Source organism: Ammodytes marinus (genome assembly GCF_949987685.1).
Source record: "Ammodytes marinus genome assembly, chromosome: 18".
NCBI lineage: Eukaryota > Metazoa > Chordata > Actinopteri > Uranoscopiformes > Ammodytidae > Ammodytes > Ammodytes marinus.
The window spans coordinates 23,200,129-23,272,217 of record NC_137222.1 but is presented as its reverse complement, the minus strand read 5'-3'; positions in this window follow the sequence as shown (position 1 = coordinate 23,272,217).

The window sequence follows — 72,089 nt, the reverse complement described above, 5'->3', positions numbered from 1 at the left end:
GGCAAAACATTATTTGGAGGCCACAGTATGGGAGTTACGAATGCAAAAAAAACTTTGGAGTGGAAAACTATTGCTGAGGCAGTGAATGCCACTCAAGACAGCAGGCATACATGGAAACATTTTATAAAATACTACAGTAGAAAAGTGAGAAGTCGATTCTAAAATGACACTGATGCCAATACAAAGACGTACTGCTCTACGTAAAGCACTCAGTTTAAATGAATAAGGTCTCTAAATGTTGAACCGACCCATTGGTAACAGTGCATCCAGTTTGAGATAGATCACTCTGAACTATTCCAGAGAAATGGGGCTAAATATCTAAAGGCTGTAGTATTTCGAAGATGACTTTTTAACTGCAGGGACAAAAGGCCAATCCTGCAAACGGGGTGCTTTGAGTATATGGCTCAGGAGCGAAGATGAAAGGGGGTGCAATTTTTCTGTAACACTCCTTTTTAGATACATAGGTTAAAGTGCTGCTCTCATCTGATGGAGAGGGAGGGCCATCCTACCTTCTGATATAAAACGCAGTGAGTGCCATAAGGGTCCCCAGTTATAAATGAGTGGTAGAAAGAATCTAAAAATTTGAGGTTTGTGGTTGGGATCATAACCAATGACCATAATCTAAAACAGAAATCCAGAAAAACCTAGTTGAAGGTTCTTTATTTCTGACTATCATTTCAAATGTGATTTTTTTTAAAGTCAATTTCTTTCTTCCCTCTCTCTCCTTTTTTAACATCTCCTCCCTCTCACTCCCCTCAGCAGGAGGTGAACCAGAGTTAACTACCTCCATCATAAATGCTATTCTTGACAATTATAAAGATGATTAAAAGTAGCTTAGGAGCTACAGGGGGAGGGGGGGTTGCAGCGCCATTCCCATGGGCATCCATTCTCTGTGTGTATGTGTGTGTGTCGGTCTGTTAATCCGGCAGAAGTTCGAAATGCAATTACAAAGTGCGTGAGTGAGACTGGAGCTAGCTAAGGTCAGAGCAGCTGCTGCGGGGGCATTAAAGCAACACTTAAAGCTATGGAAGACAGACACACAACTGCACAACAGTTGTGATTTTATGTGTTTGTCTGTCTGTCTGAGACGACTTCTTCTGTGTGAGGTATAGCTACATATTGAAAACTGTTAAACTTGCAGGCAGGTCCCTGACTGCACACCGCCAGATGTCAGTGCAATTTAATGTGTGTAATTAATCACTATTACTGCTTGGAAACTGAGCTTGAGGGCACTCTGGCTATATTTTAAATATTTCTCTTTATCCCTCTCTCGCTCTCTCTCTCTCTCACAAACACATTCACAGTCTGCTCCCACCTATGCGTTCTGTCTTCACAAAAGACTAATGTGTGCTCATGAATGTTTTAGGTCTTTCTTCTTTAGATTTGGAATCTCCCCCGAAACACACACAACTCTGTTCTATACTTGTGGGGACACGATGTATATTCCCTGGACCCTGTAACTTAAACCCAACCTTTAAGACAAGTGTGGGTATACTTACTGACCTCATTTTTAAACTGTACCCATGTCTCGTCAAGGTCCACATTTTAAAATATATTGTTGCTTTGTAACAGGTACTGGAGAAAGTGCTGGTATGTGCTGAGCTTGCTCACTAATGCGCCAGGGAAATCATACTAAGTATGGGTGTTTGGCAGAAGTCTGCGTTTATTTAACTTGATTTGGCACATAAATGCTCAGCCATGGCACAAAGGTGCATGCTATTGTTTTAACTGTCAACTCCTTAAATGCTACTATTATTATAAATACAACAAAATGATGCTTTCCAGTTGGGAAATACATTATTAATGCTTTTAATCGTGTATTATTAGCCATCATTTGACTTTGATTATTTACATTTTAATCTTCAGGAAGAACAATGATAAAAATGAAATGAGTTTTTAGAAGAAATCTCCCTTTATATGCATTCACAGATTTCTTAAATTTTTTAATTCTTCTTTGTTTCCTTCCATCTTCCGTGTTCCCTCCTTCATCCGTCTTCTCTCCCTCCCCCTACACATTCCTCCCCTTAATCTATCTTTTTTGACCACTCATCCGTTCTCTCGCTCCATCCCTCCCCCACTCCCTCTTTACAGAGAAGAGTCACCACAGATCTCCCATTTGATTTTTTTAGATTTTGAAACATGTCTAGAATATTATTCTCATTTTTGGTATTATAAAAAAGACAGCCTGTCAATTTGAATTTTCACGTTTGTGGCGCCCCCTATTGGTTCGGCTCCAACATCTCACCAACACAGCCCGCTGGACTGTTTTCACAGAGGGCTGTTTGCAGTCAGAGTCTGTCTAGGCAGTCTTCATTTGAAATATGAATCATACATTTTACTGCTTGTTAGATGGAGCCCATGAAGTGCTCTAAACTGTAGTGGCAAGTACATGATTCATATTAATGAAGAGTTGACCAGAATAATTCCTGTCTGCCTTGACATTTCCAATATTTGATAGCCCTTAATCCCCCTCTCCTGCTAAATGGGCTAGTGCACCACAGTCTCCAGAAAGGTCACACCTTTTCAAAGAGAGGCAGATTCTGAGTATGGCCATACAGGTTTCAAAAAGAGCTTTTGTATGTAAGTTGGAAGAGCAAAGATAGTGGAAGCTAAATGAAGCTTAGCTAAAGCTCAATCAAGGAGACTGTCAGTTGCATTCTCAAACTCTTTATTACCAGTTTTTTTCCTGCTCCCTGCCTCTGTCCTCTTTCTTTTGTTCTACCGTTTCTTATCAGCTGACTATGGCTTTTCACTCCTTCAGCCTTAACCCTCATCCTACCAACGTATTTTTCATACATGGACCCCTGACAGGGTCACTTGAGACCCCAAGCTACAAATAGTGGAAGAAACCATCATCAAACCAAAATAATACTTTATTTGTCTTCCATAAACATTATTAGTAATGTATAGAATGCCATCTGAGAGAAAAACAGATTAGCCTTATTTACAAAGAATTATAGTTAATTTGCTCAATGAGAATAATGGAATGGATGTGTGTAAGGGGAATTTCAGTGTTTTAGAGTAACTCTGCTGTTTGTCTACTTCCAAATGACAGAGACCTCCCCGACTCTCCCCGAGAGTGTGTGATACTTAAAATGAGAAAACTGAGGCAAAGATAAACTAAATAAAGAGAGACACATTGATTGAAGTCATTTGAATGATAGAACACAATACCAGTGAGATATGGTCAAATGTTGAGGGTTAACCTACAGCCGCGGAAAAAATTGAGACCAGTCTGGATTTATCTTCAATCTTCATCTTAACATTACTTCATGGAAATGCTCTTAATATAAATATTAAGAGCATTTAGACAATATTTTATTGTGAATTTGGTAGAAATGTTGTCAGTAGTTTATAAAATAAAACCAAAATGTTCATTCTACTCAAACAAATGCCTATAAATAGTAAAACAAGAGACACTGAACACTTGGAATGGTCTACATTTTTTCCACGGCTGTATATTATCATCCTCGTGAACCAATCATCTCGTGGCTGTCAAATTTGAAAACTGTCCTCTCTCTCTCTGCACTGTCAGATGTCATTTCATTCTGATCAAATCAACCCTCGTCCACACCATTCACCTCCAGTCTTCATCACATGCTGTGCCCAGGGCTCCGACTGTCCTTCTACAATGCTCATCACAAGTCCTGCTCCACAACCGCCATCCATCCAACTGCCCTTCTCCCCCGTTAAAGGTGGAGTCAGCAATACTGGAACACGTGTTGTCAAAATCAGTGATAATCTCCTCACGGTCCGCTGCCTGTGTGTGCGGGCTGACAGCCTAGGCTCTGTAAACTGGTATTTAAACTAAGGGGGGACCACGGTATAACTAGCAACATCTCAGTTTACAGAGCCTAGGCTGTATTAACACTGGAGTTTTTTCCCCAACACACACACACACACACACACACACACACACACACACACACACACACACACACACACACACACACACACACACACACACACACACACACACACACACACACACACACACACACACACACACACAGGTAGATAATCATGAGGATATATTAACTGATTTTACTCTGAAACTTGTTTATTTTTTTGTACAAAGACAAAATGTCAAATTTTTTACAAGTTATCCGGAACTTTGCAATCAAAGTGCACCTGAAGACACATCACAGCCACATCACAGCTCTACGTATATGAGAAAAACCCACACGTACCTCCTGAAACTAAAATACCAACCACTTAATTCAGCAGATAAAACAGCTGATTTTTGGTAAAAATAACACAATGTATTATTCTTCAGAAAAGCAGCCTTCACTTATTTCAACACAGCACCCTGTAATCATGGCAGAAGTGGCCTCAAAATGAGTTTTGCTGGTCATTTTCAAAATCTTTTCTTCTGTAAACTGGGATGTTGCTAGTTATACCGTGGTCCCCCCTTAGTTTAAATACCAGTTTACAGAGCCTAGGCTGTCTACAGTAGTAACACCAGATGTATTTTTCAGCGCACACACAGGCAAGCGGATCGTGAGGAGATTATCACTGATTTTGACAACACATTCCTTCAGAGTTTGTCATCATTGTGATAGGATTATTTATAGAAATAAGAGAGGAAAGCAATTTCATTTATCTGCTTTTCAACACAACAGGAGTAATCTGATTAATACATGCTGCAAATAAAAAAAAATCTAACTCTTATGTGTCTGTGTTTCCTCTTCAAGCCATCTTAAATGTTCTAAAGTGCGTCAAATAAAAGCCTTTGGTCATCATGGTATCACTAAAACTGCAGCATTTTGTGTCATTAATTCCTACCACACTCTAGAGGACTCTTAGAAGACTGAAGACTGACACCCTCTCACGTCTTAAGACAATGTCTCACACCTGAAGACAATTAGTCATTAGTTCTTAGTAGCAGAATGAGATTTTGCAAAGACAGTGGGTCTCATATTGCAAGACTACAGCTATATTCATTTTGAAATTATGATTACTTCCAATCCTACCAGGAAAAAAGGGATTACAGTCAAAATAAATTATTTTTTAAAATAATTTACGTAATTGTGCAATTTTTATTTTCGCAGCTCTGTCACCTAGAACTTTGTTCTATATAACATTTCCACTGATATAGGACCAGTTTGCAATTTCCAACTACTACAGTAAAGCCTGTTACATACTCTCAGCTCTTGTTTAGGCTAGCTGTTCTTGCAGCTTGTTCTCGACACATCGTCCGGGCCGAACTTTCTTCTCGCAGCTTGTCCGAGAACTATTGTGTGATTGGTCAGTCTGAAGTCAATGAGGAAAGCGAAGTGCACGTTTGAAAGAAATAAGGAAAATCAGCTGGCGCTTCTGGGTCAATTACCATGGTAACAATGCGCCGCGGGGAGGAGTTCGGCACTTGAGTTCTCGTGAAGTATGTAATGTCAGACCAGAAAGAACTTCTCGCAGCTCTGTCACCGAGAACTTTGTTCTTTCTTCTCGCGGAGTATGTAACAGGCTTTATGGTAGGACTGTGGCCACTAGAACTGGTCTCTGGTCAGCAAAGGTCTTGAAAACGGCATAAGTGCAAACCTGTTTGAAATGGTCTGGAACGTAGTAATGAGGTGAAAGAAATGTTGTTTTTTACCCAGACATTTCAGAATAACACATTTGAGAGCTGTAATCATAATACCGTTGTATGTTTGGTTAAGGTTATCATAACGCCAGAATATCATACTGGCCCATGACTCTTACTGACTGCCTTTTACTGACTGCTAGAGGCTGCTGCTGTGTGTGTGTGTGTGTGTGTGTGTGTGTGTGTGTGTGTGTGTGTGTGTGTGTGTGTGTGTGTGTGTGTGTGTGTGTGTGTGTGTGTGTGTGTGTGTGTGTGTGTGTGTGTGTGTGTGTGTGTGCAGACTGCAGATTGATCGGCCCTGTCATAGCAGGATTGCTGCAGAGTGCTGAACACAGGCTGCTAATTGATAGATCTCCTCTGGGTCTCGTTCACTCTGGCAGAACAGACAGGAGACAGAACAACTCTCCAGGTTCCAAAAGAATGAAAAACAAACAAGGAGAGTCCAGTAAAAACTTAATCAGTCCCTGTGTCCCTGATCTCATACGCTTTATTTTTATTCTACATACTACAGCTGATCATACAATTAGGACACACTTTTACTTATTTAATCAAAACATTGAGACTTGATCTTGCCTCTTGCTTATATATCTGTCTCATCCCTGGTTGTTTTTTAACAGTTTGGCTTAATTCTATTGTGCGTAACTTCTGTCGACCCTGTGAGGAATTCTGAGTAAGTACAACCACACTGTCTGTGCACGTACATGGGGTAAGCAGGGGCGTGCACAGGTAGAACCAAAGTGGTGCTTGAGCACTTGCCCTTTGCCCCCTGAATCAAGTGCCCTTTTGAAAAAATGTTTTTTTTTTTTTTTTTTTAGAGCTAATGTCGACATGACCATATATAAATACTTGACTATTAAAAGTGTGTGATAATGTCACGATATATTAAAAAAAATATATATATTTTTTTATTTTATTTTATATAAAATAGAACTAAATAGCTCACGTAGGACACAATTGATTTAGCCTCAGTTTTCTTCTCAAAGTGCACCAGATAGATGAATTTTACTTTAAAAGGTTAACATTTTTCTAGAAGGTCCAGTCCCCACCCCAGTTCCCAGTTATGTGTGTCTGGTTATTACACCAGGGGGTTGTGTCTATGCACGAATAGCCTTAAAATCCTTTGGTCAGAAGAAATAGTGTTATTTGGCTCAGAGATTCCCAATTGCCTGCAGAAATTGTAGCCGTATGCCTTGTTGTTATGCTGCAAAAAGTGCCCTTCTTTTGCACTGAGCACCTGCCCCCCAAAATGTCTCTGCACGCCACTCTAGGTAATCCTTATGCTGGGTTTACACTACACAACTTTTCACACAATTTGACAGTTGCTGACAAATTTCCAATGTCGGACTGAAATCACAGGAGTCGTGCTGGAGTTGTGGCGTAATCTCAGTCGCTTGGTGTAAGGTGGTCATCCGACCCGATTTCAGCCAGTCTTCTTCCCGTCTTGACGTTCTGACATTATCAAACTGGTTTGATATTATCGTTAGTCTTGAGGGGTTGGCTCAAGCGAAATGACGTGAACACTGTCACACTATCTCCAGCACCAAACACGACGCAGGAGGAGCGGCATTAGTCGCGACCTGTGTCCGCATGTGAGACACTTTTTTCAGGACACTTTCACCGAGCAGCCTCGACTGGAGAACCAGGCCGCGCAACCTTAACACTTTACCGTCACATTTAGGATTTAGAAGTTAGAGTTATTGGGGGACGAGGTCAGCAAATAAAGCAGGTCAAATAACTGCAGGATGTCCCCCGCTCGGAATATTGAATTTACTTTTAAATTAAATAATCACAATTGTGTTTGCTGTTTTTAACGTGATCAGGCATGACATTTAGCCTACATAATAAGGACATATAGCTGTTCATATCTACTTAACACCAAGTCCATTTTACCTGCTAAAAATATACTTTTTATTTGACTGAAATCACTTTTAATAGAAGTATTAAAAGTAGCAGGATTGGAAATAATATTAATCTTAAAAGAAATCTGAGACCCCCTGTTTTTGCGAAATCTAGTCTGAGTCTCAGATAACTAATGACTAATTGTCCTCAGGTGTGAGTTGATTGTCTTAAGATGTGAGAGGGTGTCTGTCTTTTCAAAGTCCTCTAGTGTAAGCCCAGCATTAATTGAACGTGCATGGATTTTATACCTTCTGCTGTACGACCTGGGTCCATGTTCATACCTTCTATGCCCACAGTGATTGGCTGAGAGGGAATGAGTCTCTTAAGAATTCATTTGTGATAGAAACACTTTGGGATATAGCCTGTGCTATGTGCAAAAAAAGATTATGAATGATACAATTCTAGGTTACGTGTCTCTGATTTCTTTTGAAACTCAAGAATATACCTCATCAAGTATGTTTGGCTTATTGTCCGCAAGTTAGGCCTACTGAGAAGCCTGGCAGCTCATTAGATAGTGAAAATGTAGGCCTATATAAGAATAAGAAGGGGCTAGAAGAACCATGGCAACAGAAAAGAAAACCAAACTGGACCATTGACCAACTCCTATTCCTCACTCAACTTGTGGATAAAAGAAAATACGTAATCAGAAAAGTCTGGAGTTGGGATATCTTCAACATCAACAAAAGAAGCATGGCAAACTATTTGCTACTTTCCCTCTCCTGACGAGAACCGCAGAACAATGCGAAAAGCGCATATTGTGTGCAGTCTCAGGCGAGGGCAGAGATAGCAGACTTCAAGAGACAAACCACTGCCACACAGGTCACACACTTTTTATTCACTCTGTTTAAATCCATACACAGAACAAAATGCTGTATGCAAAAATGATCATTGCTGTACATTTCATCACAGGTCATCTGTTATTCAAAATGTTTATTGCATTTATTAGGAGGAGGTTCAGCACCCCAAAGACTTATCTCCTATTGCCTCAATGGTGTACAGTGTCCTTGGCTACTCTGACAGCAGCATAACGGGGATGGAGGGGAGCATTGATCCTGCAATGCAACTAGTTGTTGAACTTGATGGGTACGTTTTTCTAATTTAAAGATTTGCCTCATAATGATTCACAACTGCGACACAATCATAATTATGATTGTCATGTTTAATAAAAGTCAAAAATAATGATCCTAAGATAATACATCATATAGGGGAAGGTGGGGTGATTTGTGCATTTTGGAAGTTGCAAAACCCATTGTTTCTAGAAAACCGTGGAAGAAATTGGAAATGTGACCACATATTTAAGAAGAGCCATCCATTTGACTCATCCTGTAAAGAAGGGAGACACAAGGAATAAGATATAAGCACGTTTAAGCTCAAAAAACTGTGTTTTGCCTTTCAAAGTAAAATTTCCATGATCAAGGTTTTTTGATTATTGTGTCTGAACAATTATAGACACGTTTGAAAACATTTGACACATGTTTTAGTGCTTTGGTATGCTACACTTTGAGTCTATATAATTAGCACAATGTCAACCCTAAATTGCTGCATCATGCCTATTATCCAAAATTCTGGGGATGGGGTGATTTGTGCGCAAGGGCCTGGGTGAGTTATAAGTAAGTAAGTAAGTAAAATGTATTTATAAAAGCACATTTATGACAGTTTGCACTGTCCAAAGTGCTGTACATAGTGCATTTAGTAGGTAAACAATGAAGGTAAAATAACAATAACCAAAATAAAAGACGTAAAGCCCATACATCCACATAAACACAGATAGTAGTGCAGAGGTAAGTAAGTAGTGCAGAGGTTAATGGGGAGGAAACACCAGGGTGTACATATGGGTTTTGAGCCTTGATTTAAAGGCAGAAATGTAGGGGGAATCACATTTGTCAGGTGGCAGTTGGTTCCACAAGCACGGAGCAACTAGTGCAAAGTACATTTCTGAGAGTTGTGCCAGTGGCATGGCTGTATACGCTGGTCACCAAAAGAAAGTGATTGTCTACAGTAGCTCAGAAGAGAGTGACATCTCAATTCCACTTAACGACACCACTGATGAGAGTTCAGATGGCCAGAAAGATGATGATGGTGACTTTGTCATTGTGACACAATGACGCACAAATCACCCCACGTAGTGGGGTGATTTGTGCGACAAGACAACTTTTTTTCCGAAAGCTATATTTCTTAAACAGTTTATTCCAGATCCAAAGTTTTTATTGCCAGGGATGCACAACATCCTGAAATATATGTACATATTTGAGTTGGAGACATAACTGTCAAGGCCTCACTTTAAAATCACTTTGAGTAAAAAGTTGCACAAATCACCCCACCTTCCCCTAATACTTGTTTAATCATTTTGCATATGCCTCATAATCCACATAACTATAATGAAAAGAAAAAACTCTCTGAGCCAGTGCAACTGCATATAATGACAATATACTAAATAAAATAACCAGATTTAATAATTTAAAAAAACTCTTTCACAGAGCCTGTGCAGTTGCGGATCACAGCAATGCTACTGCCCACCTCCCTCCCTCTCACCCTCCCCCCTCTCACACCCCTCCTCTTCCCCCTCTCACACCCCTCCCTCTTCCGGACCCCAGACCCTGCTTCTGCCAGTTCTACAGCTGCTGGTGGTCCTGCAGCATCTCTGTATGAAGAGAAGTTAAGGCTGGAAATGAGTCTTCTCAAAAAACCAGCAAAGCCTCATTGTAGTACAGGAGAGGCTTGTACACTTGCTGGAGGAACATTGTACTAATGAATAAATAATGCATTTGATTAAAACAACTTGTGTATTGACTGAGTTGTGTATTGACTGATTTGTGCAAATGCAAGTCAAGCTTCGCCGATTGTAATTAAAATGTGTACCCAAATTGCGTATTGATGAAATGGTCCCTGTATGCCAATCCACTCTGATCACCACCCTCTTCTTACCCGTCTGGTTCTGGAATATATCGTCTTTAGCACAGGTTGTGCAGAATGACGCATACGGTGAGGACCCCGTTTGCTTGTTCAGGGGTGAGGTGGATTTCACCATGCAGCATATGAAACCACTGCTTCATCTGCCTGATGCCTCTCTCCACAACACTGCAGCTTTTCTTATGGTCTCTAAAATATATTATACTACTTTATACTTTACTTTCTTACCACATTCACACACTCATACGCCGATGGCAGTAGCTGCCAAGCAAGGCGCTCTCTGAACCATCAGGATAGTGCATTTATCGTCTGGTGCAAAATCCTACTGACCGATGGCTGAGAGATGCCAAGATCGTCTGCGTTGCACAGCTGCATTATTCCCGTGGCTATGTCGCGGAGAGTTGTCACGACTCTAATCTCTGTTGATATAGGGTGATTTCTATTTGTTGGTGATGTGATGGAATCCCTGACCAACTCTACCACATTTATAATGCAAATTGCGAGTAAGGCAATACTATATATTTTTTAAAGATTGTTTGGCATTTCCAAGCTTCATTTGATAGTACAGAGTTTAAATGGGGAGACAGAGAGAGAGGGGGGATGACCTGCAGTAAAGGCACACAGGTCGGATTTGAACCCACGACCACTGCAACGAAGGCCGGAGCCAATATGGTACACGCTCTATCCACTACGCCACCAGAGCACCCCGGTAATACTATTTAAAAGCTCACTATCATTTAATCTCTCCAAAATGTTGCCGGCGGCAGCCATGTTAGGTCAATCCTGATTTACTCTTAGTGACTTAGGAGTCCTTGATCTTTAAGAGTTACTCCTAAATCAGCAAGTTAGGACCTACTCTTAGCCTTAAGATGTTTTGTGAATAAGGCCCAGGTTTTTTTCCTGGCAGTAGAATCAACAACTGAAAAATGTCTTGAGGCCTGTTTCAGGTAGCTGGTTTTACATACTCTGAGTTGAACAAGCAACTCTGGGTTTTCGGTTTCAGAACAGTGGATCAGCGTTGGGTCAATCAACTCCGAGCGTGTGCGTAAAAGCCATCGTCAATGGATCTTTGATAACATGATTCACCATGGAAACAGGAGAAACAAATGATTGATCCTCCCACTTCTCAAAAAAGAAAAAAAAACACCGCTCCTCCCATTAGAGTTAGATATATTAACGAATGAGCATATGGTATGGAAGAATTAATGGGGATATTGTCGCATAACATGATCTAATCTCCTCGGCAATTCAGAAAAAAACAGAGCAAACATTTTTTGTCAAGAGAATAATTTATCTTCCGTATAAGAAGCCATAGTCTATTTTAAAAAGTTACGCATATCAGCAGTAAAGTATTAAGCTGGCGCGGCACAGCATTGCTGACAGTGTTTTATCGCTATATAATATGTTGGTAAGCTATAGCCTAATACTGTGCAGTAAACAGACACATAGGTGACAGTTTCCATTTAAGAGCCTGAATTATTACCAGATCCATTTTCCTCAAGTGATAACAGTTTAAATTATTATATCATTTTTATATTCATATTAGGCTATTTAACGAGGCTCGTCTGTGACTTTAGGATTGCACAAGTGAACAGTAACGATCGCGTGCAGCCGCAGCGTTATATGAATCCACCTGACATAAATCTGTTCAGTGGCACAGACGTTAAAAACCATACAATACAAATTGGTTTATTAATCTGAATGTAGAGCATGTCACGATGTGTAAGGTGGCCGCCTATATGAACGGACCGAGGGCTGAGAACAAGGCTACTGATCAGATAAATGATCGGTCAAACGTAAAATCATCAATACATGATAAAAACATCCCGATGGAGATTTCTATGGAGTGATTTTGCTTCAAACTGTACAGGGTCGCGTGTGACAGTGACTCTTTCTTCAGTCGGAGCTGCAGCGTAAAGTGAAAACAAACTCAGGGTAGGTCTAACCACCTCCCGAGCAGGATAGACCCACGGCGTATGTTGCCGCAGTAACTGACTCTCGGTTGCGCTGAACCTGCTACCTGAAACGGAAAACCCAGAGTTTCCACTAACTCAGAGCGAACAAACTATGGGTTGCCTCAAAACCAGCTACCTGAAACAGGCCTCTGGGCTCTTCTTGGGATTCTTCTGAACTCCAAGTATTGGGGTGGGCGACACCAGTTTGTAAACGCTGCCATTGTAATGGGAGTGGTTTGGACCCAATAGCAGCATAAAGACAGGCAGGTATCGTTGGTAACACTTTATTGAGCTGCGTCAGGTAATCACTGGATAGCCAAGGGGGCAGACAATCAGATCCTAGAAAGGGACAGGCAATCTGGCAATGAGCAGAGAGCACAGGTGAGTGGAGTTGTCTTGATGAGAGGGCTGTGTCTGATTGGCAGATTGAAGCAGTCGTGCAAAGTGGTGAGGCAGAGATTAACTGTGACAGTCATACTGAGAAATACAGAGAGAATTTTTGTGGGTGTGATAGGTTTAATCAACTTTGTGACAGCACTACTACACTAGATTGGATTAAGACATATACTGAACTAGACACTCGAACGGACCATGTTACTTGTCTGAGTATACATGGCCCTTCAGTAATCGGATAAATGTCCGATGCATGGCTGTCTACACTATGCTAGGTGACGCTGTAGCCCTTTTAACAAGTGGTTAAGAGCCACGTCAGATTCCCTTCCGGCAATAATTTATATATATGCAATAACCCTACTGTTTTTTTACATTGTCTCCTTCCACTTCCTTGTGAAATCCTCTGCAGGGATTCGAGCAGGCACAGAAGCAAACTCCGATATGCGATGTCCGATCCCTGTTGTTCATTATTTGTAAAATACTTTTTACATGAAGTTATATATTATGTCAGCCGAGAGGAATAAGTCATTCATCGCATGATCACACACACACACACACACACACACACACACACACACACACACACACACACACACACACACACACACACACAAACAAAAAGAAAAATCCATGTCCTGTGATCTCCACCGTATTCCCCCCTCCCTTCTAAGCAATGCTACAATCTTTATTTCTCATTCCGCTCGGAATATTGAATTAACTTTTTCTTAAAGGTCACATATTATGCTAAATGCACGTTTTAAATGTGTTCCAACATATCCATGGGTCCACGGTGTGCCTAGAGACTGCCAAAATATTTAAAAAAATAACAATCTCTCCTTTTCTCACTCTCCCCCTTTCTGACAGCCAGCTATAGTTCCTGGGTGAGTGTACCCATGCCAAAGGCATTAAGAAACACTATATAAAAATAGCCTTCTTTGCACTGATGGTCTCCTTACATGTAATTAATGATCATCAGAGGGAAAAAAACTATTTAATAAATATTTGAAAGTTCCATGTAGCACCTTTAACATGGGCTTCCATGCTATGTTGACTTTTGGACATGCTTTCAGAGAATAGGAATTTGGAATTTATTTTTATATGTTTTTACAATGCCTCCAACGACACTGTAAGCCAGACACCTGGCAGTTGAATAAACATTTAAGTGGCAGTTTTAACAGGACAAAGGATTGGAACTTAATAGTGTGGAAGTCAACTTTGAAGATATTTTTTTCACTGATTTGTGTGGTATTTTTAGCCGGTTGCTTCCGAGCTAGCTTTGAGACGAGCATTCAGCTTTTGCTCATAAAAACATAATTCTATTACCCACACCAGTCTGGAAATGCCTCGTTTTTAACAGGACAAAGGATTGGAACTTAATAGTGTGGAAGTCAACTTTGAAGATATTTTTTTCACTGATTTTAATGGTATTTTTAGTTTATTTTATCGTTTGAGTCTTATTTTTAGCGTTAGCGCCCATGTAGCTTCGGTTGTAGCACCAAGTTTTGCTCATAACACGTTGTTTATATTCCCCACAGCAGTCTGAAAATGACTCGTTTTTAACATGACAAAGGATGGGAAGATATTCCTGTAAATCAAACTTTGAAGCTACTGTTTTCACTGGTTTTAATCATGTCAGGTCATGTCAAACTGTTCTCAAAGTATGGCTTAGCTCCGGCCGGGTAAACGCTGTGTTCGCAGTCATGCAGTGTCTCTCTAGTATCGCGAGAGCACGGCAGAGACGGTGGGAGAGCCCCATGGACATATAAAGAATGCCCGGCAGAGAGGTGGGAGCGGCCAGCCAGATCGCACAAATATAGGTCATCCTGAGACCAGAGGACAATCAGGGTATAGAGGCTTGCTACAATAAATGATCTGAATGGGTTTTTCAGCAAACATCTAAAAAAATAAGTATTAGGGACTACTTAGACCATATAAAAATGACAGCAAAGTGCATAATATGTGAGCTTTAAATTAAATATCACAATCGCGCTTGCAGTTTTTAATGTGATCACGCATGACATTTAGCCTACGTGACAAGGGCATATATTTACTTAACACCCAGTCCATCTACTAAAAAATAATTTTTATTTGCCTGAAATCACTTTTAATCCCCGAACGAAGGATTGGAAATAAAATTAATCTCAAAAGGAATCTAGTTTTAGTCTGGCAGTATGAGACCCTCTGTCTTTTCAAAATCTCATTCTGTGACTGAGAACTAATGATTAATTGTCCTCAGGTGTGAGTTGATTGTCTTTAGATGTGAGAGGGTGTCAGTCTTCAGTCTTTTCAAAGTCCTCTAGTGTAAGCCCAGCATAAGGGATGTCTTGAATGTAACCTCCATTCATTTATGGAAAAGTTCCGCACGGTAGCTTTAGCATAGATTTACATTACATTATTCTGATTTCAAAGTACATTTGATTTGGTTTAAAGTAATATGCATCCTCCATTTGAAAGACTAAACAACTAAATACTGCTACTAATTGTGGTCATTCGCTGTGGGGGGTTTAACTGTTTCGAATGCCTCCATCTTGCCGTCACTCTCAGTCAATACCCTCACATCTCTTTCAGTCGTCTGTTCAATATTTAATGAGTAGATGATTTGACAGATGCTGATGAAGCACATCGCCCGATTCCCCTGTCCCTCCCTGTTATCATTCATCGTTTCCCTTCATCATTCTCATCCCCCTCTCTCTTTCCTGACTGTCGGCCAACGAGGTCATCCAACCTGTCCCTCTCCATGGCAACCATCCTGAAGCAAGGTAGCCACTCAGCTTTAGAACGCACAGCACACGATTTACTATGTTCTTGCTCGTAACTTCTTTATCTGCACACCCAATCAAAATCTACAGATAGACTTGCATTAAAGACCCTTGAAAACCCAAATCCACAAAATCCTTCTTACCATGTAATGTCGGGAGTTAGTTGCATGATACTAAGTATCTGAAAAGTGCTAAGGTGCGAACACACCAAACGCGTTGGGTGCGGTGGCCAACGCGACCAACGCACCTGATCTGGCGCTTGGTCATTTTGTGTCAAAAAATTGTTCAACGCGCCCAACGCACCTACGCAGCAAGTCTCCCCCCCGATATATTTATTCCCCTAATCAACCATGGCTGCGATCAGACCCAACAGCGATCATGTCCGCTCAAAAACAACAACAGCACGGCCAACAATTGTGCCAAAAGACAAATAAACAGCAACTGAACGGATCAAATAGCCTTAACCCATTGATGACTATGGCACCTGTGAAGAACACCTCTTAAACCCTATGGCAATCTAGGATACATATGCTTATCTCCTGAGGGTTTTCTGAAAACCAAAACCTCAATATCTAAATCTCTGTAGCACATAGAAACATGAAATAAAATACTTTTAAAAGGTAAGGTTCACAGGTTTTTAATTAAACAGATGAAAAAAAATGAATAAATAATATAAAATATAACATAATTTTTTTTTTTTTTAACATGCCAACACAGACCAAGGCACCTTGGTATGAGTGAGAGATGGGGAAGGAGTGGGGAGGGGTGTGGAAAGTCCTGAGTTTGAACTGGGAACAGTCCCAGTCTCTGTACCCCATGGCTCACATCTCTCCTCTTTGGCTATTGCATAGCATTATCCTTCACATACAGACACACTGACTGACTGACACACTCACGTACAGACAGACAGACAGACATAAACACACAAACACACATTCACACACAGACACACACACAGAGCAAGTCATCTGTGGTGAAGGACGTGGTGCATGAAGCACTCACGGTGCATAGGAAGGTCACACTGCCTGCACCCCATCATTGTTGACCCAGGACGCACGTTGGTGCCGTAGTGCTTCACAGATCACTCAGTGCAGGTCTTCCTCTTGGTGTTGATCCGTTCCAGCTCATGCTCAGTAGAAGCTTCAGATGGGCTGGGGGGAGCACATCTTGTAGTGACGAGGACGATCAGCTCCTGGGTCAGATCTTCCAGCCAGTCCTTGTAGCCGCTCTTCCTATACTTCCACTCCGCTCCTCCTGCAGACCTGGCAGCCACAAAGGCATTGTAGCATGTCACCGACAACAAGTAGAACAACAGCCTCCTCCACCACTTTGAAGACCGATGTTGGATTTGGTAGTAGCCCATCATCTGGTCCAGAAGATCTACCCCCTTCATGTGTTGCTGATAGTCAGCAAGGCAGGCTGGCACCCGAACCTCCATCTTGGTACCATTGGACATCCTCCTCACTGACCCATAAGCTGTCGGGTCATGGTAGTTGGAGAGGACCATCACTGCCTTGGTGTCCTGCCGGACGCAGAAGGTCAAGTCATCCTGCTGCGCCACTTTGAACTCATGCCTCTTCAAGCCAGCCTTCTTTGTGAGGTCCTTGTTCTTGGGGAAGTCCTTTCTGTTGGCACGCACCGTTCCACAAGCTTGCACCCCCCTGCTCTTGAGGTCCACCATCAACATTACACCGGTGAAGAAGTTGTCCATATATATGGACAGGTTGGACCCGAAGTATGGTTCTGCCAGGTCGGAGACAATACGGTGAGCCAGGTTTTTCTGTCTTTCCCTGGATTAACCCTGTGTACACTTGAAAATTGTTCACGTAGCCGGTTTTGCTCTCCGCCATGACCCACACCTTGATTCCCCACTTCACCGGCTTCATGGGGAGGTACTGCTGGAAGCCCAGGCGTCCCTTGTATTTAACCATAGACTCATCGACGGTCACAAAGCCATTGACCTCGTACAGTCCTCTAAATCTAACCAGGAGGAGGTCCGTGAACCTCCGGATCTTCCAGAGCTTGTCAGATTTGTCCACGGCAGGGTCCATGTTATCTTGGAGATGGAGATATCTGAAAATGCAAATGTCAAGATCAATGAGTTTAATTGTAGTTCATTGTATTTATTTTTATGTATTTTATATATTGCTTTGTCTGAAATCGCGCACTTCTGTACTTACACTTACTTTTTTGAGTGCACTTTGCGCAAAACCGGAGAGTGTGCCAAAATGCAGTGCACTGTAAGTTCCTCGGTCGTGCACTCAAAACGGTCTAAAACTTGAGTGTAGAGCGATGGACACTTTCCACACTCAACGGCCGCCATCTTGCCTACGTAACGGAGAGGACGGGGCATTCTAATCAAAATAGAGGAGCTTGAAGCAACGATGGAGGCGGACGCGCTCTACAAAAGTTGAATTACACATTGTTTTTGTCTTTTTGCGACTAATGTGCCTGTTTTGGCTATCGGTAACGCAAGCAGAAAAAAATACCACCGAAGAAGAACCGTCAAAATGCAAAGTCATTTCCCGTAGGTGCGCGACGGCAGTTTGGACAGTGCACTGTAGAAATGAGAGCACTGCGTCTATAAGTAAGTGTACTGTAGGGATAATAAAGTGCACTCAATGTAAGTGCACTTACGTAAGTGCGCGATTTCAGACACAGCATATGTCCAGAAATAAAATAAATCGGGGTAGCGTCCGCGGGGATCGGCTGCTTCACCCCCGCTTTGCGGGTGAACTGCTTCGCTTGGCGAGGGTGGTAGCCCTCGGTTTTCCAGTCCTGGAATCCAAGAAAGTCTTCCTCCTCCTCTAGTTCACCCCACATATCCCACTCCTGTTCTCGATCCAAAGGATCATCCGGTACTAGGCCTACACCACAAACCTCTTCCTCCCTCTCAAACTCCTCTCCCAACTCTATGTCGCTGCCCTCGCTGTCAAACTCTTCTGCTGACTCAGCCATGTCGCCTCTTTTCAAAAATGTCAACAAGAAACGCATGTGTATGTCGGTTTGATTAACGTGATTTTCGGCCAATCAGACAGCATTTGGATGATCACGTGGTTTTAAAAATTCAACAAGACCCGCCTCATGTGTATTTGAACCAATGACAGATCACATTATATGCTGCACGCGCCATGAAAATGTCAACAAAACAAAAATGCAGCACCATGCAACAGCCGGCAGGACGTACATTGCTCCGCCATGCAGCAGCTGGCATGAGAGTTAGAGTTGCGCTACGCCGTAACCGGCGGGAGATACGATGTGGCTTCGTGAAGCATTTGCCGGCAGGAGAGTCAGAGTTGCACAATGCAGTAACCGGCGGGAGATACAATGTGGCGTCGCGCAGCAGCCGTCATCAATGGGTTAAAACAGCGTTGCAGATTCACGCAGCTCGGAAATGAACACAAACAGCTAGGCAGCACCATACCAAACACATTTACAGCAGCATTGTGTGCACGGCAGTACAAAATAAAGGCAAGCAGCCTACATTACCCTACCTGGCTGTGACGGGACCGTGGCTGGTGTAGATATAGGCCTAAACACCGGTGCTTCGCTGTACTCGTTGTGTAAGTTCCCCGGACTTAGCCGTTATGTTTGGGTTCATTATATGGAGGTGTTGGCCGCACATAACCGGGTGAGTTAACTAATGCTATCCGACCGGTGCTAACTTGGTTTATCGGCTAAAGCAGGGTTTTTCAAAGTGTGAGAGAGTGAGCCCCCCCTCAGAGAACAAATTTCAGCGGAGCCCCACCCCCCCCCCCCCCCCATTTTTTTTTCTTCTAAATCCCTGTGTTTTTAAACACATTTTTTAATACATTTTAACATCTTAACCCTGTGTTTTAATCCTGCTTCCTTTAAGCATGGATAGTAGTGACTGAGTGTGCAGCGAGAAAGAGAGTGAGAAAGATAGGCAGACAGACTTGCCCAAATGATTGACTAGTTAAATATCATTCACACACCCAGTGTTTTTTCGCTAGTGCCTCCAATGTCCTGCTGGAGGAAAATAGTTGCCAGTGGAGAACCAGACCCTCCTAAGGGGGTCCGGGGGTATGCCCCCCGTGAGATTTTTTTTCACCTTTTTTAAGTGAAATTCATGAATCTGGTGCACTTTCAGATGAAAATTAAGAGGCTAAATATGAGGAATTTTGTGTGATCAAATAATTTGGAGACACTGGGTCTGATGAATTATAAGCTATTGAAGAAAGACACATGGATTTTCCATAAAAATATTAATTTAAAATAAAATAAATTATGCAGGGTTTGGCTTGGCGCTCTTTTTCTTTAACGAGACCTATTTCTCTGTAATATATATGAATGCATTTACATGCAGTGAGAGGAACAAAGCAGAAGAACTCTTGTCCAGCTATACCGTGATCTTAATATAAAAAACACAAACTCAAAACATTTTTCACATATTCATCCGCGCCCCCCCCTTGCCATGGGGCACGCCCCACAGCTTGAAAACCACTGGGCTAAAGCACAGCCGCACATATTCACTGAATTAACCAGGAAGCCCATTCTCCTGGCTCACTTTCCCCACGTCTTTTAACCCCGAGCGGCTTCATACAGCACCAGCCAGCCGCAAATACATTTCCTCCTCAGTGTTTCTCAGCCTCTGTGTACAGTACACTGTCCTCCCACCGTGCCGATGTCTGTGACGTCGGGTCATTCTCCAAGGCTGATTGGCTAACGTGGCTTAACGTCACGCGTTGGAGCAGAAAAAGTTAAAAAAAATTAACTTGCGCGTTGGTGCGGTAGGCGCTTTGGTAACGTGGCTACCGCGACCAACGCACCGCTTTACCACGGCTAACGCATCTTTGCGCCTACACCAATGGTTCCCTATGCAAAAATAGGATTTTTTAACGCCGCCACAGCACACAACGTGTTTGGTGTGTTCGCACCTTTAGTCATATTTATCAATCCAAATTAAAGATTTTGTCATTTAAGTTCGATACATTTTATAGAAATTTGGTAGAGATGAGGTGTGAGTGTGGTTATGCTCTGGTTATTATGACACAATAAATATTTTGGACCAATCACGTCAGTTCTTTGCCCGAACGTTTCATACTACCACGCCCACCAAGTCCTGTCAAACAGTCTGGACAATAAAAAAAAAAACAGCCTTCCCGGCAAATTCCCGCCAATGTCACTAGGTCTTGCCCTTGGAAACTGCAAGTGTACATTTTCCAGAAATTTGATAGTGGTGTTCATTCACACACAATCCCTTCCCAGTAAAAATGCAGGAACATTATTGGTCAAGACTGCATGTGTGCATGAGGCCTAGTTTAACCCCATTACAATGCAATTTATATTCAAGTCAGATCTGAATCCTCCAGCCTATAATGTTGTAAATGAGCTTGCACCCTCATGGCTGTCTGATCTCATTGTACCTTACGTCCCATCCTGGGCAGGGAACACTATGCTCTCAGAATACAGGACTCATGGCCATCCAAAATAAGTCAGCAGGCAGCAGGGCCTTCTCTTATCATGCTCTTTTCATTTGGTATAATCTCCGTATCCACATCAAACAATCTGACTCAGTTGAAGTCCTCAAATCTAATCTTTTTTACCTTTTTACTTTCGATAAGTGCTTATTCTCTGATACGTCGGGCTGGAACATTTTATGTTTTCCTCAGTCTCTGTGTCTGAACTCCAGCAGTCTGACTAGTACAGACATTTATTTGGCCTGCTGACGAAAAACAAATGTAATTTCTGATATCCAATGCATCTGTCTTGTTATTTTATATTTTTCACAGGCTTCAAAGCTATGTTCTCCTCTCTCTTTTTGTCTCCCTATGTGTGTGTGTGTGTGTGTGTGTGTGTGTGTGTGTGTGTGTGTGAGTGTTAGTCTCTCTCTCTCAATTCATTTCAAAGGGGTTTCTTGTTATTATATAAAAGGTGAGAGATGTTGCCAAAGTGTCACAATTGGAAGGTACACATCAATAATCAGTAACATACATATTAACCCTAAAACAGGCAACGTGCACTGGGAGATACATACTCTTTAACATCCTGTAGGGGGCTTGCTGGAAGGTTTTCACTAATCTAGTTAGCATTTATCAAAAGACTTGTCTGTTATTAGCATCTAGGTGACATGATTTGGTTCAAGTTATCTTTCATTGTTTAGTCAGCCTGATCAGAAATCAACATGGACGCCAGTGGTGAAGCGCCAGCTTCCCAGGGTGTAAGTAATCATATATTAGACATACTTATTTTTGTTAAAATAACAATCTAAATTCATATATTGAATTAGGACATTTGTCTTAACATGCTGATGAAGAAAAAAAAAATCCATCTGTGTTTGTGGGTTTTTTTAGCAGAATTTGAAATGTATGTATCCCCAGAGATACGTTGCCTGCTTAGGGGGTAGAAATTTGGTCAATGTTCATTATTCTGAATTTTATTTAAAACTTGAAAGCATGTTGATAATGACTGCAGAACCATATATTATCATGAACAGTTGTGCCCATAACAACATTATTACTGTATTTCACTTTTAAAATGATCTTTCTATATTTATGTATAGGGCAGTGCTGCCTGGAAGGCCTTATCCCTAACCGTTGGGGGAGGGGAGTGCCTTCCAGGCACAAAACACAAACTTAACTGCCCAGGGATAGCCAAAGCCACTGGCAGGGAAAGTAAGCTGCTGTTAATTAAATATATAATTTCCAGCTGGTGGCTGCTGGTCGTTGTAGGCGCACAGTGTAGCATCATGCCTGCATCGGCTTCAGAGGAGCCTCTGACGCACCTGTGGCAGCTGTTTGAAAGGATCAGGGTGCAGTGACTAATAGTCAATCCTGCTTTGTTACAGTTTGGCCTGTCATCCATTGCTTTCCTTGGGCACTGCTTTCCACAAAGGGAGCCATTAAACTGGTACACAAGTAGGACACCGTGCCAGGTTCATGCACACGGCACCATAAAGTCCCTACATTCCTGTTGGACGGCCTCCATTTCACTGCCTTCGTGGACCACAAGCCGTATACGAAGCTGGTGGGTGTTACATTTGTCTGGCCCCGTCTCAGGAGTGATGTAAAGACCTGGGCTAGCTTCAGTTTGGCCTGTCAGCGTGTGCAAGGTACACATGATACCAAAGCCCCCTTGGCGCCGATTCTGGTCCCCGAGAGGCATTTCGACCAGGTCAAAAAGGACCTGGTGGGCCCCCTGCCTTCCTCCCGTAGGTTCACTGACCTCCTCACCTTGGTGGACAGCACCACCAGGTAGTCGGAAGCCATTCCTCTGCATTCGCTGAGGTGGACTGGGCGTTCCTCAGGTCATAGGTAGCCCGTTTTGGTATGCCGGCTGACCTCACCTTGTACAGAGGCCCACAGTTCACATCCGAGCTGCATGGCTAAAGGGTCGCAACTGGGTTGACTGCCTCCAGTGGTTGTTGGCATGTTTGGCACTCTGCCCCTAAGGAGGACCTGCAGTTTTCATCTGCTGAATTGGTTTACAGACAGCCACTGGTGGTCCCATGAAAGTTCCTTCAGGACGCTGCGGTTCTGTGGATGGGCGCGTCACATTGGACTTTTGCCCTGGGCAACTCCAGCCCCTTCACTCAGGTCCCCCTGAAGACTCCCCTATGATGGGCCCTTCTGTGTCCTGGAGGTGGGGACCAAGAACTTTGTGGTGGACATGGGGGATAAGCTAGAGCGGGTCACTATGGACCGTCTCAAGCCTGCCCATCTGGATGTGGCTGATCCAATTTGATGAAACTAGATTGGTAAAACTGAATAAAATGTACTTAAAAAGTAGTATTTGTAATTTAAATGGACAAGATAAACAACAATTTATAATTTCTGTTCATCAAATTAAAAATTTATATTTTTACCATTTCGGCTTTTTTTATACCTTAATAGGGCAACGTATCCTGGGAGATACAACTCGTAAAACCCAAAATATACAAAGTATAAAAAAATTTGATGTGGAAATATTTTTCTTTGGTCTTGAAGAGATGAGTGATAACATGAAAATATTTTTAGAAACTCATTTTCCACTGTTGCCTGTTTAAGGGTTAAGCACATTAAGATTAAATAAAAATTCAATTATTCACACAATACCCAGGGGGCAAAACCCCCTTTTTTCTGAAAACATACATGGGCTGTTGTAAAAGGTTGTTCACCAGAAATGATATCATTTACAAGGCACATTTCAGAGTGGCCTTTTATTGTGGACAGTCTAAGGCACACCTGTGCACTAATCATGATGTCAGATCAGCATCTTGATGTGGCACACCTGTGAGGTGGGATGGATTATCTCAGCAAAGCAGAAGTGCTCACTATCACACATTTAGACAGATTTGTGAACAATGTTTGAGAGAAATGGTACAATTGTGTATCTGGAATGAATTTTAGAACTTTAAGTCCATCTCATGAAAAATGGGAGCAAAAACAAAAGTGTTGCGTTTATATTTTTGTTGAGTGTAGTACATTGTGTGTGTGCGTGTGTGTGTACCTGTTTGTTTGTTTAAGCATGTTTTATGTCTGTGTGTCTAGGTCACTCACTGTCCCTTGCATTGCTGCATGTAGGGGGAACGGGGTTATATGTTACACGGGTTGGTTGTCACATTCGTCACATAACCCCGTTCTCCCTATACACATATTGAGATACAAGATCCTCCCTGTCTCCTTGTGCTAGGATAAGGTCCACATTATTCACGTATATTTTACAACATACATGACTCATCTGGTCATGAAGGCGTGTTTATACTGTGATGAGGTTGTTCTGTAAACGCAACATCTAATACCTGTCTATTTTACCTTGGAAAGTGATACCTCCTCTGTAACCCTTCGCCCTAACCCTAACCCTATCTGTGACAGTTGGCTATATACTATAAATAAAAATGGACTTTCCTTGACCTAACTAATAGAACCAAAACACACTACATTAATCCCACTGTCAATTTAAACCTGTAATCTGGTCAAAACCACCGTAGACTATATTTTAATCTGACAAGTGATTTAAAACCCAGAATATTTAACCCGTTTAACCTGTAGTTCAACCCCACTATAAAGATAAGATAAAGATAGATATACTTTATTCATCCCAGAAGGGAAATGTAGATGTTCCAGCAGCCAACATATGTACACACAACACATATAGATACATATCCCACCCATACAAAAAAACATGAGTCCACAATACATAGCCTATATTAAAAAAAAGTGGTATGGATGGTCCATGTGCATAAGTAGCTGTTAAGATAACAGTACAGAAATACTAGCTCTGCCGGTTCATGGTATGATAGGAAAATAGAAATTATGATTTAAAAGCAATCAAATGTGCAAATATACAGTGCAAAAACACAATTGATATGCAGCTCAGGCTAAAGTTTAAACGTTTAAATGTCATCTGTCCTTACTTAAAGGGGAGTCATTATAAAGTGCAATTGCTGTAGGTAAAAAAGTGATTTTGAATCTGTCTATAGTCTTGTTTAGCAGCAGTGCAGTTTTGTTTTCATAACTTGGAAAATGGATTCAGAAGCTGTTTTTTTCATTGTGTAGCTGATGTTTTCTTATTCCAGATGGACAGAAGCATCTTAACAGAAATACCTTCAAAACAGTAATACACAATAAAAATATATATATATATATATACACACGATATAGTATGTGTCGTTAGCCACCTCTTGGGCTTTTGAAAGATGATGGATGTATCCCTCAGAGAACCAAAAGCTTGGCTCTGTGAATATAATGAGAATACATGAGGCGACATCTAGGTCTAGTACGCAATTAATGCGAGACACTGCAGGTGAATAGGGTAAAACATTTTACATATGGATATCATCATGAAACTTTGTAGTAGATTACTTAAAATGTAATAATTATTTTGTTTGTGTTACAGTCTTTTCAAAAATGTCAATATTGATTATGAATACATTTGCATCTCTTCAACAACCGTGATTCTAGATGTTGGATAAAGCCTGAGTTAACATATTGATTTAATTTTTACAGAACAGATTTAGGATACAGCCTTTTAACATTTTTTTAAAATCAAAACGTACTATGTAGGCTACAGGTCTTAAAAATGCCTTTTCAGCAAGTTTTTAAGAAGAAAATGTATCATAAACCCAACGATTGACAAAATATGATCACATTGTTCTTAAAGTACCTTCTTAATAGTGCTAAGAATGCTTATGGAAAGTTAAGTTGATGTTGATGGGGAAGGTTATAGGCTTTAGATGTTGAGTTGTTTGGTTGAGTATTAAAAAAAAAAGCTTTTGGGGAGATAATAGCTGTTAAAGATGGTTGTATAAGAGAAACATACAAACTTAAACAGACAAGGTTTAGACAAATCAAAAGCTAAATGTACATATTGGAACTTTAATTTATACTAGTATGAAAGACTTGTTATGGTAGCAAAATAGACAAACTTCTCAAAATGTAACCATTGCTTGAAAAACAAATGATTCAGCCTGCGGTGTAAAAGGTCCATCCTAGACAAAAACATGATATAAATAAGATCTTTTTGTTTTATAGGAATACAAATAGGATTACATTTACATTACTATTTTCCTATGTAGGCTACGTAATAGTGCCAAATACATTGTTGCTCAAAATTGTTTTCCATTTCTGTAGAGAAATCAGTGTCTTACTTTGTGGAGATACTTTCTGCCGGATCCATAGAGTAAATGTCAGAGATGGTACTTTGTATTGAGTGGACGAGGTAATGAGCCTCTGGCCTTCCAAATCAATCAGCTCCCTAACAGGTCTGATGGTCAAACAGTCCAGGAGCTTCACAACATCTCCACCATGGTCCTGCTTGAATCCCCCCTTTCTTGACCTTTTTGTCAAAGCCCAAAACAACGAGAATAAAACCAAAAACAACATCAAAAACATCAACAACAACACTCAGTGTGTTTACATGCAGACTCATAATCGGGTAAATAAACGAATAAGACTTCAACATGACTTGTAAAATGCATGTAAACACCTTTATCCGATCTACTTCGCACACAAATCGGCACATTAACGGACAAGCAAAGTCGGATAAGAACACCTAGATAACTCGTTTATAGTCGGCATTCTCTCTGCATGTATACAGGGATCGGATATCGCATATTTCGGAGTTCTCGTTCTGCGCTTGCTCCAGAATCCCTGCGGAGCATTTCACAAGAAAGTGGAAGGAGACAGCGTAAAAAATAGTAGGGTTGTTGCCAGAAACGAACCGGACGTGGCTCTATAACCACTTGTTGAAAGGGCTACAGCGCCACCTAGCATAGTGGAGACAGTCATGCATCGGACATTCATCGAATATTTGAAAGGCCATCCCTGCGTTCCATTAGTAGTTGCACTTCCCCTTGTTCATTTACCCTCAGCCCTTGGCATGGCGTAACAGCATACGTTGCACGGAGGGAACTTGAAGCACGAAGGGAAAGTGGTCGGGGGAGGAGCGAGGTATTTAAATGGAACGCACTCGGCACTTGCCCTTGTTGTCTGTAATCACAATGGACCATCGGCCCTTTGTGTGTGTGGCGCTGTATTGCGGACTGCAAGTTGTTCGAAACAACAAAAGATACCTCTCGCTGAGGCGACGGCATTTCCTACGAATGATCGCATTACGTAGGCATTTGGTAAGTAGGCTTGCAATTTCAGAAATGATCTTGTGAGCTTAGAAAAGCTGAATACATTTCCCAAATGTCGAACTTTATTGTGAAGTTAAAGTTATTATGAGCGCTATCTTGTTGTGGCTATTTTGCATTCGCCCAGATGCAAAAAAAAGAAAAAAAAGGGCATTTCAGAATTAATATTATTATTATTATTTATTTATTTTATGGGGGTGTTTGCCAACCCCTATGAAGGACATGTGCTCAGAAGACACACACCCCTGATTTGTTCTCATAAACACAATAAATAACAGCAGAGCGGATTAATAAAACCAATCCACCGGTTCAAGTTATAAAAGTTACATTATAGCAAACAATTAAAGTAATCAAAGTTGTTTTCAGTATATGTAGGCTATAGTCTATACTAAACTGTTGGCTATATTCATTGTAGGCTATAGTATTCTACATTTAATGTGTAAACATGTTAGATGTTGACATTTATTTTTCCCACTAAAACTACTAGGCTATACAATATGCTTCTTTCTTTTTATTCTGTCGTTCCAGACATCATCACCTACTCACTATGCAGTGATAAACCGATCAGTTCCGCTGAGAAGCTGGTGGAGAAGAGGAAGCGCTGCATCCACCTCCCTATGCCCCATGAGCTGGATGCAGTCGGGAGAGGTTTTGCTGCATTAGCATTGCCCCAACGCACGAGGCCTTTGCCTCATGCGTTGGGGCAATTGATGGATGCCACATTCGCATCAAGGCACCTTCAGGTCCGGCCTCACTAATCTTGTTTAATTGAAAATATTGTCATGTATTGGTTGCTACGTTACATAATGTGTAACGACATATTTTTTTCGTTGTTTACAGGTCCGGCCTCAAAAGACTATTTCAATCGGAAGCTCTTCTATTCTATACAGGTCCAGGCAGTATGTGACAGCAGTGGCAGGTTTTTAGATACATTCGCAGGCTACCCGGGATCTGTCCACGACACGAGAATACTAAAAAACAGCCCCCTGTACACAGATGTGGTGTACCCTCCTGCAGGGTACTTCCTTGTAGGGGATGGAGGGTACCCCTGCATTGAGCAGCCACTCTGCCTCCTGACTCCATACAGGGAGCCAGTACACGGCAGAGTCAATGAGCGCTACAATTTTCACCATGCCAAGGCCCGCTGTATCATCGAGCGGGCCTTTGGTATGATGAAAACAAGGTGGCGTTCTATTTTCTTCAAAGCCCTGGAGGTGGACCCGAAATTTGTCCCTGCTGTCATAACCTGCTGTGCAGCCCTGCATAATGTGTGCTTGGGAGTTGGGGACATCGAGGAGGCTGTGCCGGAAGAAGGCAGGGACAATGTGGATCAAGCTCCTTGTGCTGTAGAGGTCAGTGGTGCAAGGTGTTGCTCAAAACTATTTTTTGTTTTAACGACTGATCATGTGTGTCATTTCTATAATGGAGTAACATGCCTTCCCTCTCTCTTCTAGGTCAGTGGAGCAGCAAGGAGGGCAAGGCTCGCAGGACGCATTTCTGCCCCAGCCCAGCAGATGTTGGACCATGATTATCTGTAGCATTTTGTACACATGCTGCAATGTATAATTTGTTTTATTTTTATTTGAATGAAGACAAAAGAAAAGAAGTCTGACACAACTTAAAAAAAATCTAATTCAACGAATCTCCATTCGAGAGAATAAATAAATAAAAAACACATTCAAAATAAAAATCTCCATTAGAGAGAATAAAATAAATTCAATTTTTTCGACCATTTTTTCAAATAATTTATAGGTGAGTCAATCTAGGGAAAAAAAGGGCTTAACCCCAAAAAAATTGATACAAAAGGTTTTTCAATGGATTCCAGTAGTATTTGGTGTGCTGAATAACATACTAAAAGTCTACCAAAATCTACCCCCCAGAAAGCCCTCATTTCCAAGATGGCGGCCGAAATGGCGGCGGGGAGCTTGAAATGGCTATATCTCAAATTGAAAAAATGTTGCAAAGGAATTTTCAACTGATTTTGGTACCTCTGGACATGCTTACAAACATACTAAAAATCTAGGAAAATACACCTTCCGGAAAGGCTTCATTTTCAAGATGGCGTCCAAAATGGTGGCTGGCCAAGCTTAAAATGGCTATATATCTCAATAGAAAAATATTATTCAAAAGATTTTTCACTTGATTCTGGTACCTGCAAATATGCTTATGACCATACTAACAATCTAGGAAAATATACCTCCCAGAAAGGCTTCATTTTCATAATGGTGTCCAAAATGGCGGCCGGGAGCGTAGAATGGCTATATCTCAAATGGAAAATGTTACAAAAGAATGTTTCAACTGATTCTGGTACCTCTATACATTAAGAAAGTGCGACAAATCTAGGTAAATATAACTGCTAGAAAGGCGTCATTTTCAAAATGACTGCCTGATGGTATAGGGGAGGGCTGGGCGATTAATTGAAATTCAATTTCGATTACGATTTTGGCGTCCCTCGATCATGAAAACAAGATAATCGTAATAAATTGATTATTGTGTCGCACGCCGTGTCTTGTGTGGTAAATGCAGCGAACCCTTCTGTGCCCCCACCCAAACACTTTCGCTTTCAGCGATTGCAATGCAATGGTTTATTCAGCATAAAGTTAAAGTACTCGCCCAAGACTGATGTTAAATCGAAACACAAAAGCCTTGCGTGAGCGAAATAGCGAGTTGCCAGTTGAAACTCCGTGACGGTGGGTAACGGTGTCATTCACAGTGACACCTCGCCAGTGTGAGCCGCCGCACAGAAAAGCCCTGTGGCTTTACGGCTAAAATGAACCGGGGATATCCTGCCCGTTAACGTTGTTGATGTGGAAGGCTTCAGCTCAGATCTTGTCATCGAGACGACATTGATGAGGTCATTGAAGACGCATGGAAGTGGAATGACTGACAATCAGAGAGCCCTTTGGACCATGTCAAAGTGCATAACATCACAGTACAACACCGCAATGCAGGAGTTCACAAACCAGACATACACAACATCAGAACAGCACAAGGACTCAACAGAGGCAAGGATGAAAAGGGATGCTGCTGACCTGGAGAAGATCACTTCAAAACTTGCTATATGGTCACCTTTCTCTCCAGACTCTTCTTTAAGGAATGTTTTTACAGGTGTTGTTGCTGAGGACGGAGTGAACGTGCATGATTATGACTCTGTTGGACGCAATATCATGCACAAAATGATTGGACAGCCTGCATTCACGTTCTCATTTAGTAGAAAGGATAAAGCCATAACCCTTGGACAAAAATCGTCTATCAAGGTTGCTCCTGATCGAACAATTGATTTTGCACTTCTTTTTCAACGTTTCCTGATTGTCTCCCAAACTGGAGAGCTATCATTGGAGGAGGTTATGCGTTACGAACTCAGTCCTTTCCCTCCTGCCCTCTTTGAAGCTGGAAACATCTTCCGCAAGGCTGATAAACCACAACTTGCGCACGCAATCTGTGATCATGCAAGTGATGCAATCCTAGATTCTGTACCAGAAACAGATCATTATGTTCTTGATGGAGGTTCACTCCTTCACCGAATACCATGGAAGCACGGACAAAGCTATAGTAAAATTGTGCAGTCATATGCAGACTTCACCATCCAACATTATGGCTCAGCTACAACCATTGTGTTCGATGGCTATGGGGATGGGCCATCCATTAAAGACAACACACATCAAAGAAGAGGAAACAATATTCATCCCATTGTCAACTTCACTGCTGAGACAGAGTTCTCAGGTAAGAAGGAGGAGTTCATGTCAAGAGATCTGAATAAACAAAGGCTGATCCAAATGATAAGCGATGAACTGAAAGAAAGGGGTTGCACTGAGGTCAATTCAATTGGAGATGCTGATGTAGACATCGTAAGGGCCGCAGTGGAATCATCTCTTCTTCACACCACTACGCTGATTGGAGAAGATACAGATCTCCTTGTCTTACTACTTCACTATGCACAGAGAGATAGTAAGGGCGTATATTTCAGATCAGACAAGTCAAAAGCTGATGGCAGTTTTAAAGTGTATGCCGTAAACCATTTAAAAGAAGTACTTGGACATGATGTGTGTTCTCAGTTGATGTTCATCCATGCTCTCACTGGCTGTGACACAACTTCTCGGATCTTCGGGGTTTGCAAAAAGACTGCTTTCCAGAAGCTTGTAAAAGGGGATCCCGTCCTTCGATCTTGTGCCAATGCATTCATTGTCCCAAACCAGACCACAGAGGTGATTGATGACCTTGGGTGCCAAGTAATGACTGTCCTCTTTGGTGGAAAGTGCACAGATTCCCTTGCAGCAATGCGATATAACATTTTCAGCAAGAAGGTTGTCTCAGCTTCATCAACTGTAACGCCTGAACGTCTGCCACCAACTGAATAGTAGAGCGTACTACCAGGTCATGGTCTGGATGGGAACAGAAGATGGTATGGATGCCCTGAACTGGGGGTGGAGCCTGCAGGACAATAGATTTGTCCCACTCATGTCAACAACGAATGTTGCTCCAGACAGTCTCTTGAAGGTCATTCATTGTAACTGTACCACTGCCTGCAAGACACTCCGCTGTTCTTGCAGAAAATATGGACTACCTTGTACTACTGTCTGTGGACCATGTCAACTTAAGGAATGTGACAATCCACTTAACAAGTTTCTTCCAGAGGAGCCCGAAGATGATGATGAATAAAGACCACAATAAGTGTGGCATTTATGTTATTCAACAACAACACCACCTTTCTAGTTTGAATAGTAACCAATTTGAACCATTTAACCAATGTAAGCTTACAGGCAGTCATTTTGAAAATGATGCCTTTCTAGCAGTTATATTTACCTAGATTTGTCGCACTTTCTTAATGTATAGAGGTACCAGAATCAGTTGACATTCTTTTGTAACATTTTCCATTTGAGATATAGCCATTCTACGCTCCCGGCCGCCATTTTGGACGCCATTATGAAAATGAAGCCTTTCTGGGAGGTATATTTTCCTAGATTGTTAGTATGTTCATAAGCATATTTGCAGGTACCAGAATCAAGTTAAAAATCATTCGAATAATCTTTTTCTATTGAGATATATAGCCATTTTAAGCTTGGCCGGCCACCATTTTGGACGCCATCTTGAAAATTAAGCCTTTCCGGAAGGTGTATTTTCCTAGATTTTTAGTATGTTTGTAAGCATGTCCAGAGGTACCAAAATCAGTTGAAAATTCCTTTGCAACATTTTTTCAATTTGAGATATAGCCATTTCAAGCTCCCTGCCGCCATTTCGGCCGCCATCTTGGAAATGAGGGCTTTCTGGGGGGTAGATTTTGGTAGACTTTTAGTATGTTATTCAGCACACCAAATACTACTGGAATCCATTGAAAAACCTTTTGTATCAATTTTTTTGGGGTTAAGCCCTTTTTTTTCCTAGATTGACTCACCTATTAATTATTTGGTCATTTTGTGCCACAAGGCGACTATAACGGGCCTCCTCTTGCTTGCGGTCTTCCAAAATTGCCTGCAGAACCGGATCAGTTCGAGCCCGCTTTGCAGGGGGGCTGCATGTGTCCCTCGGCCCCTCACTCCTTCCTGGCCGAGGCTGCGGGGATGGGGTCTGGCTAGGTGTTGATGGTACAGGTGTCATTCCCCCCTCACGAGCAGTTGTAGGGAGAACTGGCAGACAGCTGGCTGTGGCAATTTCGTCTTGCCCTGTGCATGAGGCAATAAGGACTGGAGGAGTGATGGAAGGTCTTGAGCCAATTGCCTCATGCATCAGGGCAAACCACTGCCAGCTGCCTGCCGTGGCCTCACCCTGATCTGTGCCTGTTCCTGTGGGGGGGAGGGGGGTTTCAGGTCCTGTAGGGGTAAAGGAGGGCAAATCTAATTAAGTGATGGTAGCACACCAACATTTTCAGTCCTTTTTAAATTTGAACACATTTGTTTTCAAAATACTAGTACTTATTGTTAATGAATCGGAACACATGTAGCTATAATGTATCTCGCAGGACCTTGTATTTTTTTTTCAGGTTTTTCCATTTTTTAGCTACTTGTGACGCAAGCAGCTTCCCTTCCAACCCCATCCTCTGCACTAGTTTTCTGTTGGCACATAAACACAGAACAAGATGACTATGTGTGAAATGCTTGCATTATTAGGTTTAATAACATAAAAGACACTTAAAACATGTCTTTATTTGGAATCATTTAGAAAATATATACTACAAGGATTCAATGATGCTTCAAGTTAAAATAAATCAAACTCACTCCCAGGCCAGTTTAGAGGCATTTCTCTTCCCTGTGAAGAGGCCCTCATTTGAGCTCCTCAGCCTTATTAGGAGCTCTGTCTTCTTCCGACCCTTTAATACCATTAGCACATAAACAATTACAATTGTGTCACCTACTCACAATGCTATAATGAGAAATGTGTGCAAAACAGCATAATTCAGTTAAGTATGTAGTTCTGAATGCAAATAATATTATATTGCATAAAGCAAATTCCATAGCATGACAAACATTGAATTAGGACATGATTACTCAGATTATTAAGATATTGTTACTTACACTTGTAAATTGTTTGTTCCGACATCATTCTCATCCGTCTCATTCAAATGTCTTTCATTTCTGTTTGTTTAAACCGCAAACATCTGCTTTAAATTGGCCAATTAATTGAAATTGGCAGCCGCCTGCGTTATAAGGCAATGACGATAACTGCAATGTTTTAACTGGATTGTTCCTATGGAAATATATAATCGTCCTGTGGGTGGCAGCAATGTCCTCAAAGAAGAAGAAGAAGAACGGCAATGCATTGTGGGTGATATCCACCTCGGAGTGACCATCCATGTTGACTTGATCACTCAGCCCTCCGAGGGTCTATCTCACAAAGTTCACTTCAGTTTCCAGACTATTGGAATGACACTTAAGATGGCAGCGGGGATTCCCCCGAGGGCAACTGCCTAGGGCAAGTGAACGAGGGCCTGTTGAACGGGTATTGGAACGCAGGGCATGTATACTCAGACAAGTGACGCGGTCCGTTCGAGTGGCATGTTCGGTATATGTGATAATCCAATCCAGTTGTCCCATGGAAACGCACTGAATGATACAACAGGAATGAGACCAACAACGTAAACGGTAACAAACAACAACACCATGGAAAGCCAGTCTGTCTGCATCCTTCTTATGTGTTCCTAATGATTCACTGTTGTGTTCTGTCCACTAAACTAAAAAAACATGATGACACTTACGGACCTCTGAGGATGATACTCATATACATTGAAGCAGAAGTAAGCGATCGGATCATTTTAGCCAACTTCCTGTCAGTGACTGCAGTTAGCGGTCCCCTGCTTCATCCCTACATCACCAAATAAACGCACAGCGGTCTCTAAACAGCGAGCTAGCTAGCAATACTTCGGGTCCATAAGTACAATAAACCATGATATAAAACATAAATAAAAAATTGGGAATGATTTTAACCTGCACCGCCATTGTTTTGCTGTGTAAACATTAAGCTCTCTGTGCGTTCACGGGCAGAGAGACCCGCCTTTTTTGTAGCGTTCTCTCTCCTGATTGGATAAAGGGTTGTGGGATACAAGAAAAGTTTCCTCGTCGATTTATGCAGAGCCGAGTCACAGAGAGACTAGATGAGAAACTGCCTTTCCTCAGTCTTATCATTGTTAGCTGGACATGGCTCTTGGCAATAAAGATCTACTCAGTATCACACTATTATGTCATCTGGTATTTAGTTTCCAACTCTCAAAGTGCCTGTGCCTAGGATTCATCTTCTAGAGACCATGTATGTTTGTGAAACATTTCAGAACAATACATCTGATGTGTGTTGGGATATATTAGTGTGGACCAAAGTGGATGACTGACCCAGTGACATAACAGTACAGCAAACCAACCTTGCCCTCGCTAGGCACATGCTATAAGCATGGTTCATAAAGCTTGGGGTTGACTAGAGATCTGAGTGTGCAAACCAGTTAAAAGAAGCTTTCTTTTAAGCCTTAAAGCTACTACGAGTAAGTCGGCACGTTGGCGACACCTTTGAACAAAAGCGGTAGTATTTTTACGACGCCAGCTGTTTTCTAGCTCGTGCGGGGAGAGCAAGATTCAAATAATCAGGAAGCAATATGGTGCGTGTCCGTGTGTTGAAAGTGTGAGGGCACCGGACTCTTTTCGGCTTCCAGAGAGTGGTTAGTGACACAGCATCAACTAATGCCAGTAAGTGCTAAACACACACCTGATTGCAATGAGTTGATGCATTGTCACCTCTCACGTAGCTGAACGAGTCCGTGTCCGTGAGATGGCAGTTAGTTAGTAGTCTATGGATCACGATGAGGTAATGTGTTTATGTTGTTGTAAATAATGACTATTTCAGATGAATAATGGTCATCTGATGATGCTGGTGAGGCAAAGTAAACTGTGTTTTAGTAGGCTACCGCTCATTCATTTAGGAGTAAACACTGCAGTCTAGGTTCGCTCCGTGAAATTGTGTATACGTTGCTTGGCAACGCCCTCCCGCACGCCTATCACTCTCCCTTTAAGCTTTTCTTCATTGCATTTTCTTTTTTTTCTTTGATGGTTCAGCCCCGTTATCAGTCATTATGACGACAAATAACTGTCTCAAACAAGGCTCCCGCTCCCCTTCCCTCACCTGGAGCCATAGGCTTCTCAATTCACGTTGCTGCGCCACACTGAAATCTGCGACCAATGCGGATATGTGACCATAGAGCATGCACGCGTGAACCGAAAATCGGACTGGGTGTACGACCAGATCAAATGCAGTAATAAAAACTATATAAAAACGTCTTTCTTTGCACTGATGGTCTCGTTTGCTGTTAAAGGTAATTTATGATTATGAGAGGAAACATGAGGCTGTTTAAAAGATATTTAAATGTTACTCGTTGCCGCTTTAAGTTAAAACTATGAGAAAATGTAACATACAAAGATAAACCTTTCCTTCTGTGTTTTAGTCTACAACAATGACAATAAACCATAAAGCAGTTAACTTAATGAGGATGGATCACTTCATACGTTTCAACTGCATACTTTCCTACACTACAAGTATGCAGCCTATTCAACTTCATGACCTAATTGTCCCAACTGGGAGCCCTGTCCTGGTGAAGAACAACACGGTAATGTAATCACAGTAAGTTGCTTTTGTTTTACCTTACAGCCTCAGAATAACAAAGTAGAACACACAAATATGCAGTATGTGACATTTTATATTTACCAGTGGACAGACCCAACAAAGAAAAAGGAAATAATGAGAAAAGCTGTTGCTGTTTTTTTTCTGCACTTTTAATTGTGCAGCCACGCATCTGTCACAGTCAAACTGATCCATTGTAATTAACCTGCAGAAAGATGGCGAGCAGATGATGTTATTTACTGATTCTCTGGGTAACCGATGATGTGTGGGTTTGCCAATCAGGAGGTTGACAGAATACATACGTGGGGGGAAAATTATTACAGTAGCCTACTGTACAATGCACACATTTTATTTTCTCAGTTTTCTGCCTGTATGAAACGTCACCTTCTCTAAGTTTTAGTTTATTACTGTTTCAATATTTAACCACGACCTTCATCTTCTCCTGACCTGAAACACAAGCCGTGAGTGCCTGAAAATAACCATAATAAAGTTTTTTCAGTCTTCTCGTTGATATTGTTGGAATACATGAAAAACACTGATTCGTTGATACATTTAATATCAGCATTTTTGGATTTGCCAGGTATAACAGGATTACCACTGGCGTTTCGTCTTCTTTTGTAGTGCTAGTATAAAAACTGCCTTGCCTTATTTTGGGCAAGGATGTCATTTATATCATTGTTTGTTTTGCTTGAACTTGTTGCAGGCCTTTTTGTTTTGTGAGAGCATTTTCTAGATGGATGGTGTTGCTGAGTTTGTTGAAACTCCTTCCGAGGGGGCTTTTTGGGATAAATGTGTTAAGGAGAGTTTTTTGAAAGTTGCTGGTTGTTATAAAAAGTGCTAAAGGATTGAAGAAGTGTCCAAAATGGAGGATTAATCAGACGGTGTGTTTCTCCAGTGGCGCTTGGCTGGACATCAGGTGGTATATTAAGGTGTCAGACAGTGTTGGTGGCGGATGCATTTTTCATCAATGCACCGTGCAAGTAGGACTGCTATGTAACCTTGTCTCTAATCCTCTTTCTGTCTGTCCCTTGTGCCTAAATCATTGTTATTTCAGGAACACTGTGATGTTTCCTCTGGTTGCCACCCTCAGGACGAGCCTAACTCCTTGTCACGCCACGACTGATAAGGCCTCTAAGAATAGATGTGTCATCATGTTTTGTTGAAATTGAGACTGTATGATAAACAGTGAGGCCTTTAAATGGTCACATAGTCTGCTCATTTTCAGGTTCAAAATTGTATTTTGTGTTTCTCCAAGAAACCCCTTCATATTTCTCTGTGACATTACAGAATCTCCTCTTTTCAGCCTCTGTCTGAAATGATCCGTTTTAGAGCCTGTCTCTTTTAGCCCTGCCTTAAAAAAAACACCAGTCCCCTCTGATTGGCTGGAATGTAACTGCTGGTTTGAATCTTACTGCCAGTTAGATTCAGGGGTATCTGGGGGTGTAGCTAATCACAGGTGGAGGTAGTGCTAAATTAGGATGTCAATGTGGGGCTTGGCTTATCTCCTTGTGACATCATAAAGAGAGAGAAATTTGACTGGGGTTTTTGAACACAGGTTTTTAGAAAGGTGGAGGTGGAGAATAGAGAGAGGGTAGTTTTTGGTCTCATACTTTGGGAGTCTAGTCACACCAGGGACCCATATTAATGTTGAAAAAAAAACATGAACTAGTGCATTTTGCATAATAGGTGAGCTTTTAAGCGGACACAAGCAGGACTTTTGAATTTCTATTCCTGTATGTAAATCCTGCAGTAAATAAAACCTTTGCCACTTGCAGACAGTGGAGAGTAAGAAGTAAGAAAGAGTAAGAAAACCTATGAATGTTCCTGATTGAGAGGGCAAAACTAATATTAACAGCTATATAATCGTTTGACAGAAAAATGTCAAAAATACATCAAAACATTTTCATCTCAATAAATGTAATTTGTGCTTGTCTGCTGTGATTATCGGACGTATCGCTTCTGTCTCTGTGTTTATTAGATCTTGTCTCACCTCATCTCCGCTGATATTTTTCATCTCTCGCTGTCTGTTTTATTCCATTTTGTGTAAACTTAATCTCCCGTGAGTTAACCTCACACCACATTATAGCTGACTTTATTTGATCTCATCGCATATCCCCTAGACTTCATCTGAATGTCAGCGCTCGTCTTGTTTTTTTATATCACACGGTACTGACTCATCGTTTACATTCATCACCTAATTAATTAAATTCCAGTGTTTTTTCTCACCTCACCAGATCTGACCATTTTTGTCTCATCTAGGAGGGGATTTAGTCATTTTGAGGCCTAAGTCACACACCTATTTTGGCAGAGGCCTATGAATTGTTAGAATGGATTTTTACATCGTTAATAAATCGAACGAAAAGTAGAAAAATTAACAAATTATATCTTTATAAGTTTATGAAAGGTTAATGTCGCGCCTGCTAATGCATTCTGAATGGAGAGTTGGGCAGAGAGGGAGGTTTATTTCAGGGCGGAGCGACAAGCGGGCGCACTCCCGTGGAACTGTCCCTGCGTTCTGAATCGCATACTTTCTACTATATAAGCCTCCATATCAAAACAAACGGGGATGCGCCGGATATAAAAGCAAGAGGCAAAATCAAGGCGCAATGTTATGATGAAATAAAAGAGTAAAAGTATGTCCCAATAGTATGCCTACTGCATCCTAACTATATTATTTTTATCGTTGGATGTAGTATGTAGAATATAAAGAAGAAAGAGTATGCGATTCGGAACGCAGGGCGAGTGCATCCGGGCTCGTCGAACGCATGCAATTGATTAAAAGACTTGTATAACTTAAACTGTGTACAATGCTTATCTTGACATTGAGTAACTCGTAAGGCAGCAATTGAAGTTAAAGGTTCAGTAAGCGAGTTTAGCTAACTTCCTGTCAGTTACTGCAGTTAGCAGTCCCCTCCCTCATCCCTACGTCACCACATTAATGCACTGCGGTCTTCAAGCAGTGAGTTAGCATCATCTCTGATCCATAAGTGTGATAAAACATGATTAAAAACCATCAAAACAGACATTGGGAAGGAATTTTACCTGCTCCGCTATTATAGGCGCATACACATTCACCCATCTGTCGCTTTGCACGTGCACCGGCAGTGAGACGGGTGCCGGTTTGTAGCGTTCTCTCTTCTGATTGGTTATTAGCAATGGGATCCCTGAAAAGTTTATTTGCCGTTTACATGCAGAGCGAGTGACTGAGAGATTGGATCTATAAAACGCGCACACTATATAAGTGATTACTGTATGAATAAAGAGCGATTTAACACTTATATTAGCATAAATAAATCGCTTATTTCACCTTTTAATTGGAATTTGCACAGGCAGATTTTTTTTTTTTAAACGGACACTCCGCTGTAGGCTTTATCAGGTCAGAACACATTTTGTACAGTAGTGCATTCACTAACAAAGCAGAGGGGATATGGTCTCACAGAAGATGGATATTGGGTGTGACTGGCGGAAACACCAGTAAGTAAGTGCTGCTAAATTAACTTGGCACTTGGAAACGTTAGGAACAGAGCCATAACGCGCCCCACACACATCCTGCGTCTACCTCTGGAGCGCGTCGCCTTACCTTACTGCTGCCTCTCTCGGACTTTTCTCGGACACACATGCAACGTCTCAGCAGCTGCTGCTGCTTGTTGGAAGTTTTATTTTGAAGGGGACACACCAGGAAATGGTGAAACTACAGCGAAAGCTGCCAGTATGAAGTCAATATGACTCTCAGCAGAGTATTTCAAAAATCACTTTACTGATTTATACGGGAGAGAGAGAGGGGGGTGTGGTCGGGGAAGAAGAAGGCCGTAGACACAGATAGAGCAACGGAAAACTGTTGCGCTCATCATGATCTTTTTTATTTCTTCACTATATTGGATCTCTATATGTGTCATTTATCCAAAAATGAAATGCCAGAACTAATTGAAAATTAGGTTTTGAATCCCTCGGATTTTGATTGCACAATTACATCGTGAAATAAAGGGATTATTTGCGTATACGACTGAGGGATGTTTTATTTTGAAATAAACACACCGGGTAAACGTGTAACTAGAGTGAATGCTGCTGGTATGACTGTCAGCAGAGTATTTCTCTATCAGTTAAAGCACAGAGACGCGAGAGAGACGCGCTGCTCTCAGAAAAAAATAGGCGAGCCTCCTGAGGTGAAGGGGAGCGGCGCTGCAGACGTGCCTCCGACGCGCCTCAGCAGTGCGTCTGAGGTTGGATGTGTGCTCGCTCTACGTTGATTTCACAGTCTGTGACCAAAAGTCAGACGCAGACGCGAGGTAGACGCGCAGTAGAGGTAGGATGTGTGTGGGGCGCGTAAGGGTCTGGCTCCCTTCAAAGAGCTAGTCTCATCTTCTCTTATCAACTCCTTTTCTCCCATTGTAGTTTGTAACCTCACACTATCTCATCTAACCTAGTATAATCTATTCAGCCCTTTCTTACACAGTCTCACTCCACCTCATTACATTGGTCCGCATGTTGCAGAACACCTAACATTACCTGAAGCCATCTTTTGATCCCTATCTCAACTTGTGTTTCTAGGTGTGTGTGTGTGTGTGTGTGTGTGTGTGTGTGTGTGTGTGTGTGTGTGTGTTTGTCTCCATGTGAAGCAGATCCGAAGGGTCTCCTGTCACCACAAAGACAGAAGACGGACAGAGAAGGGGTGACACTGAAATGATGTAAGATGACACAACACACAAAGGACAAACATTACCTTCAGTAACAGCCAGAAATGACGTAAGAAAAACTCTAGAGTGACACCACGTTCAGAGGAGAGAGAAGCGTGAGGTGTAATCATTGGAGAGAGACTTTAGAGAAGCAGGTTTTGTGTACAAATCAATGCAGTAAATCAGAGTCTCCTACAAGCGGGTGGGCGCGCTCGCACACACACACACACTTAAGTGCTTTATTAGCATTGGTTCAGCACGATTTAAGAAAAATTTATTGAAACACTATCTGGCAAATGTATGGAGTATGGAGCGAGTATGGCTTTATTACAGAACATTGAATGTTATGCTACACTCTCCTCGACTCAAAGAGGGCGGGAGAGAGAAATTTACAACACAGCTTCAAGACTAAAAGAAATACACTGATTGACTCTGTAGGGGGAAACACAGATCAATGAACACACGCACGCACGCACGCACGCACACACACACACACACACAGGGCTTGAACTTCGCCCGTACCCTAGACAGACCAAGCTGAATCAAACTGGCACTGCTAATTTTTAGCCCATGAGAGCAGCATTTACATATCCTCTTTATTTGTGCACTAAAATCCATATTTATGGATCCCCGAAGTGGAGTATAAATTTCAGTGCCACTGTCTCTCTTCTAGTGTCACACACACACACACACACACACACACACACACACACACACACACACACACACACACACACACACACACACACACACACACACACACACACACACACACACACACACACACACACACACACACACACACACACACCATCCTTGGACATTCAAACCAATACAAGTTCAAAACATATTACATTTGATTTTTGCTTCAACGGCCTATAAAACTACTAACAATAAGTAATGCCATTTCCCTCCTTTCCACTAGGGGGATATTTGCTCTTTGGGAGTAATGAGGATACAATTCACGCAACATCCTGAAAACAGTTCAACTTTTAAACATGTCAAGGTATGTACAGCAACTGTCATTTAAACGGTTAAAATCATTCAAATTAACTGACATTTTCTGTATAGGAAGGGCTGAAGTTGAAAAATAAATGTATAAAAAATATATAGTTTAAAATATTCATATTATTTTTTTATATATCATAGCAATCCTAAATATGACGAAGGAAGATGAGTTCTTTTTTAAAGGATGCACTGAAGTTCAAATGGTGCCAAAGAGCACCAAACCATAATCCTCAATATTTCTACTCTAACTGAATATACTGCACCTAGCTTCTTATAGCGTGGCACCCTCTTGCATGGCTGTGGCATGACACCACATAACAGTATTGATTACTGTTTAATTGCTTGTCCATGAATTGTAAATACAGTGTGGTGTTTTTGGGCCTTTCAAATACTCTGGATTTATTTTACGGATGTGTACATTTTGAACCATGTAGCTTCCATATCATCACACTTGGTACAGAGATAACGTGCTTTAAAGCCTCTTCCACATCCACCACTGTGTGCAGACTGATCCACAAAGCAGTATTGAGGATTGTGGCCTGATGTGTCTGGTCAACAATGGCAGCAACTAGCAAACAGTCCTGTGTTGGTTCAGTGACTCAGTGTGGCCAGGATTACAAGACATTGGAAATTGCCCAAGTCAATAAAGTAACTTACTTCTTCAGAGATGCTTAATGCTATCCCCCCAGAGTACTGCTATGCTGCATCAGCCATTCTGTGGCCCATCACCACACATTCTGGGTCCCATGCAAGAGGAGGAAACAGTGCAGGCAACATCTTGAGTTGTGTCTCAATCGAGGGGCCGCATCCTTCTAAGGTCTACGCGGTCCATGAAGGCCATAGCCCGTGAAGACGAATCGAAGGCCGAACGAGCGTTGTTAAATGAGACGGTCTCCGCAGGTCTCCGTTTACGAGCATTTCCGGTTTGCGTAACAAGCCGTTACCTTGCTTGACGACTCGCCGCTTCTGTGCTGCCTAGCAACCCTGATTGCTGCCAACGGAAACAGCCTTGTCAACGGAGGAAAAAAGAAAAAGAAGTTGCCTACCAGACAAAAGAAAAAAAGAAAGGAAGATAAAAGTTAAGAAGATGGAGCAACTCGTTGCTGTTTTGTTATTTTTTATTTAATTTTATGCCATCTCTGAAAAAAACGCAATGAATCCTGGGATATGTTGAGCCGCGAAGGATACATCTGTTGGACCCTTCAAAACCGTGAAACGAAGGCTGCATTTCTCGGCCGCATGTGAAGGAGCCTTCCAAATGGGACAAGCCTTTGTGCACCGCTATAACGCAATCGGTCTTCAAATGCAGCCTTCGAAGGCTGCGGCCCCTCGATTGAAACACAGCCTTGGTCTGGCTCAGTCATTCAGTGGGCATGTGTCATGATGAAAACCGCTCCTTTCTGTTCATTTAAAACAGTGGTTCTCAAAGTGCGGCCATATCTGGCGGCCCGCATTGAATTATGAATTATAAAAAATGAAAAAAATCATATTTTTTTATTTTATTTTTTTATTGAAACGCACGGAGGGGATGCGTCCCCGTAACAGTAAAAACAGTACAGGGGTCGAAACACTTAAATATCCCTCCTAATTGTTTGTATTCATTCCCCACTTATTAAACTTGCGAAGTTCGGCTGGCCTCTGCCTCTCGTTGCAGACGGCTGGTCAGCCTCCCGCAGTGCAGCAGGCAGTGTAGTGGTCCCAATGTAAGTTGTTAGATAGTGAGCTTGTCAAGCCCAATACGATGCACTTTCTCACATTCAAGGTGAATTAGATTAGGTCAAGTGTCTAAGGATGGATGCTAACATTATCTGGTTTCTAACTCTTTTGCCTAAAGTTTAGCTAACAAACTAACGTTAGCTAGCTGCTGATAGCCATGGAACTATCTGCCTAGTTGACTGCTGATAGCCCACCCTGTTTATTTCCAATGTATAGTGTCATAATAGTTAACACTGCTGCTGCATCATGAGTAGTGAGTCCTACAAAAAAACACTCCAAAAGGTGATACGTTTTCAATGTGTAGAAAGTTTTGAACAATAAAGTAGAATAAATATTTGAATGCAATACAGAATGCCTCAGTGCCTTGATTTATATTCCATTAGATGTGTGTCAATGGGAGCGAGTTGTCTTTTCCTTAACATTTCCACCATAAATAAATACAGAAGACACAAATTACTGCATAAAAATTAACCAAAATGCACAAAATGAAGTGTTCGAACCTCAAATTTTTCTGGGGGACAACCCCCAGACCCCCACTTTTAATGTGTGTTCCCCAATGTTGAAATGAGACCTAGCCCTTCATTTATTACTTTAAATGTGTTAATTACACAGTATTGGATGCTGACCAATACATGTAAACTGTAAAGACGCAAAGACGCTGGCCATTGAAATTATTTCAGTTTTATAATTTTTTTTCCTTCGGCGGCCCTCGGTCCAATGTTGGGTTCCTAAATTGGCCCTCAGCTATCAAAAGTTTGAGAACCCCTGATTTAAAAGGTGGAGTCAGCAATTCCGGAGAACATTTGTTGCCAAATCACATTTTTTTATTATCAAAATCATGAATTTCTCCTCATGATCTGCTACCTGTCCAAAATGTGTGTGTGCTGAAAAGAAATCTGGTGTACACAGCCTTGGCTCTGTAAACAGGTATGTAAACAAAGGATATGTAAACAAAGGGGGCCCAGCGTAGCTAGCAACAAGCCAGTCTACCGAGGATAGGCTGGGTATTAACACTGGATCTTTTCTTCAACACACACACACACACACACACACACACACACACACTGTATGGACAGCTAGCGGTATGTGAGGAGTTACAGTATTCACTAAATTTGGCGAAGTGATTTGGACTACAAACATTCTCAATAGTAGCTGACACTACCTTGTATAATACAATAACACAGCTATATGGACTTTGCCGTATACTCAACAACTGCTTTCTTACAACTGGTGAGTCATCAAGATACCACACTGGCACAGTGGGCCCGCGTTCTGCTACCCATGAGCTGACACATGAGCAGAACTCCTAATGTCGTTTATATTGTTAGTACTCAAAAAATACATATCATTAATCCAGACCATTGCCACAATGTAGAAGCCTCAGGGAAGTTGTAACAGCCAGTGTTTATACTGTCAGTTGTGGAGCCCCTCCATTGGCTGAAAAACACTCCAGAGATTAGATATATGCAGAGACTCACACACACACACACACACACACACACACACACACACACACACACACACACACACACACACACACACACACATACTCACTGTTGTGGGTGATTGACCATGTGGGGAAGACAGATTGGTATTTATTGCGGCCTAGCCCCAAAGACCTATACAGAAGTATCGATCTGAGGACTAAGAAACCGTACGATAACTTAATTGAGTTTCAAAGTGTGTGGTATTGTAACATAATTAAAACAAGTAGCTGTGAGCAGTATGGATGATGGTTAACTGTATTTTATGCTTTTGACTATTATTGTTTGCTGTGATTTTCCCCTTAATTTAATACTATTGATTGCTGTGGTTTTATATTGTTTGATGTTGTGGACTGCTATTGGACTTTTATCATTTTGTTTACCTCTCCCATGAACTGCCTACACACACACACACACGTCATGCCACTAATTGACACACCTGAACCCTGTTTCAATCAGCAATCCGATTTGCTAGTTGAGCAGATCCTTCCTTTAAAAGACATGAGGGAACGCTGTGGAGGGAGGACTCTCTGGTGAGAAACTCTGTGGTCAAGGAACTCTGTGGACAGATGAATGTGCTGCTCGCTGTCGCGGACTGGATTGCCTCTTCTCTTCCCCCAGTGTTGATGCTGGCTGGATGTCGCGGACTGGATTGCCTCTTCTCTTCCCCCAGTGTTGCTGCTGGCTGGATCTCCTGTGTCTCGGAGAAATCGGCCCGGAACACACTCCCCTTGCGGACGCAAAGGGAAAACAAGGAGCCAACTCGAGACTCAACTGAACTTGGTATTTCCCCTCTGGTATATATTGGACACTCGAGAAGAATTTGCTTTTAAATAATTCTGTCCTCTTTTAACCCATTGATGACGGCTGCTGCGCGACGCCACATTGTATCTCCCGCCGGTTACTGCTTTGTGCAACTCTGACTCTCCTGCCGGCAAATGCTTCACGACGCAACATCGTATCCCCCGCCGGTTACGGCGTAGCGCAACTCTAACTCTCCTGCCGGCTGCTGCATGGCGGAGCAATGTACCTCCTGCCGGCTGCTGCATGGCGGAGCAATGTACCTCCTGCCGGCTGCTGCATGGCGCAGCATTTTTGTTTTGTTGTCATTTTCATGGCGCGTGCAGCATAGAATGATCTGTCATTGGTTCAAATACACATGAGGCGGGTCTTGTTAAAACCACGTGACCATCCAAATGCTGTCTGGTTGGCCGAAAATCACGTTAATCAAACCGACATACACATGCGTTTCTTGTTGACATTTTTGGAAAAGAGGCGAGATGGCTGAGTCAGCAGAAGAGTTTGACAGCGAGGGCAGCGACAGAGTTGGGAGAGGAGTTTGAGAGGGAGGAAGAGGTTTGTGGTGTAGAACTGGATGATCCTTTGGATCGAGAACAGGAGTGGCATGTTAAAAACAAAAAAAAACAATGTATGTTATATTTTATATTATTTATTATTATTATTTTTTTCTTCTGTTTAATTAAAAACCTGTGAACCTTAACTTTTTAAAAGTATTTTATTTCATGTTTCTATGTGCTACAGAGACTTAGATATTGAGGTTTTGGTTTTCAGAAAACCCTCAGGAGATAAGCATATGTATCCTAGATTGCCATAGGGTTTAAGAGGTGTTTTTCACAGGTGCCATAGTCATCAATGGGTTAAGAGGCAATTGACTTTACAAGCTTGTGTTTTAAAGCAGCTCCGAGTAACATTTAAATATATTTTAAACAGCCTCATGTTTCCTCACATGTTCATAAATGACCTTTAACAGCAAACGAGACCATCAGTGCAAAGAAAGACGTTTTTATATAGTTTTTATTACTGAGTTTGGTCTGGTCACACACCCAGTCCGATTTTCGGTTCACGTGTGCATGCTCTATGGTCACATATCCGTATTGGTAAGGGGAGCGGGAGCCTTGTTTGAGACAGTTATTTGTCGTCATAATGACTGATAACGGGGCTGAGCCATCAAAGAAAAAAAAGAAAATGCAACAAAGAAAAGCTAAAAGGGAGAGTGATAGGCGGGCGTGAGGGCGTTGCCAAGCAACGTATACACAATTTCACGGTAGCGAACTAGACTGCAGTGTTTACTCCTAAATGAATGAGCGGTAGCCTACTAAAACAAAGTTTACTTTGCCTCACCAGCATCATCAGATGACCATTATTCATCTGAAATAGTCATTATTTACAACAACGTAAACACATTACCTCATCGTGATCCATACTAACTGCCGTCTCTCGTTCATTCGCTTTGTGTGAGGACACGTAATCTTTCAGCTCCATGAGAGAGAGTAGTTAGGTGACACTGCATCAACTCATTGCAGTCAGGTGTGTGTAGCACGCCCGGCACAAGCTAGAAAACAGCTTCACGACAGCTGGCGTCGTAAAAATACTACCGCTTTTGTCCAAAGGAGCCGCCAACGTGCCATGTTACTCGTAGTGGCTTTAAAATAATAAAAGAATTCTGGTGTCATTTTGCCTGTGTTGGTTTGGCTGGCAATCCGACTCTAAAATATACTGAAATTAGCTGACTGTTGCCTCTGTTACAGTATCACCTGCTTTTCCACAAGGACAAAGTCAACTGACAGAGCTACAAATCAAACCAGACTGTCAGACAACACACACAGCTTGACTCACACAGAGGAAACATTTGGATTTGAGAGCTCAAAATCAATATGAAGTTTACCCTTGAAAATAGAGAAAGTGCTCAAAGACTGAAAATTAAAGGTAGGAAAGATTTGGCTGCGATGTAAGGGGGGAAAAGAGAGGGCCTTTTTGTTTTGTTCAGTTTGAATGGAATAGAGATACAATTTTAAGATAAAAACAGGACATTATTGAAGACAGAGAATAGACAGTTTACTATTTAGTCAGTTCATTCAGTTCCGCTTTAGAAGACATTGGATACTTTGTTTAAAGGGTTGGGTCCCATCTTCATTAAGATTGTTATGGGGCAACATGACATTAGATGGGATGGGATGCTATGAAACGAGAAGATAAAAAGTCAATTTCCTGTTAGGTCTTAAAGCACCAGAATCAGTTACAGAGTATTGCCTAAAAAATAACATGCGTTCAAAAGAGAGTAAATACTTTCGGTGTAAAGATTGTGAGACCCTTTTATATTGATTCTACTGAGACAAGATCGGATGGGATTAAAGGGCACATATAATGCTAATGTTCAGGTTCAAAATTGTAATTTGGGGTTCTACTAGAAAATGGTTTTCATGGTGTCCAAAGCCCTTTGTATTTCTCCCAGTGCCATTGCTGAATCTCCTCTTTTCAGCCTCTGTTTGAAACACAGCGTTGTTGGGCCTGTCTCTTTAAGCCACGCCCTCCCAAAAAAATAAGACTTCCATATTTTATTTGAGTAAAAGTACCAATTCAAGAGAGAAATACTAATAATAATTATAACTGGGAGCTTGCGTTCAAATTTGTACTTTTAGTAGAAATACACCTTGAGTACCAAAAGTAAATTTATTCATTGTGCAGAATGGGCTTTTTCTCAGTACAACACATGTCACATAATTGTATTATAATTATTGATGCATTCATGTCTGAGCATCACTTTAATGTTATAGTTGGTACAGCCAACTGCCGCGGACCGCGTCACTTGTCTGAGTATACATGGCCTTTCAGAGAATCGGATAAATAGCCGGAGCATGGCTGACTCCGCTACGCTAGGTGGCGCTGTAGCCCTTTCAACAAGTGGTTATAGAGCCATGTCCGGTTCCCTTCCAAGCAAGCGCAGAACGCAAACTCCGATGTGCAATATGCGATCCTGTATACATGCAGGTAGAATGCCGATTATGAACAAGTTATCTAGGTTTTCTTATCCGACTTCGCTTGTCCAGTAATTTTGTGTGCGAAATAGATCGGATAAAGGCGTTTACATGCATTTTGCAAGTCCTGTTGAAGTCTTATTCGTTTATTTACCCGATTATGAGTCTGCATGTAAACGCACTGACTGCCAAATGTATTCAGTTACAAATAACTTCTAAAATAAGATAAGATGCGTGCAGAAAACACTGGATATTTATTTATGAGTTGAGAAGACATTAATCCCAATTTGAATTACTTTCAAATGGGTTTAGTCAGAGATCATTGACTGCTAAAATGAGAAGAGATAAGATGAGAGGAGTGCACATAAGTGGAGTTGTGTTGAGCTAGATTTATAGAAACACCATAATTACCAGTTCCTGACTTGCAGATATCATCGGGGTCAACATTGGAGCCAAGAAGGACCTTCATTGCACCACTTTCCCTGAAAGATATCAACAGATTTAGTCAGTTATGGTCTTTCTATACATTTTAATGTACCTCATATAAAGTAGTTATGTATCATCAGTACTCTTTAATATATTTAATTTCAGCCCTCACACGACTAGCTCTGTATAAATGAACATGGTGAAATTGTCCAATGAAGAGAACATCCACATGTTGTAATCTATCACTCTTTCACATCTATACAATCCACTCTGTCTGATATAGGAGTAATCTTCGCCTGGTGATAACTCTGATCGAATTTTCAGTCTTTAGTATGGTTAATATTAATGGTAGAGATTAATAGTTCATTTATGCCTGTCTTGTGTTTCTGTCTTTATCTCAGACACTATGTCAGCCTTGTAGACTGTTGGGAGACACTTAGGTCAGCTAGATAAAGTCTCATCTCCTTCTACTCCAGAATGTTATGGTTCACTGTGTTCAGCTCTGAACCAAACCATTGGTATGCTTGATGCCCGAGCCGGGGAGGTGTTAGAGATAGCACGAGGTTGATGCACAGCTCTCAGGAAGGGTCTGTCAGAATTGAAGTGCAAGTCACCCGAGTTGCAGTCCGGTTCTCCTTGGCCAAGTCTGTAATAAATATCGCTTCATAATTCATCCAAGTCTCCTGAAATATTCTTCCACCTGAGTTGACCTCTAAACCTTGAAAGAACTTCCTTCACAATAACCACACTGACATTTGATGATGGGCCTTTTCCACTTACACCTGGTAGCATTTAGTGTTCTTTTAAACTTCTCTTGATTCTCTTGGCAATGTGATCTGATCTCAATATGCAAATTAGGTGGGTGAAGATGTCTCAGGTCAATGTAAGATCCACCTGATGAATCCCTATGACATGCAATGACTATTCTGTTGACAAATCAACGGACTGCAGTCAGTGTATACAGTAGCTTCACCGTATCGGGACCCTTTGGGAAAGCTTGGTACCCCAACGAAAGGATGACAAATATATAGGTACTGCTTATCACTTATTTTGGTACACTTCCCAACTTTTGCCAGTGGAAACACAAAAAATGTGTGCTGTGCTGAACCGCTCTCTGGGAATGAAGCTTTATACTATGTTAATACTAGAAGGTAACCAAAGTCGGTTGAGAAGCTTTCCCAAGCTAATGCTATCTTGGTACCAGTCATTTGACCCTTATCTTGCAATGGTCTTGCAATCCCAGATACAGATCACATGTTAAGTTGATATGCAGCCACATTAAACATTTAAACAGTCCAAGTATTTTTAGGTCAATTATATATTTCAAATTTGCCCCTAAATAAAAGGGTAATTTCCTCTCTTCTTGAAAGGAATACTCTATTGTGGATTAATGTTTCTCTTTAACAAGGCCGAGAACATCACGGGGAACGTCTAAAATGTGATTGGTATAGGAAGTGAATCTGCGGCATAAAATGGATTTCAGCTGTCAGTAGGGGCTGAGTTATTCAGGATCTTTCCTCCTCAGAGGGACTCATTGAAATTCAATGGGTTACATTAGTTATATCTGACTGCGAAGCCTGGTGACAACGCAGTGTGATGCTGCTGCTGCTTTTCACAGTTATGTTTTATCTGACTGGAAACTAGTTTTGTTTTTTATTTAAAAAAAAAAAGTATATCTTTATCGTCAGTTTTCAGCACGGAAACACGGCACTCGAGAAGCGTACGAATCAGTAACCTCTTTTAAATCACTTTCTTAAAACACATTTTTATAGACTTGCTCTTATGCGATGCCGTCTACTTATTCTTTCTATTCTGTTCCTCAATGTCTTTTTACCACCTATTAATCTCGTTTGGTTTGTTGTGTTTACATATGAGTATGTGTATTTATCTTTTTCTATATGTGTTTTTATTTTGATTATTATGTATTTATTTGATTGTACTTACTCGTATGTATTTTGTTAAAGCACTTTGTAAACCATTGTTTTTCAAGGTGATATACAAATAAAGATATTATCATTATATTATTAATATAATAGCACAAAGACAATGACTTAACGAAAGAAAAAGAAAGAACAAACACTTGACACCACAGTAGCTTTGACGTGAAAAGAAAAACACCAGTTTTTGAGTCCCCGTTTGAATTCTGTCAGGTTCAGAGTCTCTGTCAGTGACATATGACCCATGAATAACCTGATCGTATTGAACACAAAACAAATCCACATTGATACCGAATTAGAGCTCTTAGCTATTTGAGCTAGTCTGTCACATTAATGAGGGCACTCATGTTGCGGTGCACAGCACAGCACGCACCCAATCACACATTCATTGATTGCCTTTAAGGATCATTCTGATTGTTACAATGTGGGTCTAGTTCTTATATTTCCCCCAAAAAATATCTATCAGTAATGTTAATATATTATTCACCCATTGAGATTATTTTTTAAAGGGAAACTGTTGAAATCATGACTCTTGTATAACACTGTGCTCCCTGGGTAATGTCATTTAGTCAGCAGTACTTTGAGTAACCCAGGGAACCTGATTTGGAGATGATAGGGAAAAAAAGCACTGCCAGCCTGAGTTACCACATTGCTAACATTCAGACCAAACACAGCCCTGTTGTGATACTATTAGTACGATCGACAAAATTGTGCCATTAAGATTAAAAATTCTAATACATGTGAGTTATCATCGAAAGAAAATTGAGGCCAAGATTCTCTTCTACTTGAGTGGGTGAATTACAGAGCCGCAGCAGTCCCCAGATCAGGCCATTTCTCATTAACATGCACACAAGATGTGGTACTCCGCTCCACTGAACTGATCAGATACAGTGAACAGTTTGTCTAGACTAGGCACTGCTGTGGGAAAACCCCTGATCCAAAGTCAATACTCTTGTTTGCTCCTCTGTGTATTTTTGGTACATGACTTCATTCAACATTTGCAAGCATTTCTGTTAATTGGTAAAAATGTAGGTTTTGGGTTGCCTCGAAATCCAGACCCATATTTTGAACGATAAAGGGAAAGCCGTCTAAAACTCGAACAACATACCCACAGCCATCTCTTTTTACTATCACGGCTTCTGAGGCGCACTGTCGTCATCCGGTTACGTCCTCCCCAGAGCACCATACAAAGGGCTTTGGCCCGCCCATATCAGATAGAACCAATTGAATCGTAGCTCAGGATTTCTTGACATATTTAATGAGCTTCAATTAAATTCAATTTGCCTAGCGGCAGGTCTGGATTTCCAGGCTAGGTTTGGCTTGATTTTTGACCTTAAAGAGATGGTTGTATTAATCAGAAGGGTGTCGGCTGACCAGTGGAGAGGGACAGAAGCACCAATTTTCTTGGTGTGACCATCACAGAAAACTTCACCTGGTCTCGCAACACAAAAGCTGTGTTTGAAACATTCACTCCCTCACTATTCCCTATATACTGTAGTGTTTATTAAATAGTTCCCGTTAAGAATATGCTTCATGTTGTCTTTGGCTGCTGCCAGCACCATTGCTGCTTCTCAGGCACAGAAACAGGCGAAGGCAAACTTGTCTTCTCCTCTGGAAAAACACGACAGCATTGCATTGTAGTCAATGGGAGTGAAATGTACATCGTATATACACTCATTTGCTTTGCATTGTGGGTATTTTATATTTTGACTCAACATCATTCGGAATGAGGGTCACCCTTCAAGTATAAATAAAGATTGAATGAATAGTGCATATAGTGAATGAAATGAACAGCTGAGAATTCAAACACTACTACAAAATGAGCACTTTAGAATAGGGCCCGACCAACATGGATATTTGAGTTCCGATGACGATTATTTTCAGAGGAAAATTACAATAACGATTAAATCGGCCAATCATTTTTTTTTGTTTAAATATATATTGAAAAAATAACTTTTTTGAACCCTTAAATATTAGGGCTGTCAAGCGATTAAAAAAATAATCTAATTATTTACAGGCTCTGTGATTAATTAATCTAAATTAATCGCATACTTATATGACAACTTGTACGCCTGTTTATAAACAACTGTATAGCCTACAGTTTGTTTTTCCCTCTCTCTCTCTCTCTCTCTCTCTCTCTCTCTCTCTCTCTCTCTCTCCGCCCCTCAGCCAGGTTTCTACATGAAATAAAATTAGGAACTTCGCCAAATTTTCTACTTAAAACCACAAAAGAACAAACAGGTTAAATGAAGACTGTCTATCTCCCACAACAGACAGCACTGCATTGCCACAGGTGCGCCTAGCCTATGCCGATTTATTCACCATCGTCCTACTCATAGCAAAAAATATTCACACACACACACACAAAAGAGGAAAAAAGGCAGGCTGCTTATGCTAGAAAGAGTGACGGGGGTGGTCCATTCATGCGGGAGACGAGGCAGCTAGCAAACAAAAGTGAGACGGAAGATAGAGAGATACTGAGAGTTTTGAACCTTCATTGTTGATTTGGCACCCACTACATCAATAATGCACAGACACTGCGGAGAATAACATAAGATAACTTCCTACCTTCATGCTTATTTGTCCGAAGCTTCCCATAAAACGTCCATAGAGCCCTCTCTATGCTTCTCTCTTTACTCTTTAATCCCGTGCGGGCCGTGCAAACTACAGGTGCAGCTGCGCTATCGTCTCACCCCTTTTGCACCGGGTCAAAGGGCAATATAGAAGTGCGATTAATCTGCGTTAATTTTTTTAATCGCGCTAAAGCCCTAAATAAATATATATAAATACTTGCTACTGTCGATAGGTGTACAGGAACTTTTCATTAATTGAAATATGCATTATCTAAAAAAAATAAAGTGTTACAAATATGTCTAATGTGACATCACGCATTTTTAAACTCAGACATTAAGGGTGTATTCACACATGCCGTGTTTAGTTCGGTTGAATCGAACTCAGATGCACTTCTGCCTTCGGTGCGCATCTTTCAGGCAGGTGTGAATACAGCATTCGCACTCGGGGGCGGACCAAACAAACGCTCCGAGACCCAGCTGAAGAGGTAGTCTCGGTGCGCTTCCAAACGCACTCTGCTGCAGTTCGTTTGTGGTGTGAATTTGTCCGGACTCGATCCGACCCAAATGCAGGAGGCACTGTGCCTTTTCTTTCTTTTCTTTTTTAATAAATAGCCGTCAGCTTCACATTATGGGAAAGTGTTGTTGTCGCCATTGTTAGGACGATACGTTGTGGTTTGACCGGGAGCCCAGAACAATACATTACATTTGATCGAGAGGACGCGTAAACATGCTGAATGTGTTCAGCGATCAGATGAAGGAGAGGGGAGCGTGTCTCGCACAGTGCCAACAGGTTCACGCTGCGCAAGAAGTGCGTGTTTTTATTTTGCTTTCCATGTAGCCTACGGGACCGTCAATACTATCCCCGTGTCAGTTTGGAGCTGAACTGCGCCGACCCAGCTGATACACAGCTTAATCAGCTGAGTGTCAGCTTGAGCCTATTCTTCTCGCGTGACGCGCGTCCAGCACCAAGAATACAGTAAAAATGATGTTTCACATTGTAGGCTACAAGCCACATAACGTGGCATTGACATAGGGCTACATATTATAACCATATGAAACAACAATAATTTGATGTTTTTCCTCTTTATTTATAGGTTAGATGTAGGCCATTTGATTATTTTTAACCCCATATTATATCAATGATATATATTTCGCAGTTTTAACTTCGTGCTTCCTGTTTCTCTCCACCCCAGAATGTCTGTCCAATGAATGAATAACCTCAGATCACGTGGGGTTTTGCTTCGTAATGCTGGTTCACTTGCAAAAGGGACAATATGAAAGTGGACCACACCAAACAAAAAAAATCAAAACTCTATTTGGTCTGGACCAAAGCAAGTGAACTAGCGGACTTTCCCAGTGTGAATACACCCTAAGCGTATTATATAACTGCACCCAACCCTCTGGAACTCCTCCCCTCCAAACATCAGCATCTTAAATAAACTCATTCAAAAGTCAACTCAAAACTCACATCTTTCAGAAAGCATAATGACACCTGACTCCACTCCAAACCTCATCTTTAATCTGTCTGTATTTTGTTTTCTTTTTCTATAAGTATGATTTTCTATATGTATGATGTAAAGTGTCTTTGAATGACCTTCAATAAAGCACTATATTAATTATATCAATTACTATTAGAAGTCAGGAGATGACCAATGACTCTATGCTATTGGTGTCAGGGGGAACTGTCAAGTGTGAATTAATCCAATGTATTACAACACACCTGCTGCTGCTGTTAATAGGCCATAACTTGAATGCTATTTATGTAGGCTACCTCCGGGTCAGCAATGCATTTCACTCAACATGATTGCTTGAATAAATTATTTTTTTTTAAAAGTCGGCAAAAAATCGTCCATTTTGAATTTTCGGAGATGTGCTATAATTGGCCGGTTAAATCGGCCGGCAGATATATCGGTCGGGCTCTTTCTCAACTCTACAGGAAGGCAAGTGTTTACATGCTACGGCGGGCCCCCTTTGTTTACATACCAGTTTACAGAGCCTATGTTGTGTATTAACACCAGATTTTTTTTCAGCACACTCAATGTACAGATAGAAAGCAAATTGTGAGGACATAAAAAGTGATTTTGTCAACAAACATTCGCCAGAATCGGTTACCCCACTTTTAATGATAATAACTTTTTAAATTCACATCAATTGACTTTGTTACTTCAGAAATGCTTTGCAGAGTGTCTCCTGTTGGTTATTTCGGTCCTTTTGATTTAGTTTCTTCCCCGCCTCTCTTTGCTTCACTCCATCCCTGTCTGCCTCCTCCAGGCTCTCCATTAAATCTTCATATTAGCGAGACGTGGTTGCGGCCGTGGCTGTAATGACTAAAGGGGAACGTGGCGTATATCTCTTATTTGCTTTTCAGGTCGATTCTCCACGCTTTACATCCCTCATAATTTCCCCCGTCCATACTCACAGGATTTATTGGCGCCTATCTGCGGCTCTACTGTATCTGTGACACAGCCGGGTGGCGGGTTTGAACTGTGAGAGCTAACCGCTGCTGTGATGGCTAATCTGCCCACATGTAAAGGGCTTAACCCACATTGATCTGCAGATGAACTCAGATCAGAGGAGATTAGACAAGGCTTGTTCAACGCAACGCAGCCCTTCCCACCACCCACCAACCGCCACCCTGACTCACATACATCACCACAAGTAAAGATGAAGCCATCTCTTTCTCAGTAGAAATCATGAGTTGTGTCCCTATTCTTTATAAGAGTCTTGAACCCATTTGCAACTGAAATAGTATAACCCGGTGACCTTGAGTTAGTTGTAATGAATTCGGAGTTTGCATGTGGTCTTAATCCTGTGCGAATCGGCCATTCGTAAACTCCACTACAAGTTACCAACCATATTTTGCCAAACGAGAGATGGCGAAAACCACTGTGAGGGGACCCACAGGCCCCCGCGGGAATGCCGCAAAATGCAGACCCTGTAGTGCAGGGTCATCTTGCTATATCACACATACACCACAACTCATACTATCTTTTGTAGAAATAGCAAACTAAAATCCATAGAGCAAAAAACTCAAAAAAAAATTATTTTATCTCTCGCAGGCTTCGCACATCCCATGCAAGTGCGCCTCACGGAACTTAGACGTTTGTGTGTGTGTGTGTGTGTGTGTGTGTGTTTGTGGTGTGGTGGGGGGGTTAACTCACATTAGGTCACCAGGTAATACTGATCCTTTGCTAATAGTAATTTAGTGTTATTTCATCTTGAATGGTTTTGTGTATAACGATGAAAGATACATGTACAATATGTAAGTATCAGATAAAAAGGCAGTTACTCTTTCAAACTGCTGTGAGCTAGATCCAACGTCATCTGATCAATAATAAATCATTTCCTCTTTGTGAATGTAACAGCAGACTCCCTGCTGCTATTCACTTTAAGTATATAGCAATCAGATGTTCCCTGTTTGAAATCAACGGGAGTGCTGTGCGTGCGTGTGTATGTGTGTGTGTTACAGGAAAAAATGACAGCTTGTATACACATTCGATCGACAGCATTACTATTGCAACTGCAGTTTTCAAATGAACTGTGAGGAGGTTAAATGAAAGATCTGAACGATCACAAAGGAAGCTATGACTTTAGAAAATCAGACACTTTTGTAGTGTGTTTCTATGGACACATTCATCTGACAAAACACACACACACACACACACACACACACACACATACATGGAAAGACAAAAAAGTGATTCATAACAACTCTATGCTAACAAATGAAATGTCCCTCTGCTGCTCACACTGCCAGTGCTCCTTATCAGAGATATGGACCAAATGCAGTTTTTCTTAGTTTGGATGGAAAACCATACATATAATTATATAATTGTATTAAAATTAAAGTTTTGGTGCAGTGTTATTGTTTTAATTTGTTTATTATTATTATTATTATTATTATTATTATTATTATTATTATTATTATTATTATTATTATTATTATTATTATTATTATTATTAATCATATTGTTTGTCTGTATTGTTTGTTAATTCTTGGAGACAAATGTGTAACTTTGAACAGCTATTTAAAAGTCAATTGTGTGATTGTGCCTATGTGTTTGTATATTTGTAATGTTTTTCTAAAAAAATACAGGCTGTGTGTTTCTCTCTCTTATCTGATGAAAACCGACGCTAAGTGCACACACATGCAGTTTTTTATTCTGTGTGTGTATTTGTGGCAGTGGCAAGCGTAAAGGGCATTGCAGTGAGATGGAGGAGAGGATCTTCCATTATGGATCTGACCTGAGGGGTCGCACACACACACACACACACACACACACACACACACACACACACACACACACACACACACACACACACACACACAGAAACACACACTCTTAGCTGAAGGGGAAGTTTGACCATTACTTTGCTCTCCATCATTGCACCTGCTGACTACAACTGTCTCCCTCTGATTTATCTCCTCTTACTAACTGTCGGCGAACAGAGAACATCAGTCTCCTGCTTCTAACTCTTGTGATCCTGTGCCCTGTTGCAGTTGTATGAGTTTTATGATTATCTACGCTGGCTGTTGACCTTCTTTTTTTCTTCCTGTGCTGATGTTTAGTTGGTGAAGTTGCTGTCACCTTGTTGGTGGTGCTGTGTAGCTGACAATCCTGATGTGACACTGTATGAGATAGAGGTGAGTGGACACCTCTGTCGTTTATCATCTATGTGGACAGTTTATACGTAGTGTGTCTGTCAGTCAGTCAGTCCTAAATGTGTTTAGTTTTAGCCCATTTTAACCAACAGGGACTTCTGACAGCAAAGTAAAACATGTTGTAGAATACATTACTGACTTTGTCTGACTACAGGTGCTTACATTTTCCTAGAGAAGAGGATAAGGACTTAATTTTCTTCAGCCATGTTTCCACTGAGCATTGAAGTTTGGATCGGTGCGGCTCGGCACGCATGTTAATGCATTTCCACTGTCAAAAGTTGGGAAGGCTTCCAAAATAAGTGAAACCCATAAAGGCCAGGAGTAGTCGGCTCGGTGTGTTCTTGGCACTTGTTTGGCCGCGACGGGCGGACTGGAGCTGCCTGAAACGGCAGACTCGATTTTCGAGTGGTCGGACCGGTGTGTCCTGGCCTTAAGCAAACAGTTTTACACCTATTTTCGGCACCCTTTCGTTGGGGGGTACCAAGCCATCCTAAAAGGGTGGAGCTAAACACTGCAGTCTTTTGATTGGTCGACAGAATAGTCGAGCGATAACCTGCTGTGTATATTTGCCTTGGCAAGAGTGAAGAGTCTTGTGTTGGGGAGAAAATGGCGGTGGGCAGTTTTTCCTCTTCATTGAGTTAATCAGCTGGCTACACTGTGTCCGTCTGCTATGATGTCACCATAGTTATGTAGCTGCTGTGGCCAGCGCTGTTCAACAAATCTGACCTAAAGACTGTATACTCTGACCGTGGCTATCCCCGTCATACATAAACTCTGCCTACCAAGTAAGAGCACTGTCTGCAGTGGAGGTACAACAGGACCAGTCTGAAATTCAAAAAAATATTTTCCCCCAAAGCAGCTGTTGGTGTCTAATGGGGCCGATTACAGTAAATGGAACAAAATTAAATTAAAAGCAAAGATGTACACTTTGGGCTCTGCCATGAAGCTAAGTGAATTCTTAAAGGTCACACATTATGCTAAATGCACTTTTTAAATGTGTTCTAACATATCCATGGGTCCACGGTGTGTCTAGAGACTGCCAAAATATAAAAAAAATAACAATCTCTCCTGTTCTCACTCTCCCCCTTTCTGAAACCCTCACCCCTCCCCCCAATATACTCCAGTCAGAATTTTCCCCTTTTCTGACCTCACAAACTGGAAAGCCAGAAGCTTCCACTATGCAGCCCACACCCCTATTTCTTATTGGTCCACGGCCCTGACAGACAGAGAGCGAGGCGTATCTGGCTTCGCTTCCGGACAGGGGGCGGGGGCAGCTCAAAGATTGTATATTTACGAGGGGAGCTGCAGCTCTTTTTAAAAAATAGGCCATTGTGAGATTAGCTGAACATCAGCATAGTACAATAAATTTAGTTTTTTTCAGCAAACAATTAAAGAAAAACCTATTAGGGACCACTAAGACCATATAATATGGTGTATAATAGTACCGAAAAGTGTATAATATGGGAGCTTTAAGATTTTGATACATAACTCCAATGATATTTTTAGACAACACTTCCCTCTTCAACATGGCATTACCCTTCTGCGCACGCCATTTACTGTAAGGTTCATACAGTAAATGGTTTTCCCAGTTTGCTGTGGCCGGCACACAACTCTGACCTCAACCTTTTCCACACACCAGTCTCCAGTCCTCACTACACGCTGAATGGGAGCAAATTGCTGCAGCCAGGTTCCAGCATCTGGTGTGAAAGCTTTTCCCAGAAGAGTGGAGGCTGTGAGTGCAAGCGGATTAACGCCCATTGTTTGGACTGAAAAGCTCAGCTACCACATTTCATAGTATCAAGTATTTTCAGGTAAATGTACTGCTGGCAAATGTGCTGTACATTTAGGGGATTATTTGACTAAACCTTGTCTGTTTGTGTTTGTATATACTTTACAACCATCTTGAACAGAAATCGCAATATACATTTTTTGTGAACCAAAAATCTCAACAGATTATTCTCCACACTATTCCCCAGATTATTTGAACTAGATTTGCACATAATTAGTTAGATATTGCTACATTTGCATATTTATTACATACTGTACCTGCAGTGTGTCGCCTTAATTGGCATACAATTATAAGTTTGTTATTTGTTATTATTAAGTAATAATATATACATAAATATATATATAGTATATATAGTATATATATATAGTAATTACATATTATTGGTTAGTTGACAACTATACGAGTTCCCTCTTTCTGCCATCATACATGAGTTTCATTTATTTTCTCTCTCTACCTCCTCTTGCTGTGTCTGTGTGTGTGTGTGTGTGTGTGTGTGCGTGTGTGCGTGTGGGACTGCTTCCCAGTCTCTCCACGTGCGTCTCGTCCGCAGCAGCCCGGCTGTTCGATAAGAACATTCAGCTAAATGTCTGATCGATAGGCCCTGGCAGCACCGCCTGCCGCTGCTGCCAGAATACTGAGGACTTGGAGGGGGTGTGTGTGTGGGGGGGGGGGAGGGGGGAGTGTTGTGGGCTACTGAGCAGACACAGTGTGTTAGCTTCTGTTTAGGTGTGTTCTGTAGGTGGACACTTTATATGTTCACATAATAAATCACACCCGTATGTCCGATCTCAGCCCGTACTTCTCCATTCATTCTTATTCCCTGAGTTCCAATCCTCATACTTCCCTACTATTTAGTATGCCAGAAAAGTATTTAGGATGTCCCAATACATGCACGTCAATTGTAGAATGCTGAAAATACATAAATGCCCCACTAACTCCAATAGCATTTTGCAGTATTCGTCTGTATTCTTGACATTTCTTAACATAATGAAAAAAATCTTCCTTATCTGATTTTTTTTTCTCTCCTGTGGCTCTAAAACTCTTCTGTACTTAAGTATGTAGTGTAGCAAAAAGAAAAAGTATGGGATTTGGAACGCAGGGATTGTCTTTTATTTTGTACAGACAGAACAGACGTCACCTTTGCATTTTTCTTCATATTCAGCTCTCTGTAACACATCTGTTCAGGATAAAACAGGACGTCCTCCTCTCATCTGCACAAACTGTGCTGCTCTTGATTATAGCGAGGAACCAGCTGCTAAGTTTACTCCGAGGAGACTTTGTTCCTCTTGTCTCACAAGTTTCTGTGTCGCCTCAATACGGGCAACTCGCTGCTGCAATACCACACAAACTGAAAATCTACCCTGCTTTCTGAATCGCATACTATAAAGTATGCAGAAAAAAGGATGTCCCAATTCTTGTGGCAGATTTAGGATGGTTAGAAGTACCCGGATGTCCTACTTCATCCGGCCAAGATTGTTAATGTTGAAAACAGCATCCTTTTTGGGCGATTCTGACCCACAATCGAGTGCGCACGTCAAGAGACGTCACATCGACGAAGCCTCCATATGAAAACAAACAGGGATGCGCCAGATATAAAAGCAAGAGGCAAGATCAATGTTCATGTTATGATGAAATAAAAGAGTAAAAGTATGTCCCAATAGTATGCCTACTGCATCCTAACTAGATTATTTTTATCGTCGGATGTAGTATGTAGAATAGAAAAAAGACAGAGTATGCGATTCGGAACGCAGGGATATTCAATATTCAACTTCAATCTTCTGCATGTGCTTTCACACCTGCCATGTTTAATTCGATTGAAATGAACTCTTCTTTGCCACCTTTGCTGCTGTTCATTAACTCAGGTGACAACAGAGCAATCGCAGATGAATTACCTTAATAAGCAGTAGCTGAGAGACTGTTGCGGAAACAATGAAACACCTGAATATGCTTCTAACCTAACCCTTTTGAATCTGTTTTATTATCACTTTCTAGCATCAATCCCAATTCACAGGTAAAACTTAAGATTCACCTGGTTGCTCAGATGGCCAGGGGGAAACGTTCCTTTTTGGTCATCCTCAGTGTAGAACAGGAGGTTAAGTTCTAACATGATTACCTATAAAAGAAAGTTGAAAATGATAAATGATTTTTGTCCCTCAACCCGATCTGTATATTCGACACTGATGTAAAACTGATCTACAGTAATATAAATTTAGAATAATATGTCAGTTATATCATTTAAAGTCACACCACATTCAGAACATACAGGAAGTTAGTATCCATAGTTACCACAAAAATGTAAATGTGATAGCAGAGCACGAGCTGTTTTTATTGATACTGCTGTAGTTAAACGTTAATATTTGTAGAATTTTGATGTTTTATCGTGGTGCTTATTTATAGACTTTTTGATTAGGGATCAGTTATGCTCCTCGTCCTATCAATGTTTTTCGTCGAATACCCATCTCCAGCAGTTTGGACTTGGTGATCTTTAGCCGGCCGTATTTCATTTTTGCTGGTGGTGTACATGTGAGGGCCACCATGATTCTCTGATTCGTAGTACATTGTGTGTGTTCAAGCCATCTTAAATACTTTTCAACAGCCAGTCCTTATGTAGAGTACCTTATCTTAATTATTTTCAGGCCAGAATATATGACAGATCTTTTGCAGACAATCATTGTGAAATGAGTTAACCTTTTTCATCTCACAATTGGTTATTCACCAACACTCAGCCCCATGTAATACTCCATGGAGCAAGCGAGTTATCTAGAATCATCTCAGATCCATAAGTGTGAATAAACATGATAAAAACCATCAAAACAGACATTGGGAAGGATTTTTACCTGCTCCGCCATTGTAGGCGTATAAACATTCACCACTCTGTCGCTCTGCACGTGCACCGGCAGTGAGACGGGTGCTGGTTTGTAACGTTCTCTCTTCTGATTGTTTATCAGTAGTGGGACCCCCGAAAAGTTTATTTGCCGATTACATGCAGAGCGAGTGACAGAGATCGGAGTTATGAAATGTGCACACTACATAAGTGATCACTGTATAAATAAAGAGCGATGTAACACTTATATTAACATAAATAAATCACTTACTTCACCTGTAAAATATTAACGCAATTATCACAGTAAATAAATTGAACCACATACTTCCTTACGCCATCTTCTTCTAACCATTACTGAGCACCCAACACTTTGGAGGGATGACACACTGTTATTCTGCACTGTGCTGCTGGACACTTGATTTCAAACTCTCCTTGGTCCCCCTTGCTATGGCAGCTGAAACCCTTGGTTTACAGTTTGGGAAAAGATGCTGGTTTTGGTTAATCAACAAGTCATCACTAACTAGAAAAATGAAACAGGGCATTTCCCCAAACCACCATCGTTATGAACCTTTTGAACAGTTTTCAGTTTCCCAAACCTACACTGGACTCTGGTGTCAAAGTCTTAAATGTATTCTCATAGGGGGATAAATAAACATAATCTGACCAGTATTACATTTCCTTTTAAATTAATTGTTCCTGATGAGATGATATGTGCGATGGTCTCAAGATGTCACAGAAACAGAGATATAGTTTTTTAAGTAGATGGTCTTTGTACAGTAGCCAGCAGTACCACAACCTCTGTTCCTCCCTTCATTCCTGTAGCACTGACATTCCTTCTGTCTACCTCTCTACCCCCCCCCCCCCCCTCCCTCCATCCCTGGCTGAGCAGTGCATTGATTAAAGCCTCCGTCCTCTCTTCCCTCTCTGTTTGCCGTCTCCACAGCTGCTCTTTGTTTTGTAGATACCAATCCGACTTCACAAACAGCAGCTTGTTCAGTCCATTTAAGCTGCTGTTTGGACTGCGGCAACATTACAATCTTATCAGGGGAGGTTCTGGCACACCACCGCTTGCTAATAAACTGATAACACCTCTAGAGTATTGATTCTGGCCCCCAAAACAGGCCGACTTCATCCCATAGTCTGGGCCCAATACCGATAATTGGTACTAGGGAAACTGGATTGAGCTTTTATAAGAGTTTTACATTTTTAAACCCCCTGTTTATTCCATGCTCCTGCTGAACATTTCCTGAATCTTAAATTCAGTATCTTTATCGTCACATGATTAAGCAACTGAGAGCATAAACTGTTTTGAAAAGTCTTCCTATTGGTATGTTCAAGATTGCACCAACAACTGGATAGATATATGGATAGATGGATGGATAGATAGGTGCTTCCTTGAAAGAACAGATCTCAGTCAGAGTTGATAGTGAGAACTAAGCCCTATTTTTTTTTTTTTTTTTTGGCATTTTTATGCTTTATTGATAGTGCAGAGAGACAGAGGTGAAATGGGGCAGAGAGGGGAGTGACATGCAGAGAACGACCGCGGGTGGGAATCAAACCCTAGTCTGCTGCTGGGCCCGGCCCGGGAGGGGGACGCCTTACCAACTGAGCTAAAGGCGCCCCCCCTATTTTACTTTTAAATGTGTTCGATATATGCATTCATCTGGATATCCAAATCAACTGGCAACAACAAGAGGAAAAAGGTCTTTGAAATACTGTACGATTAGCTACCTTGAAAATAACTTTTATATCTGATAATTGGTGAAGTGGACTATCTGAAAAGTAACTGTTTAGCAACATGTTTACTAAATCAAAATGATTTGACATTTTGTTCTCACTTTTCTCCTGCCTCTTTATAGATTATTAATGTTAATTAAAATGTCTTGAGTTCTAACACACTGATTTTGTGCAGTGTATATAAGGATACAACTGATCTAATTAATTAGGCTCCATTAAGCACCCATTTCATTTGTAACCCTTTGAGTTAAACTGGGGTGATGAGTTTTTTTAGAAAATTACCATCAAGAACATTTTACAGTGTGGACAGACTGTACCTACAGACAGTGAAACTGTGACGAGGACACAGTGGCGAAGTGGGTAGGGATGTTGCCTCTGGAGTGCAGGGTCAGAGGTTCGATCCCTGCCACATGTCGAAGAGTCCTTGGGGAAGACATTGAACCCCGAATTACTCCCGATAGTTAGCTTGCACCCTGCGTGGTAGCTGTTGCTATCGGTGTATGGATGCGTGTGTGATTGGGTAACGGCCCCCACACACATCCTACCTCTACTGCGCGTCTGCGTCTGACTTTTTGTCACTGACCGTGTAATCAACCTAGAGCGGGCACACATCCAACCTCAGACGCACTGCTGATGCACGTCGGAGGCACGTCTGCAGCGACGCTCCTGTTTACCTCAGGAGGCTCGCCTATTTTTTTCTGAGAGCCGCGCGTCTCTCTCGGGTCTCTGTGCTTTAACTCAGTGGTTCTCAACCGGTGGGGCGCATCTGAACTGAAATAAATATTGACTTTTTCCTTTATTATATTCGCCAGAATGCACCAGAATGCTTAGATTACATGTTAAAAACACAAAAAAATCTTCTGGGGGGGATGCCCCCAGACCCCCCTTCAGGGGTTTAGTTTTCTGACAAACATTACAATGGATACTAACATGATTTGGGCAGCATATCACATGCTATTCATTCAGGGGTGCGATGGCCACCCCACTCTAACTCTGTGGCCCACCTTGGCCACCCCCAGTCAAAATTTCCTGGAATCGCCACTGAGACACACACAACTCCGCGTTCAGGCTGCACAGCACATTAATCGCAGGTAGCATTTTGAGCTAAATCTGGCCACTTTCCAAATCCAAGACTCAATAGTTGAAACATTCTCTGAACTGGGTTGTCAGACAGCAGTGTTTCCCATTGATCATAGACTTTGTTTTGTGAAGCTTTTTCATAACAGGTATACCTATTGTAGAATTTATTCTGTGTATGTTCTATTTAGGCTACTATTTTCTTCTCTTCTAAGGAGATTTAAAAAAAAAACATTTCCTCAGTGTCTCATTGATACAATCTCATAATTAGCTTTTAAAGTGCACCAGAATTTAACGTTAAAATATAAGAAATTTCCGGACCCCAACCCTAAACCCAATGTTCAACTCAAAGGTGCGCCACTGGCCTAGCCCTTGTGATAATAACAATAATAGATTATCTATCTATCTATCTATCTATCTATCTATCTATCTATCTATCTATCTATCTATCTATCTATCTATCTATCTATCTATCTATCTGTGTAGGGTGGTGTGTGTGTGTGTGGGGGGGGGGGGGTGATTGTCAGGGTCGGTGGGGGGGCCCAACTGCAATGACCCAGCTTTGGGGGGGCCCAGCTTGCAGAAGGTTGAGAACCCCTGCTTTAACTGATAGAGAAATACTCTGTTGACAGTCATACCAGCAGCATTCACTCTAGTTACACGATTTCCCGGTGTGTTTCTTTCAAAATAAAACATCCCTCAGTCGTATACGCAAATAATCCCTTTATTTCACGATGTAATTGTGCAATCGGCTGTTGGCGCAACTGGTCTATCTATTTCCTCTTGGGTGCTTTTATTATGAAGGGGCAGAACGTAAGCGTCAGCCGTGTAAATGTGTCTGACTAAAAGTTTGATGTTGTGAGCGCTAGAATAAAGTGCAGTTCAGTGAATGGAGTTCCCGTATCTTTATTTCTACAATGACAAAGTAGGACACACTATACACCCTCGGTTACAATGTGAACGAGAATAATCAAAGGGAAACAACAGAGAAAGACAGTGATTTTGAAGCAGCGCTGCAGCAGCAGCAGCAGTAGTAGCAGTAGTTGAGACGTTCCATGTGTGTCCGAGAAAAGTCCGAGAGACGCAGCAGTAAGGTAAGGCGACGCGCTCCAGAGGTAGACGCAGGATGTGTGTGGAGGCCGTAACTGTGTACAAAACAATGTAAAGTGCTTTGAGTCTGTGAAAAACCAGGGAAAGCGCTGTATAAGTGGAGTCCATTTACCATTTACAGTCCTATACTGGTCCTGTTTTGCAAACTCCCAATAACACCCATAACTCTTACGACTGGCATAATGTACATGCATTCATTTTTTAAAGAAATACAGATATCCGATTGTAAGGTCTGTTTGCTAAATATGAAGATATAACCAGCAGGCAATTAGCTAAGCTTAGCATTAAAAACTGGAAATAACTTGAAAAAACTACCTTGGGGAATTTTTACTAATGAACACGTTGCATGCTTGTTTTATTATTCACCTGCCTGGTACACTTGGAATATACTGGAAGCCATGCATAAATGAGACCACAGGAGACACACAATGTTAATCAATACAATTTGGTTTAAAAAGCAGGTTTTAAAACTTTGAGTTATAAACTAGGCCAGCTGCTTCACTCTGTTATTGAGCTAAGCTAACGTATCCCGGGTGTAGCTTCATATTTTCTGACTATGAATGAGAGTAGTATCGATCATCTCAATAAGCTTATTTACCAACATGTCTAACAATTCATTTGTCTACCCCCCACAGCTCTGGGAATTGGAAGTGAATGTTCTATTCTGTGCCGGTTAGCAAGATGTCAAGTCAATAATCACTTTCCCAAAAACATATGGTGTAGGTCTGGAACACAATCTTTGCCTCTGTATCTGAGAAGAGAAACATGTACACAGGATGTTAAACAACCGATAGGATACACCTAGGTTTTAGACATGCTTTACCTAGAAGAGTGGGCATTGTTCAAAGCCTTTTGCTGTGGTCAAAGGCTCATTAGTGTCTATCACGGCGGTACCTCGAAAACCAAACCAAGAAGGTCTTTGGACTGTGGAGAAAGAAATTTGGCTGGCCTGAAAGGTTCAGTAAGCGGAATGATCAGTTTTGCTAACTTCCTGTCACTGACTGCAGATAGCCCTTCCCTCGTCCCCACATTAATGCAATGCGGTCTTCAAGCAGCGAGTCATAGCATCATCTCAGATCCATTAGTGTGATAAAACATGATAAAAACCATCAAAACAGACCTTGCGAACAAGTTTTACCTGCTCCGCCATTGTAGGCGCATAAACATTCACCCATCTGTCTGATGAAGATTCCTCCTCCTGTCTCTTTCTCTTCTGTTTCTTCTTTCCCAGCTGGGGTGGAGTACACTGGGGTGCAGTAGCCTTGGCAACTGGTCTAGTTTGGGATGCACTGGGTCGTTTTGATTTTGTTGCCCTTTTTCTCTTTTGCATGCTGGCTGCCTTTCCTGCTCAATTCTCTCCTTCTCTGGGGTGTCAGTGAGGATACAGCTTGACATTTTCTTTTTTTATTAGGTTCCTTTCCTGGCTGCACCCTTTGGATAACATGTGACAACCAACCCCCCAAAAACTGTGACGACCAACCCCAACTGGAATTTATTGCTAGCATCAAGGCCAACAACCATCTGACAACTAATTAGCTTGCTAAAAATAATCTAAACTATAGCTTACCCTTCATACTTTTTTAGGGTAACAAGTGTTTTGTTATAAACCCATTGTGTAAAAGCCTAGAAGAGAAATACTGAGGAGCTAAATATTTTCAATTTGACATGAAAAACACTAACAGTCCTCTCACCTCAAATGCAGCAGTCTAACTCCAAGGAAGACTATGTAGGTGACCTCTGATCCCAGTTGTGGATATTTACATACCAAAACAGACAGCGCCTTCTGGTTCCGAGATATAACGATTGTGACAACCTACCCGTGTGACAAATTACCCCATTCTCCCCTACTCTGGGGAAGTCTCATCCATTCCCCCAGCAGAGGTCTAAGAGATAGAGGCTGTGTCTTGATTCATGGGTTGCGGTCTTGGAACCGGCCTCGTAGGCTGCATTTGAAGACCGATTGCGTCATAGCGGCGCGCAAAGGCTGTCCCATTTGCAAGGCTCCTTGCAAGGCTCCTCATATGCGGTCGTGAAATGCAGCCTTCGTTTCACGGTTTTGAAGCAGTTTTGAAGGCTGCATCAGATGTATCCTTCGTGGCCCAACATATCCCAAGATTCATTGCGTTTTTTTCAGAGATTGCATAAAATAAAATAAAAAATAACAAAACAGCAACGTGTTGCTCCATCTTCTTAACTTTTATCTTCCTTTCTTTTTTTCTTGTACTTTTTTTTCTTTTCGTCTGGTAGACAACTTATTTTTCTTTTTTCCTCCGCTGACAGGGCTGTCTCCGTTGGCAGCAATCAGGGTTGCTAGGCAGCACAGGAGCGGCGAGTCGTCACGCAAGGTAACGGCTTGTTACGTAAACCGGAAATGCTCGTAAACGGAGACCTGCGGAGACCGTCTCGTTTAACAAGGCTCGTTGGCCTTAAAACCGGCCTTAAAATCGGCCTTCATAGGCTATAGCCTTCATAGACCGCGAGACTGCGTCCTACCAAGGCTGTAACCCCTGAATCAAGACACAGCCGAAGGCTCTGGACATGGTTGAGCTGTCTGGGCTAACCCACCCCACACATGTCACATGGACATGGGACAGTATGTGGGCAAAGCTTTTGTTCTATTATTCGGTATAAGTTCCAACCTTTACTTATAGGCACGGGTGCCCTGCCAATTACAGGACTAAGTTTACTATTTTTATGGTGGAGTGTATGAAAAGATTTAAAATGGTAATTTCTTGTGAAGCAGAAAGGATTGTCATTTTTCTTGTTAGACTAAAATACTGTTATTTATGTTGTCAAAACCTCATACCTTACCAGCTCCTCAATAATGGATAGGTTGAGGGTTTGAAAGAAAAAGTTGACTCTTTATAACCAAATAACTACAAATAGAAGATGTAAAAGTGCATGTCTGTGTGAGGGACCTGAGGCAACATATAAACGTCACTGAGATCACCACTGTCTTCTTATTAGAGGCAAACTGAACTCTTCACTTGATGTTTAATGAGGTTTTGTGTGTGTCTCATTTTTCTTTTCTGCGTTCAATTGTAAACAATAGATAAGATAAGATAGTCTTTATTGTCATTGTACAGTCACATATACAACGAAATTGGGATTGCCAACTGAAAGTGCATTACACACACAGAAAAAACAGACAAGCAATTTAAGTTAAAAACAGTATAAAAACAAGACACAGAAATAACAAAAGAAACAAGACAAGGACAGGCAATGTCATAATAAATAAATCTAAAGGGCAGAAAGCATATTGCACTTGTGGAAAGTGAGGTAGCCTATGTGTATGTCTGTTTAATGTTTTATGTTTTATGAGAGTTAAGGGTCCTGATTGCCCAAGGAAAGAAGCTGTTAGCCAGTCTGTTGGTTCTGCTCTTCAGACTCCTGTACCTCCTACCAGAGGGCAGTATAGGCTGAGCAGGTTGTGAGATGGTTATTTTTGAGTGTGTTATAATGTTCAATGTTTGTGTTGATTGGGTGTTTTTATAGTGGCTGAAATATCCTCACAGTGCTATAAGAATCCCGAATGTGACCTTTGGACATCATTGACTTTGTTAGTCAAAAATAGCATCATTATAGCCTTAACCAACCCTATGATGGGCTATCGGTTCACATCCAGGCTTCGAAAGCATTGGCATGATAGCTTGCACCTATTTTTTACAGTATTTTATTGAGTAATGTATTTTAATGTGTTCTATGTGTGTGTGTATGTTGGATGTGAGTGGACCATCTGAGTCCTTAATAATGATTATTAATAGTCAAACCCTTACAGGACACAGCAACAGCCACTTATCTTTGTAATTAGCCGAATCTTCATTCAAATAGTTAGGTGTCTTTCATGTCATTGTTTGTTTTTTGTACTGTTAAATTAACTACATTTCTAGTATAAGTGGCATTATCACTATCCTTCAGTCTGACATACTAGTTTTTTAATGAACAGTAACAGTATTTTTCTGTGTTTCTGTTCAAAAGCCTATGTGATGAGATTTTCACAAATAACCCAAATTCAGTAGATATGTTATCAGATAAATTAACAATAAATGAAAACAATGAATTCCCCTGGTCCACCTTGTCTCTCTGTCATCTTTCCAGGGAGAAGCAAGCTTTGTAAATCCCTTTCACTGAAGAAGATGTTTTTTTGGAACAAGTAAATATAGTGGACCCTCAAGGTCGAGGGACAACTTGACAATTATTTAACCACTGACATCATGAGGCAGATTGGAAACTAAAGGTAGTGTACGTCTTTTGACCTGTGGACATCTCCAGTGTCCGTCTCTCCCTGTCAAGTGTGGCAGCAGCTGCATCACTGAAACATCTAAGACAGAGAGTGTGTGTGTGTGTGTGTGTGTGTGTGTGTGTGTGTGTGTGTGTGTGTGTGTGAGAGAGAGTTAAAGAGTTAATATCGGTCAGGCTGCCACCAGAGAGCTCTGCAGTATACCTTCAGATCGTACACACACAATTTTCACAAACCCGGCTTTTAATTTCCCGTCCAACATTAATATCCGTTTGTAGATGAACACACACACACACACACATCGGTGTTTCATTGTCTTTCACTGCTGTGTTGGTAGATCTGAGTCATTGATATTGGTATTTGTGATGTCATTGATATTTGTGATGAACACACTCACAAAAAAGGTAAAAATGTGAAATGAAAAAGATGGAGAAATCCATAGAAGACGGAAGGAAATAAAAAAGGAAATATTCTCCACGTGTTCTGCATCTACATTAATGTGGATACTGTGTAAACATCCACAGTTAATAGCAAATTGATCTTTTCCTCAATGCAGTCAACTCACTCCCAGGAAATAAATAAAGGTGTTAATGTCCACAATAGTTTCATAAATATATGATAGTTGAACTTTTATTTTGATAGTGCTGAAAAAGGGGCTTTTTCATTCAAATATTTGTTAACATTTCAGAATGACACATTATCAATCAAAACGATCGTGCCACGACAATTTAGTTATCAGAATTTTTAATAATATGGCCAAATCAGCTAGCCTGGCATTCCCAGACCTGCCACTAGGCGCTGGCAAATTAAATTTGCTGCGCCTGTTGGTCTGGACACTCTCCATTGAAGCTTTTTCAAAAAGTCGAGAAATCCCGACTCACGTTTCAATTG